Source organism: Centrocercus urophasianus, unplaced genomic scaffold (assembly GCF_019232065.1).
Source record: "Centrocercus urophasianus isolate 14NV4802_14NV808 unplaced genomic scaffold, USGS_Curo_1.0 seq_1196, whole genome shotgun sequence".
In the NCBI taxonomy this organism is placed as follows: Eukaryota; Metazoa; Chordata; class Aves; order Galliformes; family Phasianidae; genus Centrocercus; species Centrocercus urophasianus.
Genome location: NW_024884360.1, coordinates 1 through 54,163, shown reverse-complemented (window position 1 = coordinate 54,163; position 54,163 = coordinate 1). Strand labels below are relative to the sequence as shown.

The 54,163-nt window shown below is 56.6% G+C and overlaps 3 protein-coding genes across 9 annotated transcripts; all 3 read right to left on the bottom strand.

The window, feature by feature from the left end:
- Positions 1 to 3,063: 3,063 nt before the first annotated feature.
- Positions 3,064 to 27,964, bottom strand: PTK7 (protein tyrosine kinase 7 (inactive)). 2 transcript variants are annotated; one of them, XM_042809416.1, is made up of 20 exons: positions 27,917 to 27,964; positions 13,860 to 14,153; positions 13,110 to 13,212; positions 12,466 to 12,656; positions 12,193 to 12,340; positions 11,034 to 11,164; positions 10,561 to 10,827; positions 10,236 to 10,369; positions 9,805 to 9,940; positions 9,572 to 9,691; positions 9,167 to 9,316; positions 8,755 to 8,905; positions 8,339 to 8,466; positions 8,002 to 8,205; positions 5,166 to 5,321; positions 4,765 to 4,997; positions 4,420 to 4,500; positions 4,188 to 4,339; positions 3,929 to 4,107; positions 3,064 to 3,777 (listed from the first exon to the last, which is right to left on the bottom strand). In XM_042809416.1, the coding sequence occupies exons 1-20, from the start codon at positions 27,945 to 27,947 to the stop codon at positions 3,617 to 3,619; spliced, it is 3,150 nt and encodes a 1,049-aa protein (XP_042665350.1). In that variant the 5' UTR covers positions 27,948 to 27,964; the 3' UTR covers positions 3,064 to 3,616. The 2 variants fall into 2 exon arrangements, with proteins under 2 accessions (XP_042665350.1, XP_042665349.1); XM_042809415.1 differs by lacking the exon at positions 27,917 to 27,964 and adding an exon at positions 14,231 to 15,057.
- A 663-nt stretch (positions 27,965 to 28,627) lies between these two features.
- On the bottom strand, positions 28,628 to 31,961 carry LOC122155520 (heme-binding protein 1-like). The gene is made up of 5 exons (XM_042809417.1): positions 31,802 to 31,961; positions 31,615 to 31,700; positions 29,294 to 29,435; positions 29,011 to 29,194; positions 28,628 to 28,932 (listed from the first exon to the last, which is right to left on the bottom strand). Exons 1-5 carry the CDS (start codon positions 31,959 to 31,961, stop codon positions 28,758 to 28,760), a joined length of 747 nt encoding a protein of 248 aa, XP_042665351.1. The 3' UTR covers positions 28,628 to 28,757.
- Positions 31,962 to 32,097: 136 nt separating this feature from the next.
- LOC122155518 (kinesin light chain 1-like) lies at positions 32,098 to 53,735 on the bottom strand. 6 transcript variants are annotated; one of them, XM_042809411.1, is made up of 16 exons: positions 53,207 to 53,735; positions 45,043 to 45,309; positions 44,637 to 44,867; positions 44,247 to 44,325; positions 43,935 to 44,160; positions 43,548 to 43,635; positions 43,098 to 43,199; positions 42,606 to 42,779; positions 42,352 to 42,451; positions 41,811 to 41,863; positions 39,978 to 40,045; positions 39,788 to 39,896; positions 38,976 to 39,098; positions 32,833 to 32,957; positions 32,688 to 32,745; positions 32,098 to 32,617 (listed from the first exon to the last, which is right to left on the bottom strand). In XM_042809411.1, the coding sequence occupies exons 2-16, from the start codon at positions 45,289 to 45,291 to the stop codon at positions 32,528 to 32,530; spliced, it is 1,875 nt and encodes a 624-aa protein (XP_042665345.1). In that variant the 5' UTR covers positions 45,292 to 45,309; positions 53,207 to 53,735; the 3' UTR covers positions 32,098 to 32,527. The 6 variants fall into 6 exon arrangements, with proteins under 6 accessions (XP_042665345.1, XP_042665344.1, XP_042665342.1 ...); XM_042809410.1 differs by having other exon boundaries at positions 38,949 to 39,098; positions 53,207 to 53,734; XM_042809408.1 differs by lacking the exons at positions 32,098 to 32,617; positions 32,688 to 32,745; positions 32,833 to 32,957 and having other exon boundaries at positions 35,089 to 39,098; positions 53,207 to 53,365; positions 53,627 to 53,735.
- Between the last annotated feature and the right edge of the window lie 428 nt (positions 53,736 to 54,163).

Here is a 54,163-nt window from a genome sequence, read left to right as displayed (position 1 = left end):
CCGTTCCCGGCCCCGGCCTGGCTCGGCAACATCGCGGCGGGTCGCGTCGGGCCGGGCCGGGTCAGGCCGGCCCCGCCATGGCCCCGCTCCGCGCTCACGGCCCCGCTCCGCCGCCCCCGCCGCGCCGCGCCGCCCCCATATAAAGCGATACAATGTTGCCTTTTATGGAGAAGCCGCTCCTTATATGGGGCGAGCCGGCGCCCCGCCGGGAGGCGCCACGCTATTGGCCGCCGGCAGCCCGGCGCCGCCGCCCATTGGCTGCCGCCCGGCGGCCGATTTGCATACGTTCCGACCGCTTTCGCGTCACCCGCGGATTGAAACATGCACGGCGCTCTTAAAGGGGCAGCGCGCCGCACGGACGGGGCGGGCTGCGCGGGGCGGGAGGGAGGGGAATGCGATTCATCGCCCCCCGCGCCCGCCTTCCCTGTCCCCGTACCCAGGAGCTACTGTCCTCGGAGGGACCGCAGAGCCAGGCCGAGCCTCCAGCTACACGCTTTGCAGAGCGCTTCCCTTCCTCTGCTCAGAGTCAGGGAGAGCCATTGAGGCACAGGGAGGCTCTAGGCCACACGAGTATACACACAGAGTGCCAAAACATCGTGTCTGCAGGACAGTGTACAGCCACCTCTGCCACCTCGGGAGGAGGGATGGGAGCTAGCTGCCTCCATCCAGCTGAATACCCAGACAGCTGTAGGAGCTCATCTAGTCCATCCCCAGCCCAGCCAGAGTGCTGCCATGCTGCCCGCAGGCCTTGTGGCATAGGGGTCTCTGCCCTCACTCCCAGCCCTCGCAGCCGCCTGCTCTTCTCTGGGTACAGCCTCCTCTGGAGCAATGTGGCAGCCGAAACAAACACCCCCCCTTGGCTTCCCCCCAGCCGTGCTCCTCCAGTGAGCACACATGCCATTTATAGCTCCCACAGGGCGCTGGGGCTCACATGCTTCCCATCACATGCCCTGGCTGCCCTGCCCCGGGGCCCAGTGCTGGCCACACCTGGTGCAGGTGGCCCACGAAGGGCTGCTCCTCTGTACCATATGTGGTAGGCAGGTTCCCTGCTCAGCATGGGTGTGCAGACACCGCATGCACCAGAGCTGGGTTTCCCTTCATACTACTCTTCAGGCCTGGAGCTCTTGGGCTGAGGGGTGAGCCCCTCAGAGGCCTCAGGCCTGGTCTAAGGGATGTGCTCAGAGACATCTATGCTGAGGCTGGGTTGGGGTGGCAGTAACAGCCCCCTCCTAGGCCTCTCTAAATGGGAATGACAGGGAGACACAAATCAGGCAAAGCCCTCAACAGCAGTCCCACAGTACCTGACAAGAGCAGGGTAAGCTAGGTGCTGGGCACAGTCCTCCTACAGCTGCTTGCGTACCCACCAGCAGATAGGCTCCGAGCCAGGCTGGATAAGAGAGCTACAACACGTGCTAGCAGCCAGGCTAAATCAGCAGCACCTACTCAGCAGACCAAAGGAATCCTAGCAGTCTTGGTTTAAGCTTAAGTGCAGCTCCTGAGCCACTCCCCTGAGTGGGAGGTCCCAGGTGAGGCTGCTTTGAGCAATTTGGCCCCATTGGCTCCCCACAGGGCCTTAATGCACCCACCCAAGCACCACGGGGCAGTAGAAGAAAGCCGAGTGAGCAGTGGGGTGAGCCTGTGCCCCATGGCACTGCTCATGGACCTCTGGGCGTGCAGGGGCTGAGGGCAGCTGGGGAACATTACAGCAACAACAGCTCTCAAGGGCATGTGGAGACGCAGGGCCCTGGAGATCCTTATGCTGCAGGCATTTGGCAGCTGGGACAAGGAGTGCCTGCTGCTTGCACCTCGTTCTGTGCCATACATGCTTGGGGTTGGGGTTGCTAGGTGGCCCCTTGCTGTAATGCAGCCAGCCATGCTTCTCTCCAGCCCTGGGTATAGCAGGCTGTCTTCCTTTCCCAAGGCTCTACGTTCCTTCCACTTGGGTTTGGGCAATGGGACCCCATCCCTGTCAGCTGTCCAAGTCCTCTCCTCCAGCAGGGGCTGGAGTGGGATGCTCCAACAGCCCGCTCCCCTGTGCTGCATTTAGCTAGGGCCCTATTTGTTCAGCCCGCTGTTTCCAATTAGTTTGGCCAACATCTGCCTTGTCCCCGAGGATACAGAGCTTTTTCATGACATCACTCCCAAAAATACACAGCCCCAGCCCCCAATCTTTCTGCACCCTCTGGGTCTGGAGTTTGTCCTAGCTCTGGTGCCTTCCCATACGCACGTGGTGGGCAGGCACTGGAGCCCTCGCCATCTATCGGGGTGAGGCTGAGCACCCTATCCTGACACTGCTTCCCATAGCTCCAACTGCTCGTGTCTTAAACAAGGGCAGCAAGGCAGGATGCACACCAAAGGGGTGCTTACTGGATCTGACATACGGGCTCTGCTACGATCCACTGGAGAGGACTCCAAGGGGAAACTGAGGGCACATCCTGAGCCCTCCAGCCACAGCGGCTCCTGCTGTTGCACTCAGTGCCAGCAGCTGCATTCAGGCCATTTGGAGGAGCTGTGGAGGCAAGGGGTCAGGGTGCTGACTGCCAGAGTCCCTCAGCTGGCTGCAGCCACATCTCAGCTCCCCATGGGCTTTGGTGTGCAGTGGGATGCGATAGATCAGCTTGATGGTTGGACGTGATGATTGTGAAGGTCTTTGACAACCTACACGACTCCAGCAAATTTCCAGAAGTGAACCCTTCTCATGCTCTGCATGAGCCTTCCCCTGGCCAACAGGAGATCCCACACACTGGACCATCGCTCCATTGATGGTCAAAACATAGCCAACTTCAAGCAGGTTGCTCAGGGCCCATCCAGTCCAGGGCTGAGCATCTCTGGTGTTGGAGAGCTCACAGCTTCTCTGTGACTCACTGCCACGGCACAGGGGACACATTTGTCATGCTGCAGGGACTGCCCCAGCACAGGGCTTCTCCTTGCCAAGAGATGCACAAGATGTAATGGCAGGAATCTCCTGCAGACCTGGGTTCCTGACCCCAGGAAGAAAGATGAAGCAGGCAGTGACAGCAGTGCCACCAAAGCCACCGAAAAAAGAGAGGAAGAAAAAAAAAAAAAAAAAAAAAGCCTTCTTTATTGAGAGCAGCACATATAAACCCAACAAAACCCAACCATTCTTGGCTGCGGTACCCTCCGCTCAAGCAAACAAACTAACCCACTCTAGGCTGCGTTCCAGTAACAGAAATACTATGGTGGGGAGGAGGCAGCGTGCCGGGGAGGGGGGAGGAGGAGGAGAGCGCTGCCCCCAGGAGTCGTACAAAAAAAGGCACGGGGAAGGGATGTGGGGAAAGGTGGTGGAGCGTCTCCTTCATATGCCAGGCACTTCGGGTTCCTGATGGCGGGCCCATGCCCGCAGGCATGCCTAGCACAGACGGACGGACAGATATGCACGTGGCGAGCGGGGAGGGCGAGCCCGGTGCCAGCAGCCCACAGGCTTTTTGGACCCATGGAGGAGAGGGGTGTGTGAGGGGAGTACACTGGCTTGTGCTTTGAGTCCAGCAGCCGCTGGTGCCGTGTGTTGGGGTCAGGCTCAGCGAAGGCTGCGGGAGCGCTGAGGGCAGCCGCAGAGCCCCCGCCTGCCCCGCCGCATCCTTCCCCAGCAAGGTGCTCAGGCTTTGCTGTCAGCCGGGCTGTCCCCGAGGGCGGCTGCGAGCTCACTGAAGGAGGGTCGGTCCTTGGGGCTGGGCGCCCAGCAGCGCTGCATCAGCTTGGCGAGGCGTGAAGGGCAGCCCTCGGGCTGCGGGAGCTTCGTCTTTCCTGATTGCAGACCTGGCAAAGAAGCAAAAGCCAAGGGGATGTTTCCCCTCTACGGGGAGCGAGGAGCATCCACCACACGGACCCTCAGCCCCATGCCCATCACACGGCCTGGCTGGCCCCAAGAAAAGGACGGAGGCCAGAACACGAGAGGCACACCGCATACCTGCTAGGACCTCATCATCCGCCAGCGGGGCGTACGGCATCTCCCCCTGCGTGAACACCTCCCACATGAGCACCCCGAAGGACCACACGTCTGACTTGGTGGAGAACTCGTCCTCCAGCACGGCTTCGGGCGGCATCCAGCGCAGCGGGATCCAGGCCTGGCGGAAGTGGTAGTACTCGCTGCCAGCAGGACAGTTGGAGGTGGTGAGTGAGATGGGCACCATGCCGTATCCCCGCCCCCCGCCGGGATCCCGGCTGACCTGTTGTACACATCCTTGCTGAGACTCAGGGCTGAGACCTTGACCTGCCTCTGGGCGCTCACCAGGCAGTTCCTGGCCGCCAAGTCCCGGTGCACGAACCTGCCGTTGGAGAGGTGCTCCATCCCCAGGGCCACCTGCGTGCAGAGAGACACCTGGCCCCAGCGAGATGTTGGCACAGGCAGCCCTCCCCAGCAGCCCCAGCGATGTGGTGCTTTCAAAGCCACACGCTCACCTTGTGCTTGGTGCTGAGGGGCTGCGGCTTCAGGGACTCATCCTTGCTCTTGGAGATTCTCAGGAACTGCTTCAGGTCCCCCTAGGAGATAGACAAAAGCTCAGAGGCGAACCAACGCTCATTGGTCCCCATACTGTCTAGACATGGTGAGCTCACAGGGAGCCTTGTTTCATGGGCCATGGCCCTCCTGGCAAGCTAGTATCTCCCTAAGGGCTAAGGTCATGGCAAGCAGGCCCGTGCTTCCAGAAGGTCACCCATGCTCCAAAGGGCTTTCTATCCCACCAGCCCTAGTCTCCCCTGACAACGATCCACATCAGGCTCAGGAGCTGCTGGCAGGACCCTTACCAAGTCCACATACTCCAGGACCATGTAGTGCGGCTCAGCCTCACGGCACAGCCCCAGCAGTCGCACCACGTTGGCATGGTTCAGCTTGCCAAACATCTCTGCCTCGCGCCTGAAGTCCAGCTGCAGCTGCTCATCCCTTGTCTGCAGGCTCTTCACCAGCACCAGCGTTTCGCCCTCGCCATCCTCTGCACCTTTTGCCTTGGCCAGGAAGACTTCACCGAATTCCCCCCTACCTGGAAGTGCAGAGCAGCACAGAGGGATACAGCATGCATTAGGACAGGTAGCCTGGCAGCAGCAGGACCTTCTGTGCCCCAGTGCACTGAGTTTCCTGGCTGGCACACACACTGGAGGTTAGACCAGGAGTTTCATGTTGGGAAGCAGGACAGGGTGGCCCAGCATACCCAAGGTAGTGATTGTCTGCAGGTTGGAACGAGGGAAGTGCATCTTGTCAGCGGCACTGTGCCGCTTGCTGGCCCCAGAGCTGCTGCCCAGGTTGGTCAAGGCCACCTCCTCCTGGATCTCTGCTGTCGTCTGCCCATTCTGCAGCAAAGTACCACCTGCAAGGGATGTACACATGGCTTCAGCATCCTGCCAGGCTGTGCCGGCAACATCACACTGGGCACCAGCCCCTTCTGGACACCTCAAGCACCCTAGCCTGCTGCCTAGCCCCACAGAGTACCCTCCCCACAGCTGCTCCCTGTGGGCTCACGTCTGGCCCCACCTCTGCCAGCCCTGAAATCAGATGCTGAGCAATGGCTTTGGTCCCAGAGCCAACTAGCCCCATCTGGCCTTGTCTGTCCCACACCACGCTGACATCCCCCAGGGGTGGCTACATCACAACTGCCTGTGGATAGAAGTCTGCACAACCAGAGCACATCAGACATGAGGTGGAGTGGGCCCTGCCCATGCTAACATCCAAGAAACCCTTGGGTCCATCTGACCTGACCCTCTGCTCCTGTGATGCTTACCTCCTTGTAACCTGGAACCCGCCACACCAGGGCAGCTTGGACTTTCTTTTACCACCTAGATTAAAGCAGCACTAAAGAGTGCTGTCCTTACAATTAATACCAGCAGACTTTATGATTAGGAAGCCCACCAGAAACTTCCCTGGGCACAAAGAGAAGCGAGTGAGCAGCAGAAATCTTTACTGCCATAAGAAAGCAGAGAGATCTGTGTTTGTAGCAAAGAGAATGTGTAGAAAGCAAACGGTGTCTTTTTGTGCACGTACTGCTTGGATCAGACCAAGCACTAGGAAGCAAAACTTTTATGAGCTGAATGTAAAGTGCAGAGCACAGCACTGAGCTAAGGTGACACACGTGCAGCATCACCGTGCATTGCTGAGAGCACTCCATCTCAGCTTGCCTAGTGGCAAGCAACAAGAAAACACCTGGTCGTACCTGGCTTTGCCATGGGCAGGCTGGTGCCATGAAGACTGAGATGTGCTAACTTCAGAGCTGTGGCTACTGACACACTGTCCTCGCCCACAGGCTGGAGCAGTGCTTGCAGAAGGCCACAGCAAAAAAACACCATCTGCCCAATAAATCAAAGCTCCGTACTACTTGCGCTCACCCTGCTTCTATGCTAATTGCCAGCAGCACAGCACTTACAGGCTGTTTGAGCCTCTGCTGTCTGCGGCAGTGACTGATGGTGTCTCAAGACTAGAAGCCCGAAGCCAAGAGGATGATACAAGACCACTGCAACCGTGCCAAGAAAATACCAAAGGCTGCAGAGCAAGGGCTCTGCTGCTGAGAGACAGCGCCAGTGGGTGGCAGTGCTTTTGAGCAGACATCCCCATCTTTCACAGAGCTCTGACAAGACAGGTGATAACAAAGGGACCACGAGGGATGAAGTTTCATTTGGGCATCCAGAAGTATTAAAGGGGAAGCAAGCATAAAGCCCTGCTTTGCCCACCTGCCAGCACCATGTGAGCACCTCCTGGAGAAATCAGCGTGTGCCAATGTGGAAATTCAATACTCCCATCAGATTCCAGGGCGGTTAACCTCCCAAATACCCTCCATATTCACCCAAAAAAGCAGCAGAGTCAGATGGAGGGACACTGAGGAGGAGCAGAGGATGCACATGCCACATCCATGAGGGATGTGACCTCAAAAGATGACCGACTTGTTAGGAATACATCGATTTACAGAAAATCCATGGAAAGCAAATCTGTGGCCACCTCAAATCCACAGGAAGGTTCAATCTGTCTGGCACTGGCAAAGCCAGCTGGTATCCAGGCAGGGAACTCCTATCACCAGGTGCAGCTGAGATACTTCAGGTCACCTCGCTAACCGGGGACCACAGCACAAGTGATGCTGGGGGTCATTCCATCGGAAGGAAAACACAAACCACTTCTCCAAGGGAGGCTATGGAAGTGACAGAGAGGAGTGCAGACATCTGTGCAGCTGAGCAAGAGCTACAACTACTGAGGACACAACTCTCTGAGAGTTAACCTAGTTCCACATGAAGGGAATAAGAAAAGGCAAAGGCATAGAAAGAAAAATATAATAAAGACAGATTAAAAAAAAATGAGAAAAAAACAAAACAAAATAGGAAACAAGAGAAAGGATTCAAACAAATCCTTTCCAAGGAAGAGGATGATGGCCAGAGTCTGCTGGCACATGGGCTGTCTGCAAGTTGTCCATGTGAAGAGCTCGCAGAGGGGACAGCACTAGAGCACAGAACTGCAGAGGAGCATCCTGGCTCTCAGAAGGTTCCACAGCCAGACTTCTCTTCTGGAGGTTTGGTTCCAACTTCAAAGAATCCATACAAGAGGGAAAACAGCTGACAAATGTCTTTGTGATATTTTGCCAGGACCTCACAGCAACTGCCAGAAATCAGGCCGAGGCGGCATGCTGGAGAACTGGTGCAGGAAGAGGTCCAGGGAACTACACAGGAAGCAAACTTGACCACTCCCCATCACTCAGAAGTCCTCCCTGGGATCACTGACATAAGAACAAACATGATGCCCAAGGAAGAACTAAAGCAGCTTTTGGAAGTGAAAATGATGCTGCAGAGGTATCTTGGGTTCAGGTTTACAGAAGACCACCTTTTCCTGGCCTATTTCTCACCTGGCAGAAGCTTCCTGCCACCAGCCACAGCCGAAACCAACAGCCTGAGACCCTAAGGGTGAGCAGCAGCCCCTTGTGCCCCAGGAGCTCCCTGCTCACCCTCATCCGCTCCACCTCAGTGCTATGGGGCTGCCAGGGAAGCCCCCACCATCGAGAGTGATGGCCTCACCGTTCAGACACTCCATCTCGGGCTCCTCGCCCTCCGGGTGCTTCTTCAGCCTCTTGGCTTTCCTCCGTTTCTTGCAGTAGAACATCAGCCCCAGCACAATAATAATGTAGGCGACAGCTGCTCCCACCGACAGCCCGATGGTCTGGATCATTTTGTAGGGCGTGTGGCTGCCGAGTCCCTCATCTTCTTCTGCTGCCGGCTTGTCTGTGGGACAGAGAGCACCAAAGCCATCAGGGCACAAAGGCATTTCCCAAACCCTCCTGGAGAATGTGCTGAGGGAAGCAGTGGGGCCCAGGACGGCAGGAGGCCACGTCCCAGCACTGGGCACCTCCCTCACCTACAACATAGAGGAAGGCCTCGCGGTGCTTGATGTTGCAGCTGTTGCCGGCAATACAGGTGTATTTTCCAGAGTCCTCGGTGGTGACATCGTAAATGACCAGGGAGCCATTGGGCATGATCTGAATCCTGCCAACCACACAGAGCCCTTTGCACACATGAGAGGGCACAGGCAGGCTTGGGGCACCTGCAGCCTCGTATCCCTAGGACAGCACTGCCTCATATCCCTGCTGTAACAGTTCTGCATCCCATGCCATGCAGTGCCCAAGAACAATCAACAAGCTGAAGCTAAGAGAGCCCAGGCCCCCGGATATGGAGACAACTGACTGTGTGCCCTTCTAGCTAGGGACAAGGGCTGAATCCTGTCCCAATTGGGACAGCTGAATCCTTGGACAGGATGGAATGGAGGCTGTGTACCTGGGCAGAAGCTTGCTGGGATCCAAAATCTTGTCTTTCCCTTTCCACTGGATATGTGGCACGGGGTCCCCCTCTGCCTGGCACTGGAACATGGCTGTGTGCCCCTGGTACACAGTTGTAGGCTCTGGTTCCAGCTTGAAGGTGACATAAACTGGAGGCAGACAGGCCGACATGGAGGCTGTCAGCTCCTGGGAGCGACACTGAGCACATGCAAGAGGGCAGGGCCAGCACAGCAGCATGGCACGTGCCCTCTAGGGTTGTACTCAACACATTGGCAAACCAGATACTCAAGCAGCATGGGGCAGAGCTTGGGGTCAGGCCAGACATCTCCTCCCTTGGAAGGACATGCCACCTACCCAAGTGCCACCCAGGAGCCCCAACAGAACAGGAAAGCTTGCTGAAGAACCCTCACCTGCCACCACCAGCTGCACAGTGGCACGGATCTCACCCTGTGGGTTGTTGGAGGCAATGCACGTGTAGTTTCCTGAGTCGCTCCTGCTCACCTTGTGGAAGGACAAGATGCCAGCTCTGTGGCTGACATGGGATGGCAGGCTACTCCCATCTGCAGGACGGCAAGAAGAGGGATGTAGCAGCCACAGGTGATACACTGTGCCACACAGCAGCTTCCCCCCATCTGAAGTGGGCCAACACAAGTTCAGAAGCCATATGGACATGGTCCTGGGCGAGCATTTCTAGGTGGCAGTGCTTGAGCAGTTGGAGCAAACAGCCTCCAGAGGTGCCTTCCCATCTCAACCATTCTGAGAAGCTCCTGGTATCCATATAAAAGACAGACAGATCCCATCCAAGTCCCCTTCACCTGTTTTAGTCCACTGGATGGTGGGTTTTTCCCGGCCAGTGGCTGAGCAGGACACCGTAACCTCCTTGTTGAACTCCATGCACTGCAGAGGCTGGGGCGGAGGGGTGAACTTTAACTTCTCTGCAAGAGACAGAGGTGCCGTTAGGTGCCCTGGCCACGGGAGGCACCAAAGGCTCTCCTGCAGGCAAGAGAGCTCCCTGCATGGAATGGACACCAAGTGCTTGCCAGCATACCTAGCACGTGCACCCGTGCGTATCCCTCGATGCTGCCCGCCGGCGTGCTGCTCACACACTTGTACATAGTCCCATCATACACCTCCACGTTGTTGATGCGCAGCGTCCCGTTCTCTGAGATTTCAAAGCGTGAGTCCTGCCCAGAGATGGGGTAGGGAAGCAGAAACGACAGCCATCAGCGCTGGGCTCAGACCCTGTCTGTGGCACTCTGTCAATCCAGGGCTTGGCCACACCAAGTCCTAAATAGGGGCAGTCCTGCACAGACCCATTTCTCCAACCACCATCCCTTGAGCACAAGGCTGGCTAGGGACAGCCCTCTGAGCCCCCAGGTGCCAGGGGGATGGAGGTAGAGTCCCGAGCAGCACCAGGCATTCTGGACCTGAGCACAGTGAAAAGAAAAGCAGCCATGGGGGCTTGCCCTGTCACCTCACCTCAGAGATGGAGACGCCATTGCGGTACCAGGTGACTGTAGGTTTCAGGGAAGCCTTGCTGAGGCAATGCAGGTATCCTGGTTTGCTCTCCTCCAGCTGGCTGTCCTTGGGCATCTCCACCCACTTGGGTACCGCTAAGCATGGAAGTGAGGGGTCACACAGGTCTACTCACCACCCCTCCATCCAGCCAGTACCAGCTTGGCCAGGATAAGCAGTTTGCAACCAGTCATGAAACATGCAGGAATGCCACATCCCACCCCAGCTCTCTCCGACCACCCGTTCAGCCCCTTCCAATGCTCCCAGCCCTCCTCAGAAAGCTGCCTACTAGCCACGGTGATGCTCAGCTCCTGTTTCTTCTCCCCAGCCTTGTTAGCAGCATGGCACGTATAGGTCCCCGCATCTGCCTCGGTGATGCTGGTGAAAACGAGCTGCTCTGCCTCTTGGTACACCCTGCCAGCAGTGGGGACCCGCTCCTGGTTTCTCTCCCACCAGACCTGGGGTGTGGGTACACCCCGTGGGGCAGCACACGACACACGGTGCCCCTGGTTCGCCGTCAACACCTTCGGGGAGAAGGGTGCCATCTCTTCGATCTCTGAGAGGAACAACAGACAGCAGGGCTCAAACAGGGCAGTGTGGCCATCCTGCCAGCATCGCTGTCCCCACAGGAGCCACCAGCCAAGGGAAAATGTGCACAAGCTATATGTACCAGCTTACCGGCCTGTTACTATGTGATCCCACAGCTCAAGAGGGTCAGTGCAGCTGTGAGACCCACTGCCCACCCTGTCACCAGGACCTCACCTGCCAGCCGCAGAGTCGCCTTCAGCACGAGAGCTTTGCCCTTCTGCCCATGGCCAATGCACTTGTAGACACCGGTGCTGCGGGCCTTCACCTGGGTGATCAGCAGGGAGCCATTGGCAAACACAGTTGTCCTGGGCATGAGGGGAGAAGCAGACCTCAGGAGGCGTTTCTGCAGGACGTGGGGCAGAGCCAAAGCCCCGTGATGTCCCACAGCAACCCACAGAACAAATGGGGAGGTCTTTGTGCCAAACCAAGGCAAGGGAAGCAGAATGAAGGAGGAAGTGAGATGCATGCTTCATCAAGGAGATGTGCTAAGAGAAGTCTTTTCCTTGGAGCAGAGCTGGCTTCCAGAAAGATGCACCCCAAAATGAGCCAGCTCCAAAAGATGGCTCAGCCAGGAAAGGGAAAAAAGGGGCACAAGGTGGCGCCCAGGAGCTGCCAGGCCATGGGGCATGTGGCCCCAGGTGGCACAGCTTGCCTGGCACAGTCCCTCTGAGACATCTCTGGCCCAACATCCCCATTACAGGCAACCTGGCTGGGCTGGGAGATGCATGGGGATCACCATGCATGGGCAACCTCTGCAAGGACATCCTAGGTTGCAGGGATCACAGCACACATGGGTGTTTGGGGCCCACAAGTGTTTCTGGCTTTGGGAGTCACCACATGCAGGCAGCTGGAGCTGCAAGACAGCCATCAGCCCAGTGAACTGCCACGTGCATGCTGGAGGCTGGGAGGCATCCCTGAGCCTGGGGAACACCACTTGTGGGTATCTGGTACTGGAATGTGTCCCTGGCTCTGCGAACTGTCTTGAGTGGGTGTCTGGGGCGCTGGCTCCATGAATCACCACACACAAACATTTGTGGCTGGGAGACATCCCCAGTGCTGGGGATCGTCACACACAGGCATCTCAGACTCACAGCCTCACAGATTTCCTCAGGAACAAAGCATTTTGTAAGTCTTTCGCTGATGAAGGCTCCACATAAGGAACAAGGCTATGTCAAACCCAAGTCATCCAAGCTGAGAAACCAACTCTCCAGTGGCCAGCCTGATGTTGAACACTTGCCCTTGGGCACAGCCAGCATTTGGCCTCTCTCATTTACTTCTGGTGCCCCCTCCCCACTCTTCCCAGCCCTGCCCACATCACTGGGGTCCCTGTTACTTGGATCTGTTGGTGATGGGGCTGTCTTCAAAGAGCCACTCCTGCGTGGGAGGGGGCACGGCTGCAAACTGGCAATCAAACATGGCCTCTTCGTTCTTGGTCACGATGAGGTCCTGCGGGACGATCACCGCCTGGGGGAAGCTCTCATCTGCAGCAACAGAGACCACCAGAGGGTAAGAAAAGCAGAGCAGCCCGCAGCTTAACACTGTGCTTCAGGAAACCCAAAACAGAGCCCCCGGCCCAGGCAGTGGGGACACTGGGGACACGACTCACCGATGATATTCAGTGTGAAGTTGTCCTGGCTGCACACGGAGCCAACAGCGCTGCGGGCACAGCAGTAGTAGAGACCGTTGTCATCGGGGCTGGCGCTGCGCAGGGTGAGGGTCCGCTCCTTGCTGCTGACAGAATAGGTGCCGCGGCCGTCGGGGAGCGGAGCGCCGTCCCGAAACCACTGCCATGTGGGGCTGCGAGACAGGGGCGAGAGGGTGAGCGGGCGCCGAGCGGCTGCTGGGCTCCCTGGCGAGTGGGTGTGCGGAGGGGACAGCCCAGAGATGGCCCTTTCCCTGGCTCTCCGCTCCCACCGCTGGCCCCGACACACACACGAAGCTATGAGACATGCAGCCAAGTGGACGGGACATGATCGGAAAGCGACGGAGAGTGACCGCAGCACACCAAGCAGCGCAGCGACCAGGCTGTGACAGCCCGTCCTTACTGTGCTCCTCGCTACGCGGCTCCGAGGAAGCCGTTTGCCTTCTCCCCTGGTGCTCGGCCGCAGGCTCAATCCTGCTTTTCGCCTTCCCTAGACTCTACTGCGTCCTCGCAGGAGAGAGGAGGAGAGAGAGACAGAGAGAGGGGAAGAGCGCGCGGCGAAGGCGCGGGGGGACCTCCGGCCGGGCTCCTTGGGAGGCAACCCTTACCGCGGGTGGCCGTCGATGTGACACCGCAGCACCACCGTGGAGGAGGGCTGGATCTCAGCTGCGCTGGCCGGCTGCTTCAGCACCACGCCGCCCGTCTCGATCCCTGCGCGATCAAAGGAAGCCTCAAGCGGCTGGTTCTTGAGCCCAGCTGGGTGCCAACGCAGGAAAAACCAGGCAGCTTGGAGCAAAGGGACACCACCCTGCAAATGTCTCTCTCTGCCCTGTGTAGCTGTTCCTTAAGGGATGAGATGGGCTCTGAAAGGAACTGCAGCGCTCAGGACACGCTTGGTGCTGTAACATCCCCATTTCATCTATACAAATGGGGAAGGCAGCATCTCTGAGAGACTTGGCGACATCAGAAGATGTAAAGGCCTAGAAGGCACGACGGATGTGTGGGCTGGAGAGGCATCATTTAGGTTGGAAAAGACCCTTAAGATCATCAAGTCCAACCGCCAACCTAACAGTTCCAACGTATGTCTCTAAGTACTCCAGACACACACTTCTTAAACACCTCCAGGGATGGGGGCTCCACCACCTCCCTAGCAGGCTGTTCCAAAACCCAGCCACCCTTTTCCTGAAGAAATTCTTCCTGATATCCAATCTAAACCTCCCCTGGTACAACTGAAGACCATTTTCTAGCACCCCAGTTACCTGGCCTCAGTCCTTGTCCAACTATCACCCCACACACCAGCAGGCATTGCCAGTCCCACACCCTCCCAAGAGAGCACCGTGCCCTTGCCCCAAACTCACACTTGATATTGAAGGACGCGTTGGCTGTGCGAGCCTCCTCTCCGGTCTGCACGTTCCTCGCCACGCACTGGAAGCTCCCAGCATCCCGATGCCGATCGACAGCAGCAAACTGGAGGTTGCTGCCTTCCTTGAAGCGCTGCTCCGTGTCCTGGATGGGGAGCCCGTTCTGCAACCACTCAAATTCCACGTAGGTCGGCTCCTCCACCTCGCAGCGGAGGATGGCACTGCGGCCATGCAGGGCGTCCTGTGAGTACGGCTCCTTGGCAAAACGGATGGCTGCCTGAGCCCCCACCGCTGCAGGACAGAGAAAGGAGGGCACACTTAGAGCACGTGGATGCGCAGAGAGCAGTGGGGAAGCACCTGCCACTCACACTGGTCTCTAGTTTCTAGCTGAAAGTGCAGCATGAGGAGAAACATCTTCCAAAGCACAATCCCCTGTAGAGCTCATCAATCGTGGCTACTCCCGCACCTACATTCAAAGAGGTTTGGTGCTCTAAGTTTCTCACCTCCCAGCAACTGTGGAGAGGGCTGCTTTGAGCCAAGCACAGGTCCATGGGGTGCCAGCTGTGGCTGCTGTATGTCCAGCCTGCACACGGAGGCATCTCACAGCATCCAGACTAGGGATTCTGCTGCCAAAAAGCTGGATAGCTTCTTTTGGCAGCTCAGGGATTTGTTTGCACCCCTCCTGATCTGCTTCTCTGGGACATGCCCTAAGCCTTAACCATGCAGCAAGATCATCCCAGAGCAGAACACATGAGCTATTTCCAGGCTTTCCTCAAACCCTCTCTCCTTGGGACCACGACTCTATCTCACATACTCAGAAATTACCTAGCAAAAAACTGCTCTGGAACAAGGATCACCCCTGGGAATGAACATAGCTGCTGGAGCACAGCGCAGAGCATCTACACTTGCCAGCCGAAATCTAAACTGGAAATTGCAGTGGCTGACCACAGAGCCCGATAGCGGCCACGGGGTGGCTCTGGATGGCTGGAAGCATCTCTTTGCAGGGAGGAAGCAGGCCACTAGCCCCAAGCCCCACCCAGCTGTGAAGCCTGAGCTCATTGAGCAAAAGACACGAGCGAGCAAACCCATGCTGCAGCTTCCTGCGGCGCTGGAAAACCCAAGCATCCTCCCTCCAAACAACAAGCCTCAGTGCCTGGGGGACCTGCAGACAGCGCTCACTGTGGCTGCTGGGGACAGCACCAGCATTCCGCTGTCCGGCTGCCGCCTGGCCGCAGCCAGCCATGCAGGCGCTCTGCTCTGGTTACCAGCTGGCCGCAGAGAGGCGAGCAGACAAAGGGCAATTCAGCGCACGCCGATAGCTGCAGGGCTGTGCTCCCAGCACTGTGCTCTGTGAAGAAGGAAGCCAAGCCAGACAGATGTCGAACATCTTTGAAGTGCTCTCTCACGAAGGAGAGGAAGAAAGTGGCCGGAGCGATGCGCTCCCAGCTCTGCACGAGGACAGCTCTGCAGAGGGACAGGGAACATGGACAAAGCTCGGTATGAGTTCCACAGGGGAAGCACAGATTTGGTAAGATGTTAGGAGGCACTGGGATCCAGCTCCCTGGTGAAAAAGGAGGAAGCATTTGTGTCTTCCAACCTCAGAAACGGACGCAACCAGCTCAGGTCAGGTGAGATCCATGCCATGAACAACCTCATCGAGTGCGCCTGCCAAAGCAAGCTGGGATAAGTAAGCATCAAAGCGCAGTAAGAGCCAGAGACCTGTGCTGTGTTCTGACAGAGGCATCCAAAGTGCCATGGAAACACTGGCTGCATAAGCTGGAACCCAACGAGTGAGATGTGGGCTGTAAGGAAATATGGGATGTGGTTTAGCAGCCATCACGGTTATGGGCAACAGTTGGACTAGCTGACCGTGGACGCCTTTTCCAATCTTAATGATTGTATGGGTAGCAGCTGGATATGGAACAGCCATTTGGAAGTAGAAGACACCAGAAACCCAGAATTGGACACTCTCAATTCACAGAAGCAGAGCCCAGTGTTTGGAGCGGGGAAGCAGAGCCCTCAGCATCGCTGTGGCACAGCAATGGTCACACAGGCCTGAGCTGCTGGAGTCCTCCAGAGTGGCCCGAGTTGGCAGATGAGAGCTCCTGCAGCACCTGGGTGGGGGCAGAACTGGCTCCGCTCTGTCTGATCAGACGTCTCCACCACGGCGTGAGACTTCACAAGCTAATCCAGGCTGGGCAGCATCGCCACCTGAAAAAATACTCATGCAACACCACTTCTACTATGTGCACAGGAAGCCAGCTCAGTAAACCCAAGCCAGAGCAGAGCCCTTCCCTCGTAGTGTGGCTGGGCCCAGCCAAGCAGCTCTTCTAAATGCGCGCGCTGGCAAGCACCAGTGAGCTGCATGTGCATGTGACACAAACCATCCCCGGCTGGGGGAAGAAACCCTCAACACATGTTTCTGGCCTAAAATCATTCTAGCTGTGGCTGCACAGAGCTCTTCAGGAAAGCTTCAGCCCAGTTGGATAAATGTGGTTTTAAACTCAGCACGCTTGCAAACACCCAGCGCAGTTTCACCCACGGTGTATTTAATGGAACCATGGAAGCTTCCAGGTGAGGCAGCTGACGGAGGTTGAGTGAATGGTGCAGGAAAGCAGCACTGGTACCTGTGGTCCCCTGGTGGCATTGCCAGACCCCAAAAAAGGGGAGGGACAGGCACCAGTGGGAAGAGGAGAGGATGCACAGCTCCAAGTGCATCCTCACAGCAAGGATCCAGATCCAGGAACACAGCGCCCTTCATGCACTGAGATACTGCCCTGCTCAAAATTAGTTTCATCCCTTTAAGGTTGTAAATGGCAAATTCCCAGGAAAACACCCTCACGCAAACACTTGCATTTCTGGCTTGAATTGCCACCAAGCGGATCTCAGTGCACCTTTTGGGCTTGGGATGTCCCCAAGACTTGGCCCCTACACCTTCCTCCCAAACTCCTCCAAGCCCATCTGGCTGCTGCAGCTCTGCACGAACCCAGGCGGCCAGGCAGCACAATCCCTGCTCCGCCTGGCGGGCCGCATCTTGAAGCGATCCGAAAAGATCATTGTCTCCCTGACTAACGACATCGCTGGGGAATGCAGCCTCGACCACAAAGCCCTCAGCTGCTGCACAGCCCTGATCCCTGCCGTGCCTGCAGCTCACCTACAGCCACGCTGGGAAGCAGAGCTGGGAGCGGGCAGCAGTGCTGCATGTCGCTTTGGGACATCCATGCCTCTCCCCACCAGGGGCCACCCATATCGTGGCATCAGTGAGCTGGGCAAGCTCTGGGTTGAGGACACAAGGGAATAAAGAAAGGACTCATATTATTCTTTTTGACCCCCAAAAGCCTAGGTTAGCTGGCTCTTGAGACACCACGGCTGACGTAAGGATGTGAGTAATCCCAAAGCTGCTGGCCACCAAACATGCTAAAGGCATGAGAATAGGAATTAGGAAAAGGTTTTAAGGTTTCCTGGTTTGGAAAGGTCTGTGGGGATTCTGCAGCTTGCAGCTAGGCCACAGCAGTGCTATCCTGCAGCCTTGCCTCCCAGAGCGATTCCGCAAAGTTCACCCTGCCTTTGCCCTGCCACATGTGCAAGCCAGCTCCTTTAACGCTGGGTATGTGGATGAGAGGAACTACAATGCATCTGCAGCACTCAGGGCAGCAAAACACAGAGCATACACACTGCATGCATCCTCCCCACAAGGGAACTATCTTCTCCCATCAGCAGGAAGCTCCACATCTGCTCAGCTGAAGAGGGCAAAAAAAGAAAACCAACACCAAAGGTACCAGGATGCAATGGAAAGAGCTGGGTGCAAAACCAGCCAGCTCCTCCAGGGAGTTGTGGCACAGGGCACGGCTGCCTGGCAGAGAGGACCTCAAACACTGCAGAAGGACCTGGGCACCCTGCAGTGACCACTTTTCTGCAGAGAGGAGGTACTTCTGGGCACGTCTTTTTTGTAGTGCGGCACTCAGACCGCTGGCAGTGCTGGTGGTGAGGCTGTGCAGCACACAGCAGAGGGGACCGCCACTCCCCTCACCTGCTGGCAGCGTGGGGCCTGGTGCCTCCAGGGTACAGCTGCCCCTTCTGGCTCCAGGGCACACAGGTGGCACAGCCATCAAGGCAGCACCCCCCAGAGGCAGCCTTCATAGGAAAAGAGCATCCAACCTCAGCAGAAAGCACCGAGCGGCTCGCTCTCGAGTCCCATGCCCCAGGGAGCTCAATGTGGGACGGGCATGGGCAGCCCCAATCTCAGGATCAAATCATCTCCATCGAGACATGGAAAACCACCCTTTTCTCTCTCTCCCCCCCATGGAGGTCCATCACTCCAAACAGCCAGCAGCCATTCTTTCCTGCCAGCAGCGCCTTGCCACCAGGCAAGAACGGCACGCCAGCATCTGCTCTTTGTCCTGGCAAGGCTCTCAGTGTGTGCAGGGCCCTATACAGACCTCCCATTCACGGCTCGAGCAAGCCATGTGTTTCCTGGCACAGTTCATTACAAACACGCTCCTGTAAATGCAGATTTTTGGCACGGAACGACACACGGGTCAGCTTTTCATCCCCTCCTGGTCTCAACCACGGAGCCAGCACACTCACTTGCACCAGCAAGGCAAGAAAAAAATCATTACAGCTGAATAACACAAGCAACTCCACTGCCTGGTGGGTTGGTCCCTACAGCCACGTAAAGCAGCCGCTCAGAGCGCGCCTGCTCCGTGCACAGTCTATTCCACTGCTTAGCAGATACTGCAGAAACAGCAGCCAAGCCAAACACCCAGAGAGATTTGCATCTCCAAATGATTTCCAGCCAGCACGTTCCTCTCTGCAAGAGGCTCCAGTTGAGAAAGCCTCTCAAATGGGTCGAGTTGCAATAAACCCCTCTCCCCCGCCAGGCCAGATGGAAATGGTTTGATGCAGGCAAGGAGCTCCGAGCATGGCGAGTCTGGTCTGAGCAAGCTCGACATCTGGAACGCCTTTGGGCACCCATCATGTTAGCCTTTTAAAACCACAATGCGTCCCACTCTAGTTAAAGTAAAAAGAAAAACTTGCCTCGTGCCTGGGAAAAAGATTATCCCTATGTGAGTCACCAGCACAGCTGGACGGGTCCAACCCCATGTTTCCAAGAGATGCTGTGCTAGAGTGGCTCTGGCTTCCAGCACCAGGAGCTCCAAGGGCAGGCCAAGACAACGAGGGACGCAGGAAAACACTCTCTCTTTGTCCCTTTGGCCATGCCACACACCTGGGAACCAAAAGGGACCAGAAATTGTTCCAAGAGTCCTGTCGCAAAGCACCCAGATATGCAGCCTTCCAAGTGGGATTTACTGATCCAGAGATAAAGCAACCCAAGTTCAAAGTACACACAGAGGCATCCCAATCCTGTAACAGCTGGAAGCATCTGCTCATCTCACAGTACATCCCACAGTTTGGCTTGGGTCCCAGATGAAAACTGCAGAGCTGGATCACTCCTTCCTCACCTCCATCCCTGTGTGACAATGCAAGACTGCATTTGCACCAGACCCGGGCCACCACAGAACATCACGGCCCACAGCAGGAACCCTGCAATGCACAGCAGATGCAGGCCCTTGTTTGGGAGCATCTTGGCTCCCTGCAGAACATTGAGCCTCAGCTGCTCCGTGGTGGGGACCACAGCACCTCTCCCCACCAACCTCCGCACACAGGGCAACCACCAAGAATTCCACTCAACCCTTCTAATCAAGCTTGAGAATTAAGAAAAAAAAGAAGCAGAAAAAAACCCTATAAACATGTAGTGCAATTCCCATTAGCCTCCCCAGCACTGTTCAGAGAGACTGGGAGCTGCGGGGATTCTCTTCCCCATGGCTAGCAACTCTCCCTGCCTTTCCAGGGCCCATCCTCAGGAATGGCACAGCCAAATTTCTGAGCAGTTATTGCACGAAAGCAGAACAAAGCCACCGGGGGGTCGAGGGCTGTAAATCAGTCATGGAGTGAACATGGAGGCAGTGCTCACAGCACTGTGCTGGGGGCAGCTGGCCGTGGGAAGGGGAACAGTCCACCCCACGCAGTTCAGAAGCAGGAACAGGAGCTGCTCAAACATCCACTGTGGGAGAACATCCCAGTACCAACCCAGAGAAAGGCTCTGCACGAGGACCAGCTTACCTGCGTGGCCTCCAGGCAGCAGGATAAAAGCAGAGCCACCCAAAACAACACAGCTGAGGACAGGGTGGTGGTGGGGAGCGAGGTCCAGAACAGCACCAGGATCACCGCTCTGAACCCACGGAGTGATGAGGCCTTTCTGGAAGGTTCCTCCTCACTCTCAGAAAGAGCAGGGCTGCTCCCAGTCTGGTGGGACAGCCCGCATGCTAGGCAGGTGGTCTCCAAGGCCAAGGGATTCATTAGCAGTCTTGGTTTGATGGCGGATGCCCAGCACCTTGCTCCTGCAGTGGGGATGCTAGACCGAGCCAGGGAATCCCAGCAGCTACGGCGGCTCCCACAGCTGGCTTGGGCTGCTGAACCAGCACAGTTGGCCTCGGTCAGAACAACTCCCCAGCCATCTGGAAGGCAGGCTGACACTGCTCTGAAACATGCCCTGCACGCAGGGCTGTGCCCATCCTCCTGGCAGCTGTCACAAGAGGATGCCTGGGCATCCCTGGTGGGAGCAGCTCCAGGGAAAGGATGCAGTGCACAGGGCTGTGTGGTGGCCCACAGCCACTCAAGCCCAGCTAGCCTCACACCACGAGGCACAGATCTCCGAGCCCACTGCCCCTGCAGTGCAGAGGATCACCGCAGAGAAGTACATCAGGTGCTGCCCGACCTTCAAGCTGAAGCCAGAGCCAATACCACCAAGCCCTCGAGACAGAGCAGCAAGCAAGATGAGAAGGCCGCAAGCCTGGCGGTTGGAGCTGGAAATCCTGCTGGCTCAATTAAACCCTCCTTAACGGCCCGTCAGCCAAAGGCTCCCGCGCAGACCTCGTGTCGGCTGGGCTGCCAAGCCCCAGTGAGGAGCACGCATGCTTTGAGGGTGACTCAGCACCAGCGCTGAGCTCACTGCACCCACTGGTGCTGCCAACTGACTCTCCCAGGCGCTCTCGGAGCCCTCCAGCAATTCCCTGGCCTCCTCAGGAACGCTGATTTACGGCTGACGCGTGCTACCAGCAGCACGCAGCAGGTTGGAGACACATCTGGTCTGGGTGGGTTGAACAGAAGCCAGCAGAATGCCCAGGTGGCCAAGAAGCCTGCATCAGAAATAGCATGGCTAATAAGACTAGAAGGTGAGCGTCCCTCTGCATTGGCTGCACCTCGAGTGCTGTGCTCAGTGCTGGGCCGTCACTGCAAGAAAGACATCAAGGGCTGCAGCGTGTCCAGAGAAGGGCAGCAGAGCTGTGAGGGGTCTGGAGCACAAGTGTGATGGGGAGCGACTGAGGGAACCGGGGATGGTCAGTCTGGAAAAGGACAACAGGAGTCACTGCTCTACAAATGCCTGAAAGGAGGCTGCAGCAAGGAGAATGTCAGACTCCTGCCCCAAGTGGTGAGAAGAAATGGTCTCAAATTGTGCCAGGGGAGGCTTAGGTTGGGCATCATTAAGAATTTCTTCATGGAAAGGGTGGTCAAGCACTGGAACAGGCTTCCCAGGGAAGCAGCAAGTCCCCCTCCCTAGAGTTGTTTAAGACATGTGTGGACGTGGCACTAAGGGACATGGTTAAGCAATGGGATGCAGTAGGTCTGATGGACAGCTGGACTTGGTCATCTTGAAGGTCCTACCCAAGCCAGATGATTCTGTGATTCCACGATCCTATGAAGGCAAGGCTTTCTGGCTGACACAGCAAGGCTGTTTTGTTTCTCTCCCATTAAAGGAAACACAGCAGACAGATGTCAAGTAAAGTCAGGATGAGCCATGTGCTCCCTGCACTGCGGCCTTGAAGTACGACAAAATGCTTCCCCAAAATTAAGCGAGGACCCTCGATAATGCAAAAGTCATTACCATGCAAAACCCTTTTGGTGGTGCAGGAGAGCTCAGGTGACAAGGAAGGGCCAGGAAAGTCCTGCCAGCACCAGAGATGGTTCAGGGCACAAGGAGAGACCCTGCAGCAACCAAATTGCATTGCGTCATCTTCATTTGCTCAGCACAGAGCAGAGGAGCGGAGGGGAGGCCTGATGGCAGCTGCAGCTCCCCCAGGGAGCGGAGGGCAGCGCTGAGCTCTGCTGTCTGTACAGCGACAGGGCTGAGGGAACGGCATGGAGCTGCGTCAGGGGAGGGCAGGTGGGGGTGAGGGAAAGGCTGTGCCCCAGAGGGCGGTGGGCACGGCACAGGCTGCCCAGGGCAGTGGGCACGGCCCCGATGCCGGAGCTCAGGGAGCGCTGGGACACCGCTCTGACCCTGGGGCTGGGGTGCTGTGTGGGGCCGGGGGTTGGGCTCGGTGATCCTCGGGGGTCCCTTCCAGCTCGGGATGTTCTGTGATTTTATGAAAGCTCTTTGTCAGACCTCGGTATTTGCTGTTGATTGTCATGACTGCTGATTTATTCATTCACTGCTGGTGGCCTCTGCCTGAAGCTCTCCTGTTCTCGTTAAGTCACACACCTCATCTAATCTCTCATACGAAAGTTTGCAAAATGAGTTGGGTCCATTCCAACTCCAGATATTCCACAATTCTACGACCACTCAAGAACTTGTCTCATGATAATCAGGACCAGAACCATCTAGGCCTGAAAAGATCTTCAAGATTTCCAAGCCCAACCACGACACATGACCTGCCAGGTCACACTAGCATCATGGTAGCTCTCACTGCTGTATCTTCACACCCTCTCACTCTGGCTCCTGTATCCCAAATCCAGCCAAGAAGGACTTTACAACAGTGCTGCATGTGTGGAGGGAGCCCCTGGCCAGGGCTTCATGCTTTCTTCCCTTTCTCATCTTTTCCAGCAGATGATGGGAAACACCAGACTAAGCTCTACAGAGCTGCCTGGTGCTCCCCTTCAGCAAACAGGAGCCCCAGCCAGCCCAGAGAACAGAAGCTCAAGCTGCAGAGATGAGAGAGGGATGTGGGGGGAGGAGGAGGAGGAGGCCAGGACAAGGGAAACATCACAAGGAGGGGAAGCGCACAGCCAGGAAGGCTGGCTATTCCATCACCATGCAGGCGCAGAACAGCAGCTGCTGCTGTTGGCCATGGTGCCAGGCTGGCAGCTCACTGCCCAAACCTACACCCTTGCCAGTGAGACCTCCCAGGCCTGCCTGCTGGAGAACGACTACATTTGGCACCAAAGCTACTGGGGTGAGCTGCTGTACTTCAGTGCATGATGCCACCTATCACACCACAGGGAGGAAAACTGCCCAGACTTGCACTGGCCCTCAGATGCACTCTGCGAGGATGCCTTGCTGAACTTGCTTTCTGGAGCAGGACAGGCAGAGGGGTTCCTTACCTGGCAGACCCCAAGGTAGACATGGCTCAACTAAGGCTGCATAAGCACCCCAGGAGCAAAAGAGCAAGGGGACAGCAGCTGAGGGGCTCATCAGGAGGAGGTGCAGACAAGAACTTGCACTGATACCAGCACAAGGAAACACCTTGGCATCCCCCTCCATTCTGCCACCCCTGTAGGTGAACGGCGTATAGAGGCTCTGAGCCCACCCAGAGCCATCCCTCCAGCCTCAAAAGGAGAGTGTGAAGGGATGGAGTCAAAACTAGGCTGGAGCCCAGGCTGTACCATGGGTCCACCTTGAGGTGAGCTAGCCTCTGAAGCATCCTGCTTCTCCACTTGGTTTCATGCAGGTTTGACCTGTTTGCTCCTCTTCCCTTCAAAGGCGAGAAAAGCTCCTGGGAAAGGCACTCCCGACGACACACCAGCTCTTCCCAGCAGCCAAAACATGCCCCGTGCTCCCAGCAGCACAGGAGACAAACGGAGCTGCCAAAAGGCCACTGGGGAGAGACCTGAAAGGGGCTCGCTCCACCGGCTGCGGCGGTGCCTCTCCTGTTCCTACAGGCTCACAAGCACTGTAGGGACACTAATCAACACAGACTGCCACGCACTGCCTGCTCATTCCCATTCTTTGTCACTCTGCCTGCCTCCTGGGCATGAAGCATCACCCACACCTCCCCATACCTGCCTCTCACCACACCCCGCAGGACTGCAGGCTTCATCTCGCTCCTTCTCTTTCCCCATTGGCAGAGGGAACAGAAAGGAACAGATCCGTGTTTATTTTCATCAGGGCCAATTATGAACCTATATTAAAAGCCACAGAAATAGGTAAGTAGACAGAGAAGCTAGTATTTCCTGTGCTCATATAATATTAATTAAAAGGCAGTTTCTCTATGAAATACTGCTACATTACCTCTGCTAAAAATGGAGAAAAGTCACCGTGTGGGAAGAAGACGTAAGCAGAGCACTTTCTGGAGTGCTCACAAATCAATAACTATGCAGAATGCTTGCTGCAGATACACCCAATGCAAAGTGCCGAATTACAGAAAGGCCCAGAACTTCTATCCTAAAGGTCTCTGTGATTTCCAGCAATCACCTAGCAATCTCAGCAGCCCAGCTCTGATATCTCATTCCCCACCAGTGGTGGCTTGGCTCCCAGAAGACACAAGAGATGCTATGAGTGGATGTGGACACCACGGCTCAGAGCCGGGCAACAGCAGAGCCCTCAGTAGTTAACCCAGTGGAGAAGTCACATCTGTCATCTCCATAGCTAGCCTTTCACTTGGAACTTGGCTAAACATCCGCTTGAACCTGGCCGGAGGACACAGAGCCCTCTAAATGCCTGGATGACACCCAGCCATCGTGGGGCTACAGGACAAGGCTCATCCTGGGGACTGGCATTTCTCGGAGCACTCACCACCTCAGGATGCTCCCAGACTTTCAGTGCTCACGACAGGCAGCAAGGCGGGAGAAGAACCAAGGAAAACAATGCGCAACATGCAGGAAGCTCTGTTTTCTTTGGTCTGCAATGATCTGCACGAATCTTCAGCTGCTGGAGACGACTATCCACACTGGCCCCTCTCCAGGGCAGCTGCAGCCTCTCCTCAGCAGCACGAACTTCTCTCTGCTCCCAGGGATGGTGTGGGAGAGCTGCACGCGCAGCCCTGCACGGAGCCCTACCAGCCAGCTGGTTGTCCTTCTTGTTCCTGCTGGGAAAGACAAGGAACACCACCTCTCCTCCCACTGACACGGGCACTGCTGGTGGCTGCCACAGAGCAGGCAACGGACCTCCCTGGGGCTGCAGGGACACACACCAAAGCACGCCGCACAGAGAGCAACAAAGGCACTTGCACGCCACAGCATGTCCTGCCTTTAACCATTTGGAAAGTCGCTGTATGTTTTGGAATCAAAGGCTTTCTTTGTGCTCTTGAAGAAGCCAACAAGCCATCCTAATGAGGAAAGTGTTTATCTGAGGTCTTAAGCAACACTGTGCCTATTTCGTGCCAGCACGGTGTTTGACAGAGAGGACAGCCCAGCCTGAGCTGCCCACTGGCACATTGGCCTTGCCCTCTGCAGCCAGGAGGAGGCTTGGGCTCTCCATGGCGCCGATCACACCTTAGGTGCTGGGTACAGAGCTGGAGGGCCTGCCGTGACACTGGCACTATACAGGCTGGCCTGAACTGCACCCAGCAGCATTCCTGGCCTCTAGGATGGAAGCTGAAAGGAGGTCGCTTAAATCCCAACTGTATGACACTGTGGTGTCATAGAATCATTACAGTTGAAAAAGATCTCTAAGGTCATCTATTCTGATTGCCAACACATCACCACCGTGCCCACTAAACCACGTCCCTCGTCTTGAAGGAGCTCCCAGTCCCATCACCAGCCCCAGGAGTGCTGCTGCTTTTCCCAGCCCACACCATCTTGCTCACCAGAGCTGGAGGGTTCACACAGCCAAAAGCTGCTGTGCCACCTGGTCTCCCAGACAGGAGTCTGCCCATACCAGTTTCCCTGCAGGACACAAAGGCTGCCACAACCTGTCCTGGACTCACGAAAGTCTCCACCACCTGATATCATGGGTTCAATGAAGGCACTCAGAGGCCCAGCAGAGCACACCCCAGTCCACAGGCACCCAAAACTCAGCAGAAGCCTGCTCCGTTCAACCAGGGCTTTGCTTGACACGAAGGGAGGCCAGTGGTAGTCCACCACCTCGGCTCTTGAAAGCTGCAAGCTGCTCTGAGTTCCCATTCCCTCTCTGCTGCTGGGACAGCACGCATCGGTCACCTCTCATAGGACAGGAGAGCTGTCTCTTCCACGTGTAGGCAAGGATTGTGTCTCCAAGAAATGGCAAGGCTTACACTGAGACTAGAAGCACTGCACGGCTCAGCCTTTTAAGCTCAGGAAAAACATTTTTGTATCAAATAATAAAATAAAAAATTAAAAAAATGCTGGCACTCGGAGTGAGGAACAGAGCCGGAGCAGAAGTGAATGAAAAGCACATGCGCTGCAGACCTGGCTGCCAACGCAAATTGATGCTTTGAAACAAAGAGCACTTGTGTTTGGCTTGTGGATCTTCCACGGCTCCTCGGCAGGGGATGCACAGATGGGAAGGAAGCACAGGTAGAGACACGGCGATGGCACTTGCTGCCTAACGCTTCCCCAAACAAAGGCACAGCCCAAAATGGAGTCCCTGCTGTGACCCGTGGGGCAGCAATGGCTCATCCCCATCCCGTGCTGAAGGGGAGCGTGGGACAAACCTCTGGACAGCACAATCCGGATCACAAAATCACTAAGGTTAGAAAAGACCACTAAGATCATCGTGTCCACCCACGGGCAGCGCCCTGACCCACACACACCGCACTGCTGCGGGCTCACCGGGGACACCTCCAGACGTCGACAGCAGCCCCACGGAGCGCCTGCCGCCCCGCAGCAGCCTCACCTGCCACCCACCGGCTCTCCCACGGAGCCCCGATCCTCGCAGCCCGGCTGCAGGACCGCTCCCCGGGCACGCCGGGGCACGAGGCGCGCCGCGCTGCAGCCCCACGGCACCAGATAACATCTGCTTCCTGAGCGGGAGCACGGAATTACCGAGCGGCAATCGGACGGCCCCCAAACATCCCGCGGGCACGGAACGGGACGTGGCAGCGGACCACCCCGGTGCCCCCAAACCAACTCACTGCCGACCGCTTTCGCAGCCCCCGATCGCAACGCCCCGCAGACGGGAGATGCTCTCCGCTCCCCGAGGTCCCGACCCGAGGAGGGGAGCGTTTCCCCGCGCTCACAAAGGGCACGTTTGTACCCGCGCCCGCTGCTAAATGCGCGGTTGTTCCGAGCCGCCGGACCTAGAGGGCTGTGGAAACACCCGCTGCTCCGCGGAATAGTTCGCATTCCAGCTCTGAGGGCTGCGCTTGGAAACGCTCAGAGAGGAAGGAGTGTTTATTCACCGAGAGAGGTGTGGGTCCGGCTATTGACTTAGGCCCACGTGTAATTGCCGGAGGACGGCTTTGATCTCCGCGGCTTGACCAGCAGATGAATGGCAAGGAAGGAAAGAAAAATACCAGTGTCAGGTTCCCCCGGCAGATACCCGCAGCCGGGCCTCACCGCCCTCGCGTCTTTGTGAAGCGCCTGGCCGCCCGCTGCCTCTCCCCTCTCCCTTCCTCCGCTCGGTGGCCGCGGGGGACCGAGATCCGGGCCGTGCGCCCAGCGCCAAGGGGACAGACGGGGACACGCGGGGACCGGCACAGCGCGGCAGCCGCAGCATCCCCACGGCGGCGGGAGCGCCGGGAGGCAGATGGCAGCCCGGGCTCAGCGAGCAGAGCCGCCCAAGCGCCTTAACGCCGGATCTCATCCGTTCGCTCCTCTTCTCGGAGGTTCTCTCCTTTAGGAGCTGGAGGCCCCGGCAGAAGGACATCTCCCGTTCGGGATTTTCTGCCTCTCCAGAAGCGTCGACTCAGCGAATAGCTGCTCCGACCGCAGAGCCGTGCGGAGCCGCGCACACCCTGCGGGCCGCGGTGCCACCCGCTGCGGGCAGAGCGCGGCCCGGCAACAAGCGAGGCGCCCCCGGACGCGGCGCTGCCCACCGTCCACCCCCCAGCGCGGGGCTCCCAGGGCGGGGCGCGCAGCCCCCGCAGCGCCGCGCGGAGCCGAATCCCGGGCTGTCGGAGCGCCGCGCCGGTACTCACCGAGCAGCAGCAGCGCCCGCACCGCCGCCATCCTCGCCCCGCGCCGCTCACAGCGCACCCCGCGCCCGGGCCATCCCTCCGACGCCGCCGCCCCGCCCGCCGCCGCCGCCGGGAGGGGCTTCCGGGGGAGGGCCGGCAGGCGGAAACCGGGCGGGGCCGGGGAGGGTGGGGAGCGCCGCCCTCCGTTGGGTCTGCCGGAGCGGCTGCCCCCAGCCAGCGTATGCCCCGCGCCCGCGAGGCCGCCGAGTCCCGGCCGCCGCCGCGGAGAAACCGCCGCTTCCCGCTGCCCGAATCCGCTGCGGTTGCGGCCGGGGTCGGAGCAGCCGCAGGTGGAAGCTGGAAGTGGGTCCCGGCGAGACTCTCCCGCGGCTCCCCCGCTCCCCGCAGCAAGGGACCCACGGCCGCAGCGGTGCGAGCGGGTTTATTGAGTTGGCACCACCGGCCTCCCCCGGGGAAGCGCGCTGCTCCAGGTGCCCTCAGCACCGTGGCACCAGTCCCTCCCGGCTGCCGGGCGACCGTGCCCGCAACCGGCCCTCTCCCCTCGGATCCCCGTCCCCGCGGCAGCACTCCGGCGGCTCCGTGCAGCAATCGCGGAGGCCCACGCGGAGCCCAACGCCTCGCGGGCGGCCATTTGGCACCCGGACACTACACGGCCGGCACGAGCCCGCAGCCCGCGCCCGGGGCCGGAGGAGCGCAGCCGGGCGAGCCCTCAGTCACCGCCTGGTGCGGCGTGCCGGCTGGGTGCCCCAGCTGGGTGTGTGGGTGAGCGGTGGGTGAGGGCGCGTGGCCGTCTCCTCCAGGTCAGAGCTCGCCAAGCGTAGCGCAGCACAGCAGCGGGGCCTCACTCTGCCCGGCGGATGAACCAGATCTCGTTGCGGCGCTGAGGGATGCTGGGGTTTTCATAGACGGCCACGATGTAGGTTTCCTGCAGCACAGCATCCGTGGAACCCAGGAGCTCCCAGAAGAGAGAGATCTCCCGCAGAATGGTCTCCTCGGTGGTCACCCCATAGAACACCCTGTGGCAAGGGGAGCAACGTCAGTGGCGGGGCGGCTCGCTGCCGGCACAGCCCCTGCCCACAGCGCCCCACGGTCACCTGGTTATCACCCGGAGCGGTGCCCTCTCGGTGATGTGGATTTCGGGGTCCATGGGGGCAGGAGGGTTTTGCTGGAACTCTCCTGGGATGTAGTAGGCAGTGAGCACCTCACGCTCCAGCTCGGTCCCCTCCTTGGTCAGGTGGATTTCATTGAGCACCGGGACGGTCATGCCCAGATAGCAACCTGCCAGGAGGTGGTGGGCATGGTGAGGCAGCTGGGCTGGCAGCCTGGCCCCCCGCCCCGCTCCCCCCCACTGGCCCCTTCGGTCCTGCCTGCACACACCTACAGAGTTCTCCTTGCAGATGTAGCGCATGAGCTTCATGAAGCTCAGGGAGATGCTCTGCTCATACAGGGGCTCACCCTTGGTGACACAGGCCCACTTCCCAGCTGGGTACTGCCGCTCCTCGTAGGCCGCTTCCTCGCACTGAAACAGGCCACAGGACAAGGGCACATCAGCGGGAAGCGGGGAGACGGGCCCTGCTGGCACGGGAGGCCGGAGAATGCGAGGGGAGCTGGTGTCACACACACGTCTCAGGCAGCGACACGTAATGCCAGCAGGCAGAAGTCAGCAAAAGGGGCAGCACAGACATGGGACAGGGAGGGGGGAGGCTTGGAGGCTCCTGGCATGCACACGGAATGCAGCGCATCCTCAGCAGGGAGCGCAGGACTCTGCTCCACGCCGTCACTGTCCTGCCTATGCACAAGGATGTTCCTGATTCCAGGCACCCAAAGGCCTCCAGGAGGGCTGAGTGGATCCCGGGGCGCAGCACTGGAGCGCTGTGTGCGTGTGGGATGATAAGCAGCACGGGAGGAAGGAGGGGCTGAGATGGTTGGAACAAAGTCTCCCTCTTGGATCCTTCTCCCATACCAAGGAGAGACGTGAAGACAAAGAGACATGAGCACAGCTGGTGCAAAGGGAACAGACAGTGCTGCGGAATGGGTCACAAGCTCATGACAGATGCTCGCTTTTCTGGAGAAGCCCGACAAGAGACAAGAGAGACACCCTCCAGATGGAGCCATGCCTGCCAACATCCCACCAAGCAAAGCAGAGCAGCAGCATTTGCCAGATAGGGGAAGCCCATGAAATACTGTCTAATTCTCATTGTGACAACATCTGAGAATCCAGCAGGGCACAGTGCCGGGTCCTCCCGCAGTCTGGCCCTTACACTGACCCACCACCGCTCCAGAAGACGAGACCTGGGCAAGAGAAAGAGTGACGATGCCTCACTTGTACCTGGTGGCAACAGCTCCCTGCCATGTGGGGTGGGGATTCTGATGCTCAGTGCCGAGGTCAGCAAGGCTCTGCAGGTGGTGCAGTTATTTGAGTGCTTCCAAGAGGATGGCATGAAGCTCAAGAGGAGCCACCAAGCTCTACCACCCACCCAAGCCTGGGGAACGTGTCCACAAGGGCCCACGGTTGAGTGCCCCTGCACTTGTGCCAGGAGGTGGCTCTCATCTCGCGCAGCCCCAGAGCTGAACTCCAAGAATCCTCTTCAAACAGTGGAGGTGCCATTGGCAACAGAAGGTCTTCAGGCACCGTGGAGTGCTGGGCTGCAATCCTGCCCACAATGGGGGAGGTACAGAAGAGCCCAGATTAAGCTCTGAGACCCAGAAGAGCAGGAAAGAGGGAGCGTGGAGCAGCCCAGCTCAGAGCTGCACAACCCACATGCTGAGACGTGTTCCACAGGCAGCACTGCTGGACCTCAGCCCAGAAGAAACTGGTTAAGCTCTCCTCATCTAGAGGACAACTGACAGATATCTTCTTGGTAGCGAGCCCAACCAAGCTTGAAGAGACACAAGAACCAGTCTGACGAGCACTTCTTTGCAGTTATTTCTCAAAGCACCTTTTTGTGTAAGAGATTAGCGGAGGTGTGCAATTTAGCAAGAGCGGGAGATCTTCAGGCAGAAGCCACCAGGTTTGGAACAGCAGTTTTGACACACAGGACACGCTCAGTCTGACAAACAGAACTGTAGAATCAGGGAACATCCCGAGCTGGAAGGGACCCCCAAGGATCACCGAGCCCAACCCCCGGCCCCACACAGCACCCCAGCTCCAGGGTCAGAGCGGTGTCCCAGCGCTCCCTGAGCTCCGGCATCGGGGCCGTGCCCACTGCCCTGGGCAGCCTGTGCCGTGCCCACCACCCTCTGGGGCACAGCCTTTCCCTCGCCCCCACCTGCCCTCCCCTGACGCAGCTCCACGCCGTTCCCTCAGCCCTGTCGCTGTACAGACAGCAGAGCTCAGCGCTGCCCTCCGCTCCCTGGGGGAGCTGCAGCTGCCATCAGGCCTCCCCTCCGCTCCTCTGCTCTGTGCTGAGCAAACCCAGGGCCCTCAGTGCCCCTCAAGCAGAGCCTTCCCCAGCCCTGCAGCCCTCCTGCGGACACTCTCGAGTAGTTTCACGTCTTTCTTACAGTGGCACCCAGAGCGCACGCAGCGCTGGAGCCGGAGCCGCAGGGCGCACTGCGGGCCCAGCCCTCCCTTCTCCCGCAGGCAGCGCAGCCTACACAGTGCAGGCCGGCCCCGGTGCGGCGGCCCGGCCCGGCAGCTCCATGGCCGGGAGCGGGACGGCGCCGAGCTCAGCGGGAGCGGAGAAGCGGGGCCTCACCTTGCCGTGCTGCGACAGGGCGACGTGGGGCACGGGCTCCCGCGTCTGTCTGTGCCGGTTCATCTGGACGATGGGGCCCGCCATGTCTGCAAGGCAAAGCGCGGCGCGGGGGCGGCGGGCCGGGCGTGGAGGCGCGGAGGCACCCCCGGGCCGGGCCGCCCCCCAGCCGGGCTGCCCCGGCGCTCACCTCGGGGCAGGTTCACCCGGTGCGTGCTGGCCACGGCCTCCCAGTGCGCGAACAGCCGGCCCCGCTCCTCCTCGTCCTCCTCGTCCTCCCCCCCTTCCTCCTCGCCCTCCTCCTCCTCGTCGCCCAGCCTGTCCAGGTCTTCCAGCGTGATGCGCGCCATCGCCCTCCGCCCCGCTCCGGAAGGGAACGGCCCTCCGGGGCGTCACCGCGCTGTCATCGCCGCCGTCGTCATCGCTCCCCGCCCCGGAGCCCCGCGCGCGGCCCACCCCCCCCCCCGCCCCAAGGAGCGCCCGGCGTCACGGGGAGGGTCGTGGCTTTATTTCATAAAATAACATACAGCAGCCGAGGGGAGCCGGGATCGCGGCGGGGCTGTGCCCCCTCCCCGCCTCGCCGCGCCCCCGGGTGGGCGATGCCGGGCGGTGCTGCGGTCCGGGCGCCCCCGAGTGCGGCGGTCCGGGCGGCGGGGGTGCGCGGCGGTGCTCCGGGTGCGGCGCCGTGAGCCGGTGATGGCCCGCACCCCCCTACCCGCCCGGCCCCCGCTCGCTCGGGACAGGAGCACGCGTGCGGGCTGCGCTTCCCAAACTAGCTAGGGGCTCCCCCGGCCCGGGGTGGGGCGGCAAAGAGCGGCCCGAGAGCCCGCGGTGAGGAGAACGGAGCGGTGGAGGTGGGGAGGGGGCCGGGCGCTGCCCCACGCAGCGCAAAGCTGCGGCAAGCTGCCGCGGGCGCTCAGTTGGAAGCGAGCAGGGAGCTGTGCGAGGAGAGATCCATGCTGCTGGCGCTGAGGCCTCTGCTCTCTGCGCGGAGCCCTTGGGTACCCTGAAAAACACGGCGTGTATCAGCACGGGCCCCCAGCGCCAGGCCCCCCAGCTCCTGCTCCGCCGCTCACCTCGAACGAAGCATCGCTAGACTTGTGCAGGTAGTTTAGCGAGGCGGCTCGCTTCATGCTACGAGAAAGCAGAGAAGAGGGGTCGTCTGACGCCCGATCCCGCAGCGGCACCGCGGCCCGGCAGGACCCAGGCCGTAGCCCCTACCTGGTGTTCCTGGGCTCCAGGGGCCCGTTGCCCTGCAGCTTCTTGACCAACATCTCGCTGCTCCGCCGGATCACATCCCGGATTTTCCCCAGGGAGCTGCTGCGCTGGAGGGTACCGCTGCCGTCCTGGAGACGGAGACACAAGCCAGGGGGCGAGGACTGAGCAGCACAAAGAAAGCTCGAGTGTGCTGTGAACCAGGCCGCACCAGGCAGCCCTGGCCCTGTTCCGTCTCCTACGGCTCAGCTGGCAGCTATGAGGAGGTCCAAGCAGATGCTGGTGGGAATCCCCACGCTGAGGGATACTTTTGGTTGGGCCAGGATGTGCTGCTGGGTCGCTTGCCTCAAAGACTCTCTTCCTAGTATGGAGACCAGGCCCAACTCCCCTCCTCGCTCCACCAGTGCCATTCTCTCTCTCCATGCAGTGTTCATCCTGCTCCAGCTTGCTGGTTTCACAGCTACACTCGTGTCAGGCAGCACCACTCTGCGCACCACACTCACTCAGCCCACCTTGAAAGCCCCCCCCCAAGACTCTCTCCATTGTCTCTGTAGTTGCTGAGCAGTGCAGGCAGCTCCACTCCACGGGGGATACACTCCTCTGTCTGTCTGCTGTTGGGGCCTCTTACGGGGCACTCAGCCCATGCCAGGCTCCAGCCCATCTCAATTTGCTCCACACATACAGAGCACATGCTGCCAGTGTGAGGCCACCTTGTACCACCATCACCAAGCTCTCCTGCATAGCCAGGAACCTCCTTAAGGAGGGTTGCAACATCACTGCTGATGAGGGACTGCTTTTGCTCTTATGATCTGCTAACAGCAGTCTTCCTGGGTGCCAGTCCTATTGGCCTCAAGGGCTGCCTCTCCCCCACACAAGGAGGCAGTAAGAAAATGGAGGTAAAGCACCACCAAAGCCCTCTGCTCTTTATGAGCATGTGTGATACCCTTAGATAGTCTCCATGAGCAGAATGCCCCCCGGCCTCAGCCAGCAGCAGCCAGAGCCCCAGGATTGTTTGTGCAGCTCTGCAGGCTCTGCCTTAAGGCTCCTCCTGCTCTTTCCCAGGTTTCCAGGAACCACCCTGGCACCAGGGAAACACTTCCCTGCTCTGGTTACTCAATGCTGATCCAGCCCTAGACCCCCCCTACCAGGTGAACAGGATGTTTCCTAACAGCAAACCTTTCTCCTGATTCTGGTCCCATCTGTTCCTGGATAAACCAAATAAGCCTCTTTGAGGTAATGAGCAAAGGGCTTCCAAACTAGGATCTGTGTGCTGTTGCAGCAAGGCACCCACGCACCAGGAATGCAGAAAGCACCATCAGCATTAGCAAGGCAAGCATTCAGCTCCTCCAGCAGGCATCCTAGGTGGGTTTTAGAAGAGCCAGTCATCAGCATGGCACTACCAAAGTAGGGGATGGGGAAGAAGCAAAAGAGCCCTGCCACCACTAGCCCCTGTGCTACCACCCTCCTGGCAGGGTACTGTCATGTCAAGCTCTGTTCTTTTTGCCAGGACACAGCAGCCAGAGGTAGAAAAGGGAGCACTGCTGGGGCAGTGGAGCAGGACCATGGTACAGAGGCAGCAAGAAGCTGCCCAGGACCCAAGTAAGCTCTACAGTCAGGGGTGGTGAACAGAGCCACACTTGCCCAGCTACAGTGATGCAGGCTAACTGCAGCTCAATGCCAGAACCAAGTTCTGCTGCATGCTGGATTAAAAATAGCCTTCTTTCTCTCCCCACTCCCTCTTCTGCAGGTTATTTTTAACCCAGAACATGGAAGGCACTTGGTTTACCGCAGAGCACCCACCTCACTGCACCCACAAGGACGAGAGCACTCAAAGCACAAGCAGCAGCTTCAGCACTGAATCACTCTCCCCTGCACACTCACGCAGTCTGCTTCACGGAGGCAAAGGACTCAGGCAGGATTTAAGAGCATGCAAAGCTCAGCACCAGAGGACACAGTGGGGTATTTTTCTGGCTAATGAAAACAGCAGTTGAGAAAGAACCAACCTCAGATGCTCCACGTCAGCCCTACAGTGTGACTGCAGAGCTATGGTTGGAAGCAACCCCAGTTTGAAGCAGGGAGCCGAGTCCTGCCCCGATGCTCAGCCCAGAAGAGATGCGCCCACACCATCCACGCAGCAGCACATGCCCCTGCATACACACAGACACTGAGCACCCACACCTGATCCAGCAGCATTTTGCCCCCACCGCCCCAGGGCTGACCAATGCTGGCCTACAAAGCATGGAAAGAAGCACAGGGCAGCAGTTCAGGTCTGTCTCCCTTTAATCACAGGTACAGTTGTTACAGCACCAGGTCCATGGCAGGCAAAGCAGAGGCAGGTGGTGCTGAGGCCTGAACTCTGGGGACTCACCATGCTCCAACACCATGGAGCAGCAGCAGGAGAGAGGGGCAGGGAAGGCACGGCCCTAGAGCCCTAAGCCCCTAGATCTCCTTTCAGCAAGCACCAGTTCCCAGGAGAGCAGTATGCAAGTGCCCCGAGGCCTCTGCATCACCACAGGAAAGCCAGGCCCAGACAGACACAAGCACATTTATTATTACAGCCTACCAGACGACTAGCATGAGAGAAACTACCTACTTAAATAAATAAGGGAGGGGGGGAATCCTGCGCTGACCTGTAGGCTCTGTCCTGCTGCCTGCAGCCTCCCCAGGCTCACCTCTTATAGGAGGTAGGATGAAGGTCTGCATCTGAGGCCATGAGGCTCAAGGCCTTAGGAAACATCCCCTTCTTCAGCAGTGACTGACAGCACTCTGGTGGAGTCCCATCACAGGCACTGAGCCACCCTCACGAAGCCCAGGCCAACACTGCCTCCCTGGGAGCAACAGAGTGACAATCCTGCCCTCTACACGAGGAAGGACAGCAAGTCACAACCCCAAGGGCCACACCTCGTAAGCCACGTCCTGTGTTCAACAACTCCTCCCTGAGCAATGTGGCCTGTTCTTCCCTGGAAAGCCTTACCTTCTGCACAAATCCCCCTTCAGCCAGCTCATCTCCCACTCATGCTTGGAACACCCCAAGCCCCAGCTCTTCCTTTCCTCACACCCTTCTCTGCACCTCCTTTTTCTCTCACCTGCTCTACTTCAAACCAGCCTGTTCTCCATCTCAGCCACTTCTAACTGATCACAGAAGAGTTCTGCTCTCCTCCCACCCTTCTTCCCTCTGCCTCCAAGAAACAGCATATAGCTTCACCCTCACCTCTTCTTCTCTCAGGGCACACAACCAACTACCCTGGAGCAACAGGCAGCCGATAACACCACCAAGCAAGAAACTCAGCTACAGTATCAGGTCAGGAGTTGGCAACAGTGCACACTTGCCCTTGCACATCCCTGTCTGATGCACAGCCCTTGACTGTCACTCCCAGTCCCAGCTCAGATGCGCAGTAGCTATGGGCCACCCTCCGTCCCCATGCCCTGCAGAGATCCACGTGCTGGCCCTAAGCTGCAGAGCTCAGCAGGAGGAGGAGAGCAAGAGGGAGGCTGCCCTGTGCTGCAGGTAGAGCCCAACTCATTGGTGGTCAGCGCAGGTTCACTACAGGGCACTAACATCAGCTATGCCTACAGGGAAGAAAATAACTGGGCACACAACAGTCCTGCCAAGGCTGGGCCTCTGTGTCCCTAAACAGCCCTCCCATCTTCACACCTCCATCCTGGCCTCTGCAGAGATGGAGGGAACAAGCTATGAGGGTTCAGGATGCCTAATGATGGTGGAGTCAATACACCTGAAGACAATCCCCTGCAGGCTTGGTCCCCAGAGCTGTGCAAGGGCAGGCTGGGAGGTGAGGGCACACAAGGGGATGGTGGCCCACCACCCTGACCAGGGGGGAGCAGGCAGCTCCATGCAGATTCCTCCTGCTCTTGCTGGCCATGGGACTGGAACGAAGCCCCAGGCACTCCTCTGCAGGTGCTGTGGTGCCCTCACGCGCCGGGAGGGTTGGGGGACTGGCGTGGAGTCCTTGCCGAGGAAGGAGGGATGGTGTGGAGGATAAAGTTGGAAGATACAACACAAACATCCAGGTGATTGATTGCGGTGGAGGGGAAAGAGGGAGTCTCGGGAGGCATTTAAGCCTAGTGCACAGAAAGGAGAAAGACAAAGTTTACAAGCCCATGAGGTTGCAGGTAGTCCAGGGAGCTGGTGGGTCAGGTCCCAGGCTGCATGCAGTGACCATGGGCCACTTTTAGGTGGGGAGGGAGGGTGGTGAAGCTAAATTAGCAAGCTCATATTTTAACTGGGCCACAAATAGCTCGGTCAGGCCCTGGGGTGTTTCTAGAGCTACCCTGGGCAGCAGGGTACAGTCACTGGTGTTCTTGGGGCATCCAGAGCTATTTCTGCAGCAGCTGATAGCTAAAGGGATGGCAACAGAGGTGGGCCTGGGCACTACAACCCAAGATCTCCACAGCGGTGCAAGGAACGACTGACTGTAACAGAAGAGGGAGCTGCCCCAGCCTTCTCCAGGGGGGAGCTGCAGGGTGCTGGCTGGGCAGAGGGAGCTGGCTGTGTGTGCAGCCAGCTAGGAAGAGCACCAAGCACCACATGACAGCAGCCATATCCCTAGGGTGCTGAGTTAGCCCCCCCAAGCCCCTTCCATACAGCTGACTGTGGGCAGCCCTGACAAGCCCCTTGGGAAAGAATCGTAGGTGCAGGGGATATCCCCATCTGCTGGGTCAAGGCTGCAGGAGAGGGTGACACTGTCTGCTTGCCTTCGGCTGATAGCTCAGAGGCCAGCAGCAAGGCCTATGCTGCATTGCAGAAAGCAATCAGCCAATGCCAACCACAGCCAGGAGGTGCTGCAGTCACCAACCAGGTCAGGGACTGGGTGATCCTAATCCAGTGATGCAGCCCTCCTCCCTCCACTCTCCCCCCTCTACTAACAGGGAACATGAGGGCCAGGAATAAGACCCTCTTCACCCTTGAAGATGAATAGCTGAGACAAAGAACAGCCTTGCATCTGGAGGAGCTGCTGGGCCCCTTCAAAGCTCAGCTCCCCAGGCCCTCTCCAGCCACCTTCGGGGTACAATCCACAATCAAGAGAGCCAGGCTTTAGGTTTGGATGTTGAGGGGCTGTCATGGCAACAGGGAAGAGGAAGGAAGAAGGGGAACAGCTCATGCGGGTGAGGATGGCCACGTGGGGAAGGGTTAGTGACAGCAGATGTGAGGGGGAGTAGAGGATTCATGCTCAGTGCATTGCTTATGCCAGGCTGCAGCCAGCCCTAGGTGCCAGCTACACTACACTCTCAGCCAGAGTCTGCAGGAAGAATGGTAAGCATTAACAGCTCCAGCAGCCCTCAAGCCAAGCATCCACCAGCACCATGCTCACTTGTTGCCTCTTCTCCATCCTCCTCCTTGAAGAAACCACCTGTCCCAGACCTGGACCGCTACCTTCCTCCAAACTCAGTACTAGTGACCACAGTGCCCTTCAGTCTCAGGGCAAGAACAGTAAGCTTGGGTCACCCTGAATAAGCCTCAGCTAACAGCAGCCTCTTTTGACACCGCTGGTCAGCCCAGCCAGGCATCCCAAGAAAACCTGCCTTTTCCAACCCGTTTGACCACAGCCCACAGGAGGGGCACAAGACCACAAGAGGACAGTAAAGGTGTTGGCTGTGGACTATTTCCTTACATTGCAGACACAGTCACAGCCCCACCAAACACACGCACGCACGCACACACACACCTCCCCAGACCCAGCATCACTTGTGGTGCGCTGCAGGACAGAAAGGCAAGTTGCTCACAGAGGCTGTGTGGGCCTGAGATGGGGCTGACACTCAGCCACAGCCTCAAGAGGAGAGCAGCAGGGAGAGGTGTTAATAAGGTTGCCAAGGCTAAGATTAAGGGCAGGCCAGGACCAGCTCATGCTGTGCACTGCCAGGAACTGGAAGCCCCCTAGAAGTGAGAACTCTTCAGAGTGCCTGGCCTGTACACGACAAGCCAGGACCAGACGCGCACCTTTGTGGGCTGGCTCATGCCAAGAAAGAGGAGAAGGAAGTATGCAGGGAACAAATGGAGGTAGACAAGGATGCCACGACAGGCCACGCGGGGAGAGCCCTGAGCCAGGCTGTCCCTTCCCTCCAGCAGCCAGCTGAGGCCATTCTTGATGGTGTCTTGTACTTACCCCGCTCCATTCCACGCCCATACTCACTTCCTCGCTACCGTCTGTGGCATTCTCGTACTTGACGCTGCCACCCAGGCTCCGACGTCTCTCTGTGCCATCACCCTCCTTCAGGATCTCCACCACCTTCGTCTGGTTGATTGGGTCAATGCCCTGCAAATAGAAAGGAATAAGGAAGCACCAGACTTTGCTCTTCAATGCTGTTATCTGCCTGGTCCTTCTCCCTCTCTCAGTCATCGCCCCATCACAGCCAGAATTCTCCCAAACAAGAAGGACGGAGCCAAACAGCATCCTGAATTCAGTAGCTCTTGTTCAGGGAATGCCTTATAAGCTATATGCCACCCTGAATGACAAGAGCTTGCTGCCTCAAAAAGCTGACGGCCTTTTTTCTCCCCTCTTCATGTTCTGATATGTGAAGCTTTTTGCTGTCCCTCACTCTTCGTGCTGGGTACTTACACCACAGGTTTCCCAGTGCAGGAGCTGTAATTCCTGGACAAATTAGTAGGAAGAACACACCTCACCAAGTGCAGACTCCTCTCAGCTGACAAAGCTTCATAGCCCTAACACAGCTGTATTTCTACACACATACATACACCCCAACAGATGCTCCATCTATACATACATACACCAGTGCAATCCCACACATGCAAACACAAGCATACCCCCTGCACAAATGGAACCTCAACCACCGAGCCGTTCCAGCGTTACGGGAATACAAGTCACAGACAGGAGGCTGCAAGGCATAGCACAACCCTCATCACTCGCAGGGCAACGCCACAGCCTGCTAGCCCCGAGTCCCACAGCATCCTCCCACCCACCAGGGAAGGTCCCTGTGGGCTTACCTGCCTCCGAGAGCGAACTGCACACTCCTCCAAGGTCTCCGCCGCCTCAAGCTTGCCCTGGCGCCGGTACAGCGCACCCAGGTTCCTCAGAGTGGTGTTCACAGTCGGGCTATGGGAACAAGCAGCAGGTGAGTGGGAGCCCTGGGGACGCCTCACCCACTGCCTAGAGCTGCCCACAAACCTCTCTTACCTGCTAACCTTGCAGGCCTTGTACCAGCCACCATACTCGGCGTAGGGAGCACTGTCTCTGTGCTTGCTCTGTTGGGTGAAAAGACTGCTGTTAGCCACCCCCTGGCCTGTGCTCTCACACTGGCACCAGGGTCAAGTCCAAGGCTGTACCCTCACACCAGCCCAGCCTCTGAAAACACAACACACGAGTGTTGCAATGAAGTCCCAGCAGGTTCCTGGAGAGAAAGGTCAAAACCTTTTTGCTGCAAATTATTTGAGACAAGACAACGTGATGCCCTACCTCCAGCAAAGAGCGTGTTCCCATCTCCTTGCCCCTTCTGTGGTACCAAAGGTAGCAAGGACAACAAAGCTCAAAAGCAGTGGCTGGAAGTACATGGCACTCCCGACACTGGCATGCAAAATGTTAAAATGCTTTACCAAAACCTACAAACTCCATAGCTTCTGCATCATAAAACTGGTCCTGCCTCTGCCAGGAACAGCAGCTCCACAGCTGTGCATTCCCTCTGACAATCGTTCCAGCCTGGAAGAAACTGCCCTTGCAGGGATCACTTTCCTTACAAAGCCCCACTACACTTCTTGGATCATTATCCCACACACAGGTGCTTTCCCAAGCCAGAGTCACACTTGGGTTTCTCAGCATCAGAGCTGGGTGAGCACAGGGTTAGAAGCACTCAGGACTCAAAACCAAGGTGACCAAAACCAAAGGGAAGGCTGCTGAATGCCTCAGTGGAAAAGGAGCCTAGACTCAAGGGATGCAGTCACCAACACCCAGCTAGAAAGACTACATCAGATATGTTATGCCACTGAACCTGGGCAGCTGCCTAGAGACAGCCATCTCAGGGGCAGGAAAAGCAGCTCAATTCTTGCCCAGGCTGCAAAATTAACTAAATTTCCAGCTGTAGATCTGTCCTACAAGGCTGGACTTCCAGGCCTGCTCTACAGGCCTGGGAGAGAAGGGGACAGTATAGTTTCAATGGGCCTGGTTTGGACAGCAAATTTAGACAAAGATTATTTCCCAAAGGCATTCTGTTCTCTCACCCCTGCTGCAAAGCTTGTGCTAACTGGAGCATAGCTCCACACTGCAACAGTCTGCTCATGATGTTGCACTTCTCTAAAGACACCATCAGAAAGAAGTGTCTCAACTCCAGAGTAAGAAGGTGAGCCTGGGCCGCACTCCATCCAATTTCTCTTGCAATGTGGTGCTACAGCCAGTACGTTTTTTTGTAGTAGTAGCCATCCACTCTGCTGTTTTGTCCTCCTGGCAAAAAAGCAAACTGAACTCTGCTGCATTTATCAGCTGCAACAGAAAGCCTCTCTGCCAAATCCAAGGCCCTCATTCAGAGGCCAGTTAAGACATCGAACAGCTAGAAAACTGTTTGGAGTTCTTTTCCATAAGGTTCAGACCTGCCTGCTAAGCAAGGTGACAACAGTAGTGTCTTCTTAACCCACTTCCAGGCAGCCTCAAGATGTGCTCTGGGTACTGGCAGCACCAAAACCCTGCAGCACACTCTGCCATCAACCATCTTCCATCATCTGCTTGCCTTAGAGGTTTCACTAAAACAGAGAGCATGCAGCCATTGTGGAGGTGCTGAATAACTCCCCACTCCAAGTAAAATATCAGGTCCTCTGATGAGCCTCCATTCCTCAGTGCCCCAAGGAACAACCATACCTCCCCCATTCCACACACCACTCCTTTATCAGTGGCCACAACAGCTCTTCAGACTGCAGAAAGCAAAGTCTGGTTGTGATACGAGGGCATCAAAACCCCAGGATCTCCTTCCCCTATCGGGGCTCTTGCTGCTGTCAACAGGCTGCACCACGAGCGCAGACTCACCTTGCTCATCTCCTCTCTCTCCTCTGCATGCATCCAGATTGGCTTGTGTTCTTCTGTGTGGGGAAAAAATGAAAGACAGCTCCACTCACCAATTTATCTGTTACTCTGCCACTTCCACTACTGCTCTGCTCTCTGCACAGCCCAGCACCATCTCCAAAGCCAGCAGCTCATCACAGAGCTTCCAGGCACTGGCTACAGCCACAAGAAAGGCAACTGACACTGCAAGCGCAAAGCATAGGAAAGAGGGAACAAGTTCTTCCCCTGCCTGTGTCAGAACTACAGGAGAAACTTCAACTCATGCCTGAGAAGCCCTATGCTCTTCTTCCCTGTTAAGCCACAACTGCTTGCCAACCTAGCAGACTGAAAGCTAGAGCTCACTAAGACTCCTTCTGAAAGAAGTGAAGCAGCATGACAAACTAGAATGGCGGTGTCTCGAGGCCTGCCCAAAAAACAAGGGCCCTGCAAGGTATCCCATCTCTCTACCACACGGGTGGGGAAAGAGCAAACTGTTCACTCTTGCCCCAGTAGAGTGTGTACAAACCATCCACAGAGCCGAACTCCTTCACGTGAGCACGGGTAAGGATCTCCTTGTACAGCACCTCTGCATTACTGTATTTGCCTTGCTTCAAGTAACAGGAGGCCTGCAACCAAGAAAACAGCTCCAATCCCACTGGGCAACACAAATTAACCCTCCCCACTTCTCCCAGCTTTCTCCCTGTTTCCTCCAGACACCAAGCCGTGTGTCTACTATGACACCACCACCCATTCCCACACGGCCTCTTCCCAGGGTCTCACCAGGTTGTTCTTGGTCTTGGCTACATTGGGATCATCAGGACCCAGGCAGCTCTCATAGATCTCCAGGGCCCTGCAGTAATAGTACTCCACCTCCTCATATTTGCCTTGGTTCTGGCACAGCAGGGCCAGATTGTTCAGTTGCTTGGCCACATCAGGATGGTCTTTGCCTAGGACCTGGATACACAGAAGTCACAAGATGACAATACTTGACAATGAACATTTGGGGGACATTTAAGCAGCTCCAGCCCAACCCAGAGGGCAGCCACTCGTCAGCCAGGAGCAAAGGACTACAGAGGTTAAGTGGAAAAATTCTAGCTCCCACCTCCCATCAGGCCTTTCTAAACACTGCAAACACTGGAGGGACAAGAAAAGCAGTGGCACAATCAGCAGCTGAAGAGACTAGGTGGGTTCTGGATCTTTCAGGTGCAGTAAGGCAGGGAGAGAAAACCAGAAGGTTGAGCTGGAAGGAAGGAGAGCATATGAGACCAGTACCTTCTCACGGATCTCCAGGGCTCGCTTACAAAGTGGCTCTGCTTCTTTGTACTTCCCTCTCTTGCCATAGAGAACAGCCAGATTGTTCAAAGTTGCAGCCACCTGCATAGATATAAGTTTCTCTGTGAAACAAAGCCAAATTCAGTGGGACCAACCTGGGGAGCAAGCAGCAGTAACTGCCCCATTCTTTCACCCCTGCCAGTACAGATGCTTCTGGAAATAGAGGTCCAGAGGCAGAAAGTTATCTTGCCTGCACAGCACAGTCCAGAAGATGCCATCTCCTGATTGGCCATACTGAACAAGACAGCAGGAAAATACGACACAATGCCCCCAGCCCAGCACCAAAGGGCCAGGTTGCAGACAAGTCACAAGGGAAAGGGGCACTGCACTAGCCCCAGTGGCATGCAGAGTGGTCGAAAGAAGTGACTAAAAGAGAAGGCAGGTACTCACTGCAGGGTGGTCTTTACCCAGGGTCTTCTCACGGATGGAGAGAGCATCATTCAAGAGATGTGCTGCCTCCTTGTATTTATTCTGATCCCTGCAGTGCAAAGCCAGTTAGTTACCTGTGGTTTGGACACCACAGCCTGTGGCAAGCAGAACCACGAGCAACACTCCTCCCTCCACAAAGATCAGCCTCCAACAGCCCTCTCCTTTCCCCCTTCCTCAGTTTACTTATCGGGGAGCTTGGTGGTCCAAATACTTCATCTATGCCAAAACCTTTTTTTTGAAAGGCAGAGCACTGGAAGCTGGGAGAAATCCTTATCACCAGAATGTGTTAACCTGGTAAACTGCAGAGGAAGAGCCCTCCTGGCTCAGTCCTGCCCTCCCCACCCTCACCTGTACACCAGCGCCAGGATGTTGAGCATGGTGGCCACATCAGGGTGATCATGGCCTGATGTCTTCTCCAGGTCCTCCAGTGCCTGCTTGCAGAGCGGCACAGCCACCTCATAGCGTCCTTGTGAAGCATACTGGATGACAAGGTTGTGGAGGGTGCGCAAGCGTGCAGGAATCTCATAGCCTCCTTGCTGGGCAGCTGCTACTGCACTGCTATGCTGGTGGGGCACTGCAGGCACAGAATACACCAGGGCACATTTGGCACAGCAGGTTTGAACAGATACAGGCAATAACTAAGCATGAGCAAGCACTCACATCCAGGACCATGTTCCTCTTCCTCGTTTGGAAACAGATCATCCAGGGAGTCCTTGGTGGAGTCACCTTCTTTCTCCTCCTGAGAGGATAGGAATCAGAGAACAGCAGTTTGGGCTGACTCAGCTGCCACCAATACCCTTAACTTCTTGGTCATCCCTACTGCCTTTCTTCCACCCAACAAAACCAAGTTTCCCCCCCATCGTATCATGGCACTCTCTTCCATGTTTTACCAAAGACCCTGCCCCAGGCAGGCTTCCTCTAATTACAAGCACTGCTGTGCACCGCAGCTGGGAAGGGGTAACATCCAGAACAAGGCTGTTGCATTCAGGCAATCCTACTGGTCCAACCCCCCAACAGAAAAGGCTGCTGCTTGACAGGGCAAGGGCATACCGAAGGAGAGACATCCTCATCATACTTCTTCAGCTGGTTCATGAACTCCAGGTGTTTCTTCTCCTCCTCCAGCTGAGCCACAGTTTGTTCACTGCGCTGCAGCTTCTGCTGGGTGTTGGCAAGCTCGTCACGCAGCCACTGGTTCTCCTGGCACAGCCTCCGTACCTGAGCACGCAACTTCTGCTTCTCTGACTCCACCGCATTCAGATGGTTGGACAGTGCCATCATCACCTTGTCAAGAGTCCCAGCCACAGTCAGTATGGACGATAACCTTTTATCTCCCTCACACACGACTGGAGACCACCCTCAGCCCAGTGCTACCCCTGCAGCTTATTGGTAACAGCCACACGCTTGCCTCCCCCTGCCAGCCCCAGGTACCACATGGGATGGCGCCTGCCATTCTCACCTGAGCTTCTCCAAGCCCCAGTTCAATCATCTCCACTGACTTGCGGAGCAGGTTGGATTTCTCATGCACAAGGTTGGCTTCTTCATCCTTCTTCAGACACTTGATGGTCTCCAGCAAGCTGTGCAGGATGGAGTTGTGTTCATTCTTGAGAGCCTCCAGCCCCTGCATCACCAGCTTGGTGTTAGAAATTATCTCCTCTTGGCTCAGTTTGTCCAGTTTCTCCTCCCTTGGGTACACCATGGTGGACATAGTCCTGGTCCTGCAGCCCTACAGAGAGAGAGAGAGCACCAAAACTTAAGGACTTCAGTGTTGTTTCAAAGAGCTATAACCAGACACAAGCATCACAGCCTCCTTCAGGAGGCAACTGGCTGCCCACATTAAGCCTTTTCACTTTGCCCTCCCTTCTTTCTCCCTTCAGCAGCACACAGGGTATGCATCTCCCTTTCTGTGGCACTGAGTGCTGACAGCCAGTGCAGGTGACACATGTGGACAGGAGACAAAAAGGCTCAATTCAGAGCTGATCTCCAACACCTCCACACTCCCAACAGCAAGGAAAACTGATCTGGTTTCCATTTAGGAGCAGAGATTTGTAGTTGGCAGCTAGGATTGTGCACCTCCTACCACAAACCACTGATGCAAGGAGGCTGTCAGAGCTCAACACCTCTTCTGATTGTGGAAGAAAGGGAATAGAAAGCAGAGGGATGCCAGCTCAAGGCATTCTGCCTCCTCAAAGGCCAATCTCCCAGAAGATCATCTCTCAAGCAGGGACGCACCAGTAGCTTTACCAGGCCAACAAAAATTCCCTGACAAAAAGCATACGCCCTGAAAATCTCAGGTCAGGCACAGAATGACCCCAGCAGCAGTAAGGGATGTAACACCACCAGCATTAACTGAATCCCATCTTTGTGGGAAAGCTTACATGCAGGAATTGCTAGATTTCCACTACTGTCATCCTTGTATGGGTGTCAGCTCCAAACAGTAATGGCTCTTCCAGCCTTCTTTGCCCTGCTGCCAGCTCAAGGACAACTCAGGTTGGTACAACTCTCTACTCCTTCCCTTTTTCCTATTCTTCCCAGATGCACAGCAGAAAAACATCAAGCTACTTGCACAAGGGCATCAAATGATTTTGTCTTCCTGCACTATTTGAGCTCTAGGGTGCCTAGGATTACGGAGCGTGCAGAAATGCCTCCCCAGGCAGAGCAAGAGGGAGAACAGCACTTTTCTTGGCAGGGCTTCTCTCCTCCCCGGCTCCACGCTCTGCCCAGGAGGATCCCCCAGCTCAGCTACCAGTGTCTTTGTGCTGAGCAACAGCGGGGTCCAGTCTTTTCCTCATCACTCCTCCAGGAGTTCCTCAAGTTGTATTACAAACTGAACTCTCCTCTCCGCCTCCTATTCCAGTCATGCACATCCCTGCAGAAGTGCAAACTCTCAACACCCAGCAGGGACCTTAGCAAACCTCAGCAAGGCAGAAACACTGCGGTTCTTGAAGACCATTCTTACCTTAAGTAAGAACTGAGTTCCTCCCCACCAAGTCCCATAGTCACAACACTGACTTGACTTTTGCTTCAACATCCAGCACCAACCCTGCACTGCATCTCATTGCATCCTTCCCCTTTGAGCCCCTGCCACGCTCCACATGTGGTTACCCTGTGCATTCTCCATCTTACACTGAGCAGTCTCATCTAGAACACAACATTTAGTCTTCTCAAAAGCAGACTGGGAAATGGTAAGAATGGCATGAAGTATCTCTCTAAGATACCGGGGAACAGACTGTTGCCAATAAGTCTGTTGTGAGCTGACCACCACCTAAATCCTGATTTCCAAATTGCTCAGCTGCCCATTCCTGGATAATCCCATCTAGCCCAAAGTTCAACTAGCAATGTCCTTTCCCACTTTTTCATAAGACATCTGGTGGATTGATTGAGTGATTCATCCGTCCCTGTTTACTGGATTAGCCATGAAATGCTGACAGTTTCCAGGAAGCACTGCTGCATCCTTTTAGGGAGGGTCAGAGCTCTTGCAGCCATCTTTGTGGAGTACAATACCTCAAGCACTGGGAAGAGGTACGTGTTATGGACCAGGACAGAAAGCCACCAGAGCTTGCAAGCTCTGAGACAAGACCCAGATCCATGGGAAATCAGCCTCATTAATCCCGCTGTGTGCAGAACTACTAATCAGGTGAGAAACTGCTGACCTGTGTGTTAAAACACCAGCCTCTATTCCAGCAACATCCTGTTTGTTCAGCTCTTCCAGAAGAAAAAGACTAGAGCATTCCAAAGTCCCCAGGACCAACAGAATCCTACCCCAGAACTGCAGATCCTCAAGGCATACCACTGTCACTTCCTCTTCAGTCACTGACTGTGAACACCTCTGCAGTCCCTGACTTTCTCCTTGAAGCTGATGTTCCAGAAGCACAGCCCTGCTAGGTACAACACACTTAGCACTCAGCTCCAGCCTCCTGTTGCAGGGTGGAGAGCAGGCTGTCTGGGAGGTGCAAGACCTGACAACTGCACAGGGGTTGCATGCTACCAAACACCAACATGAGACAGCTGCAAGGAAACCCCTTAAATACTTTTTGTGGAGCGAAGAAAACCCACAAACACTGCTGGAAGATGACTTCTTATCCCTCTGAAGCGTGCATTCTTCCCTGCAGAGCCTTATTTCTCACTCTCCAGAGGGCTGGTGGGTCCACAGTGTATGCACAGCCCTCGGAGAGGAAACACTCTATGGCAACCAACGCCAAGGTCAGGCAGGCTGAGGCTGCTGCATAAGCACTCTTCCTACTCCCACACATTCAGTGAAGAGCATGCAGTGTCCTTTCTGCGGGATGAAAACGCACTCAGAGGCTCCTGCAGAGAGGAGCGGATACACCAGCATTTGCCTTTGGAAGGAGGAGTTGCAGACTAGGAGAAAGCAAGCTTTTCCAGCAAGATCCTAGGGAGCCACGGCACCCAGCTCCTGGTTCCTCCTGCTGCTTTCCCCACAGCTCAGGGGGTGCAGCAGCTCAGGCCTCCACCAGCACGTTTCCGCTCTAGTTGGCACGTCTTCCCTGCTTAAGGAGAGCTGCTAGGACTGGCCTCCCCTCCCTGCCACTGCTCTCATTTGGAGGGGTGCCGCAGGAAGGCAGGGAAGGAACATGCGTGCACTGAGCTTTGTGGCAGCCGCAGCAACCAGCTGGGAATCCACCAGCTGTCACATCCTCCTAGGCACAAAGCTTCTTCCTGCATGCAAGTGCAACACCGGGGAAGCACTAAGCATCAGCAGTTTCACCAGCCCACTGCCTCCAAAAAGCACTCCCACACGCAAGAGCTTAAAGAGGAAAGAGCTGAAAACTTCCCTGCCTGTATCTCAAACCCACAACTGCTGCCACAGAGACAAGGATGCCAGACTAAACGGGTCCAAGTGAATCTGAAAGATTACATCACGATGCCTAATGCTAGGAGGCTACAGAGAGCAAGGAAATTGGGACCAGAGAAACCAGGGCTCAAGTACAACAGAAACAGACTTCAGGTGGGCATTACCTCTGTGCACGCCTCAACAAATTCCTTTCACCTCGCTGACTCTCTGCATGTTCTAGACCAAGTATACGTAAGAGGCAGGGTACTGTCACAGCTTGCACAAGCAATGCTGTCAGGACAATAACTGCAGCTTCCTTCAAGCTGCAGATGGCCTGCCAGGGCTTTCTGGAGAGAAGTGAGCGCAGATTTTAGCAGCAAACTCTTCTGAAAGAGACAGTGATCTACAAATATGGTAATTGCAGGAAAATGACTGGGTTCTGCAAAACAGCTTCCTGTGGAAAAGAATAAGACTGATTCATGGCAGAAGAGAACAAGTTTGGGAGATAAATATCCATGGTAGCATTTTAGAAATTGAAACAGATGACTGAAAGCTTATTTTCACAATAATTACCCCGGTCTTGTGCTGTGGGATGTGCTTTTGCTACCTAGCACAGCAGGTAGGGCTGATCTGCTTGACAGGTGCCCAAAAGGTTCTGTTGTTTTCTTTTTTTTTTTTTCTTTCCTGCTTTTGGTGCCCTGCCAGCTCATTGCCATTCAACAACAAAGAGCTTTTAGGACAGGGGGATGCCCACGAAGCGACAACAGATTCTCCACTCCTAAGGGATACCACATGAAAACGTGGACCTAATACCCTGCACACCAAAAACTAAAATACAAGCAGTAAAAAGCAAGCAGAGCAACAAGGCTTAACTATCACAGAGGTGGTGGTGGCACAAGCTTGTTCCATATTTTGACACCACAGCGTCAGAAAACAAACAGACCATAAGAGATGGCGACCAGCTGCACAGAGCCACCGAGGCTTCCCTGCACAACAGGGCATGCTGACGCTGCCAGGAAACTCGCACCCTTCCACAGCACTGCCAGGAGAGCCACTGTGCTCAGGGTCACCACCCCAGGGCCCCCACAGCAGAGCCTGCAGAAGGGACAAGCTGCTGCCAGGCTGCACGTACAGCAATCAGCGCTTCCAGGCTGCTCTACTGCACAGCATCCGAGGACTTCACAGCTACAAGCAGCTGCACACACACGTGTTAAGGCTTTAGGAACAAAGACAAGGGGAGGATGTTTTGCAAGCGGAGAGACAGATGGGTGTGCAATCAGCTTCAGGGTAGCATTAAGAGCTCCTACAAGCTGTGAATAACAGCCAGAAATTAGAGGACAAATAGCCAGAAACTAGGCAGCAAAAGTCTCATACCTGCTGAAGTTCATGTGACGCAGAACAGGAACAGTGCCCTGTGATGCTTGCCACCAGTGCCAGCAATGCCAGGCACATCTCTCGCTCCCTTAGAGCCACTAACAACACACTAACACGAGTAAGGGGTCAGCACCCTGGGAGCAACAACCCGGGGTATATCTGAGCTGCGACCCCAGAGCCGAGAGATGCTACCTCAGCTCTGATAGGCACGAGGCTCTGCCACCACTTACTTCTGGCTTACAAGTTTCTCCACCCCAAGACCTAAAAAGGAGCACCTAAGAGCCCCATCTTCTGTCCCAAGTTGTCCCCCAACCCCAGTGTGGACACTTCCTGCACTGCAGACAGCCTCATAAGTTAAAATGACACACAGATGATCTCATGTACACTGAACAGAATGCTGTGTTGCAACTTCCTCCCTAATTAAAGAGCCTGTGATGGGTGTTTCAAAGGCATGTTTTGATATCACTGATCCATCCCCCCCACTCTGATCAGGAACCTGATGGCTGTGTACAGTCAAGAATTGTTTATCTCCCAAGATGGAGATCCTACACTCTCTTCGGACTCCTAACACACAGCTTGACTATCCAGGGAAGAACAAAAAGATGACAATTCTAATCTGAAATTCTATCTGATAAACTCCTCATTGCATTTCCCTTTGCTAAGCCCCACTCCAGGACAAAGGGACCAGGCACCCTGGCACTAGACACTGACCGGGTGCCCAAGGAAAGGGAATGTAGCACACGTACCCTTTCACCAGGTCATAAGAGGACAGGGCTTCTCTGTAACACAGAAAGAGAGGCAATGCAACCCCCATCTAACAGCAGAGCTGGGAACTGAAAAAGAGCTCTCACCTATATTCTCCCGCAGCCCAAACGTGGGACTCTCCTCAGCATCCACACACCTTCCTGCAGGGTTTTAAAGCCAGTCTTCGAGCACAGAAACGCTTCATCCAACCAGTTTCCCCAGGCTTTACAGTCATTTGTAACTCAGCACAAGTTGACTGTGCTGCTGGAAAGGACCCAGCTCTCCCTACGCCCTGGACAGGGACCAGGGCCAGAACTGCTTCTTTCAGCAGCAGCTGACACATGCCAGCTCCAGCAGGGTGTGAAGCACCAGGAGCTCTTCTAGATGCCAGAAGGCCTCCGTTGGGAAAGCCTGTACTAACCAGCAGGCTGCAAGAGTCCCATGGGCATTAACTAGGACTCGGGAAGCAGGCTTGCAGCTCATGTGGAAGGGCTCCCCCACAAAAATAGAACGGAGTCTCCCTTCATGCTCTTCCCCTCAGCATAAAGCATTCCTCTCTGCCCCAGAAGCCTTAGCTCCTCACCACCCTCTGATCTCTAACAGAAAATTCAATTAGCATAACCCTTCTGAAACCTGTGGCAAGGTGGTGGTAAGCTGGCTTTCTGGGCACTTGGCCACAGTGATCCAAGCTCAGAAAGGTCCTGGAAGCTTCTCTTCCCCTCCTGTTTTCCTGTGCACACCTAAAAACAGTACATCAAAAGCTACCGAGGTTTGTTGTGGTTGGCAGCAGATGACCAGGGTAAGCAATTCTGTGTTACTAAAGCAGGTATTCCAAAACCATATCTGCTCTGAGGGAGATGGAGAAGCTGATCTGGTTGGCTTTGTTTCAGAGCATTCCTTTCAAGATCAGAAGTGCTTACTACTTCTGCTCTTCAGCAATCACAGAATACAGACATTGGAGACAACAAAGGTACAATAAAAAGAAATAAATAGACCGGTACACTAGCAGAAAGCCAGTCTGTGCCTTCCAGCAGCTCATGCTGGGCTATTCTCCCAGCTATCCAGGAAAACACACCTTTCACTGGGCCACTAGAACCAGAGGAATTGCAGTCTTTATCAGCAATCAGCATCTACCAGCAAAATTGTGCCAGCATCTCCAGACCAGCTGCTAAGACTTTGTTTTTAAACTCTTGCTCATGTCTGCAGTGGCTCACCAAATCCACTCTGCATCTGCTGTGCAAGAGACTACAGTGGAACACCATTAAAACCTGTTTCCGGGCTAGAGGAGACGAGAGCTAAGCAGCTGGAACAAAGCCAGGACACGCATCTCTCCCTAGCTTCAAAATCTGATTGGGAGTCTTGCTGTACAGAATACAGAGCGAGAGCCATTACCTTGCCCTGACAGCATGAAGTGGTATTAAAGCAGGCAGAATAATTCCCAGGAGTCGATGCCTCCACAGGCATCTGTCTAATCGGAGAGCCACGCGCTGGATGTGCCTCAGGAGCACAGGGACAGCCCAGCAGGCAGCTGGGAGCTGCTGTGGACCCTGACAGGCACCACAGCACCCACACCCTCTCCACTGCATACCTGGGACAGCTGCAGAGACCAGCTGACTATAGGCTATTTCCAGAAACAAACGGGTCTCAAACCGTAACAAGGCTGCCAAATCCACAGAACCAAAGTGTTACCTGCATAATAAACAAAGGATCCTGCTTACCTCTGGCTCCCCGGACCAGTTGGAGCTACGTGGCTCTTTCCTAGCAAATCAAGCCTTTATCCAACAATTCTGCCAACGTCTTGAAACATGTCCCTCGAGCCCCCGAGATCCATTTAAGTCTCTGGTGTTAATGCTGTTGTTCCTACCTGGGCATTCCTCTGAAACAGCTGAGGAGAACACGCGCTTCCTTCTCCTTCTGCCAACTGCAGCAAAGCTCAGCCATGTTTATTTACTCTGCGTCTGGGCGGGTTGGATCTTTGACCCACACGCACTGAACACCACCCTTCTTTTCGCAGAGTGGTTTTTTCCACCTCTCCACGGCGGACAAGGAGGCACTGGGAACAGAGCCCAAGGGCACTAGAGGAGACCCTAGCACGGAGCAGCTCAGGCAAAGCCGCAGGAGAGCACCAGCTGCCAGCCAGGCAGGGCTCAGGGAAGCCTCTGCTGCTGCTGCCTCTCATCATTGTGCAAATTTCTCCCGGCTGCCTGACCAGAGCACTCTGCCGCAACACCATCCCCCAGCCCTCTCCGGTCACCTCCTAGCTGCATCTTTTCCCTCCCAGAGATTTACCAGGAACTGCCCCCCTGCCCAGGATGCAGTTCTGTTTGGGAACAGCTTTGTACGCCCTTTATTTGCGGGAGGGAGGCTCGTGTGGGAACAAGGCTCTGAAAGTTTGCGAGCCGTTGCTGTATGCTAGGGAGCTGCCTCCGTCATCATTCCTCCGGCTTTGTCTGGCAGCAGGAGGCACGCCCGCTGCATATCCTTGGGACAAGCAAACCAGGGAAATCCCTTCATCCCTCTCAAGCGCTACCACAGAGCAATTCTGCGCCTACCTGCCTAACCATAAGCTTCCCAGGAGAAAAGTTTCCGTCAGCTCTCCTCGAAATCGCAGCTCAAAGCGGTCCTTTGTTACAGGACGGCTGGGCACCCTGCCCTTCACAGTCACCAGATGGGAATCTTCCGCCCACCCCGCACCGCAGAGCAGCAGTACCTGGATGCCTGCAGCGGCTCGTCCAGTGCCGGCACTCCCGGATGCTCCGGAGCCGCGGAGAAGCACGGGCGGCGGCGATGCGCAGCTCCAGCGATGAGTGCCGCGCTGCCCCCCGTTCTAGCAGAAACGCGGGCACCAGGCGCTCAGCAGCCAACCACACTGCGGCAGGGGGAGGGGAGGAGATGCAGTCAGGCTCCAGAGGCATTACGTTGGGCGCTCTGCTGGGAGCGCAGAAACAGCCACACACACCGAGCCCTGCGCTCCCATCTCTAGGGATCCACGGGAGCCGGCCGCTAAACTGCTCCCGAGTGCCGACCGAGTTACAAGAGGCCGAATTTCGCACGCGCACCCCTAGGGCTTCCAGCTACACCTTATACTTCCAGTTGGAGCTCCCGCATCCCTGCCTGGCATCAGCCTCACCTGTCTCACTACCGCTGCTCCCGTCCCAGCTTCTAAAGCCAAGCCGGCGGAGCCGCAGGGAACTCCCCGACCGCGCTACGGCCGTGCCCGCAGAACAGGGCGGACACGGGACGGGACCGCCGGGAGCCCGGGGTGTCAGCACCGCACAGCGCGGGCAGGAGCTGCCGGGAAGCGCTCGTTCTCCGGCTTCTTCACAGGGACGACGAACGGCACAGCACGGAGCGCGGCCGCGGAGCGCACAGCCTGCACGCGCCCCGGAGCCCCGTCGCTCTCCGCTCCCCGGCTCCCGAGGGCGAGCCGCGCACTCACACTAACGAGGCAGCGGGGCCGCAGCCGCGCTATTATTTAACCTCTGCCGAAAGCCATTCCCGGCGCTGAGGACGCGGCCTAATTATAGAGCGGCCGGCCGGCCGCAGGCCTCCCGCAGGCCCGCCCGGCCGAGGGCGCAGCTTGGCGACGAAGTCCGCTCTCGCGGTGCCGGCCTCACCCCGTCGCGGCCAGCGGCCACCGCCCGCCGGGCCCGGCCCGCGGCTCCCG

What these genes read in the sequence shown, in the direction of transcription:
- PTK7 (XM_042809415.1), bottom strand. Translation starts at nt 14,276, where the DNA reads ATGTTTCTCCTCATGCTGCACTTTCAGCTAGAAACTAGAGACCAGT. An exon ending in CCCATCACCAACAGATCCAA is followed by an intron (nt 11,165 to 12,192) that starts GTAACAGGGACC and finishes CCTCATGCCCAG; the next exon opens with GACAACTGTGTTTGCCAATG. An exon ending in CCCAGCAAGCTTCTGCCCAG is followed by an intron (nt 8,467 to 8,754) that starts GTACACAGCCTC and finishes TGTGGTTGGCAG; the next exon opens with GATTCAGATCATGCCCAATG.
- LOC122155518 (XM_042809408.1), bottom strand. Translation starts at nt 45,291, where the DNA reads ATGTCCACCATGGTGTACCCAAGGGAGGAGAAACTGGACAAACTGAGC. An exon ending in AGAGGAACATGGTCCTGGAT is followed by an intron (nt 44,161 to 44,246) that starts GTGAGTGCTTGC and finishes CTGTGCCTGCAG; the next exon opens with TGCCCCACCAGCATAGCAGT. An exon ending in AAGGCCTGCAAGGTTAGCAG is followed by an intron (nt 39,897 to 39,977) that starts GTAAGAGAGGTT and finishes TTGTTCCCATAG; the next exon opens with CCCGACTGTGAACACCACTC.
- LOC122155520 (XM_042809417.1), bottom strand. Translation starts at nt 31,961, where the DNA reads ATGGCGCGCATCACGCTGGAAGACCTGGACAGGCTGGGCGACGAGGAG. An exon ending in CTGCAAGGAGAACTCTGTAG is followed by an intron (nt 29,195 to 29,293) that starts GTGTGTGCAGGC and finishes ACCTCCTGGCAG; the next exon opens with GTTGCTATCTGGGCATGACC. An exon ending in CCGCTCCGGGTGATAACCAG is followed by an intron (nt 28,933 to 29,010) that starts GTGACCGTGGGG and finishes CCCTTGCCACAG; the next exon opens with GGTGTTCTATGGGGTGACCA.